Raw genomic sequence first — 72,089 nt, 5'->3', positions numbered from 1 at the left:
ACTCCCAAGAATGTTGGGTAGGATGAAATGAAAGCACTTACTGATGGTTAAAGAGTTTTCCCTTTATCAACATTACTATATATAAGGAAAGGAAATTAAATTAGTCTTTCTAGCACTACTTGGGTTTGCAAAGGCATGCTCATTACTCTATTTCTGTCCTTTTAAGGACACTTTGAAATGATATTCTACTTTCTTCTTGGGTATCAGCATTAAACTGTCCAACCTAATTTTGCTTTGACCAAATCACGAAAGTAGGTAGTCTCTGGTTTCATGATCTCTTCCTTTTCACCCTCAATGTAGCCTCTAAATTTATTCTAGAGTGTAGATAACTGATAATGATAATGTAAACAGATGGGAACACAATGTTAACTTCTACTATATGACATAGCTGCTGTAAGTGCTAGGGACACAATGATGAATAAAACATATATGGTATCTAATTGCCTCCTCCCTTTAGCCAGGGACATAGGTATGACTTTAATTGTGCAGATGAGAACCCACAGTGGGTTAGGTAACTGCAGCAATAGCAGCTGGTAAGTGGCAGGGCTGAAATATAAACCCAATTCTTTTTTTTTATTTTAAAGTCCTTGCTAAAGCTCCTGAACTCATTCTGAATGGGGAGTTGCCTACCCCTCACCACCACAAATAACTAGGGGTTTCGTATTCTTTTAGTGTCCCTCCCCCCCAAAAAAATCATTCTATATCTCTTTCTCACCTTTTAGAATACATTTGCTGACTCTATAGTGACAGCTGTCAACATATTTTATAAATAAGGATCCTATCTTCAAGATCAAGTAATCCAAAGATACATAAACGTTTTAAGACTGCTCCTGTTTTTCTCACTTTATTGTGACTTCCTATCTTTCTGTCTCTTGTCCTGGATGACAGACTAGAACAAGTATTTTTTTCAGAAAGGAAACACCTACCACACACAGAAAGCAATTTGAAGTAATGTCAAGATTTAAATGTGAAAGGTAAAATAATAAAGTTTACAAAGATAACCCAGGAGAATAACTTCAAGAACTTGGATTAGAGAAAGACTTCTTAAGCAGGATATAGAAAACACTAATCAAAAAGGAAAATATTGATATATTATATTAAAACTTCTGTTGATAAAATGTAATATTAAGAAAGGCAGGCCCACAAAGCAAAGGGTATTTGCAATACAAAACCAACAGAATTAGAATACCAAAAAAAAAAAAAAAAAGTTCCAACAGATCAGTAAGAAAAAAAGCAGAAAATATACTAGAAAAAGTTGCAAAAGATTTACATGGATGGGCACTTGACAAAAACTTGTATTCAAATTATCAGTAACATATGAAAATGTTCTCAACCTCATTTGTCATCAGGGAAATGCAAACTAAAATCACACTAAAATGTCATCCCATACCCTCCAGAATGTCTAAAATGAAAAAGACTGACAATATCAATCTCAAGCAATGGTTTGGAGCAACTGGAACTCTCACACTGTTAACAGGAATATAAATTGATACAGCAACTTCAGAAAAACTTTTGGCAATAAATATTAAAACTGAACAAGTGCACAGCCAAAGATTTAGCAATTCCACTTGTAAATACATATGCAACAGATATGTAAACTGCAGAAAGTAATATACATGAATATGTATATTCCTAAGCATTTATAATAGCCATAACTGGGAACAATTAAAATATCTACAAATACAGAATGGATAAATAAATTGCATTTAGTCTACAAATAACAAATGCTGGAGAGGGTGTGGAGAAAAGGGAACACTCCTACACTGTTGATGGGAATGTAAATTGGTACAACCACTATGGAAAACACTATGGAGATTCCTCAGAAAACTAAATACAAAACTAACATATGATCTAGCAATTCCACTCCTGGGCATATGTCCAGACAAAACTCTAATTCAAAAAAGATACATGCACCCCCATGTTCACAGCAACATGTAGCCAAGATATGGAAACAACCTAAATGTCCATCAGCAGATGAATGGATTAAGAAGATGTGGCACACATTTACAATGGAAAACTACTCAGCCATAAAAAAGAATGAAATAATGGCATTTGCAGCAACATGGATGCAACTAGAAATTCTCATACTAAGTGAAGCAAGTCAGAAAGAGAAGGAAAAATGGCATTACTTATATGTGGAATCTAAAATATAGCAAAAATGAACCTATCTACAAAATAGAAACAGACTCACAGACATAAGAACATACTTGCGGTTGCCAGTGGGGAGGGAGTGGGATGGACTGGGAGTTTGGAGTCAGTAGATGCAAACTATTACATTTAGAATGGATAAGCAATGAGATCTTACTGTATAGTACAGGGAACTATATCCAATCTCTTGGGACAGAACATGATGGAAGATAGTATGAGAAAAATACTGTGTGTGTGTATGTGTGTATATATATATATATGTATATATTTTTTAAACTGGGCACTTTGCCCTACAGCAGAAATTGGCACAACACTGTAAATCAACCATAATTTAAAAAGTAAAATAAAATAATAAATAAATTGCATTTTATTCTTTCAGTGACACATACAATTTAGCAATAAATATGAACACCTGCTCCATATAACAGTAAGAGTATTCAGCAAAAGAAGTTAGACACAGAAAAGTACATATTGTATGATTCTGTTATATATGAAGGTGGAAAGCAGGCAAAACTGGTCTATAGTGTTAGAAGTTAGGAGTGACTTATGCAGGAATGGGAACGGGCAGGGGCTTGAGAAGGATTTCTGAAGTCCTGGAAAAGCACTATTTCTTGATCTGGGTGGTAGATACCTAGATGTGTTCGTTTTATGAAAATTCACTGAGATGTATACTTTTGTATATGTAGGCTAAGATATACTTTCCAATACATGTATTTTAATAAAAATAAAACATATGAAGGAGTAAAACTGTTTAAAATCTGTATTTTTTAATGTCACATTATTAGTTTTTTCCCTCTATAGCAAAGAAGAATTTTTTATATTTCATTCCTCTGCCTTGCAAAACTGAAATCTGTCTTTTAAACACATTTTTATGATATTTGTAAAATACTTTTCTATTACTGCTTTTATGTCCCCAGTTTTTGCCTTTTCAACATTAAATCCATTCTGTGGGGTTTTTTTCTTTTCTTTTTTTTGAGTTCTGACCCAACTCTGTTTTTTGTCACTTTTTCATTTGCCTTTTATGTTTCAGTAGAGTTCTGGTAATAATCCCATTTGACCTTAAGACAAATGCATTATCAACCATTAAACAAAGACCAGTCGCCATGGGCCTGATGTGTGACCTCATTCCATCTAACATTTAAGGAAATAACAGTCCTCTAAGAATGATGGAACAATTGCTTCCTGAGGATGTGAGACTTATGACTGAATAGATGATCTTTGGGAAAAAAAGCATTGATGATGGGAACATAAAGGGAGTTTATCCTGTCACAAGTGAAAACACCACTCTGTCATCATAGCTTTTCACACTTTGCACTGCCACAACCCAAAGTAGCCCATGTCAACACATGGTGAAAATGATTTGGAAAAGACTTGCGTTCTGGGGTCAACAGGCAGGGATTCAAAAACTTTAGATTTTACTAACAGGGTGTTCTTGAGCACATGTTCAATCTCTCTGAACTTTGACTGACTTCACTATAAAAATGGGATAAAAATATCTACATCACAAAACTATTGCAAGGGTTACAGATTATAAAAATGTCTCTACCATGATATTTAGCACATCTAGATATTCAAAAGGTGAAACTCTCTTCCCTTTTCTATCCTTTTCCTTTTTAGGCAAAAATATGTCATTGTAATAGTTTGCAATCATGTCTGAGTTTTTGATTCACAGCAATTTGGCTTTAGAGATGACAGGCCCTGGGATAAATACGTATTGGATCGTATATCTTCTCATACAGTATATATATTTTTTACCTTTTGAACTTTCCAGATGTAATCTGTATCCTGAATGGGATTAGGAAGTAATAATAATTGTATAATTCCTTTGATGGGAAAGAAGATATTTTAATATTTGATCTACTATTTTAAAGAGAAATAGTGTAGATGAGAATTTATTTTGTATTTTTAATTCCAATTTTAAAGTCTCACAAATTTGGAAAACTGGACATAAGTGTAGTGTTTTTAGAGAAATGCACTTTTGGCTAATTTCACCCCCTGACAGTTTTATTGAGAAACTATTGACATACATCACTGTATAAGTTTAAGGAATACAGCATGATGGTTTGATTTACATACATTGTGAAATGACTACCAAATAGGTTCAGCTAACATTCACATTCCTGTATAGATAAAAGAAAAGAAAGAAAAAGAAAAAAGGGGGAAAAGAAAGAAAAAAAGAAAAAAGGGGGAATTTTTCTCTTTGTGATGAGACCTCTTAGCATTTACTCTTATAACAATGTTCCTATACAGGCATACCTGGGAGATTTTGCTGGTTTAGTTCCATCCCACTGCTTTAAAGTGAATATCACAATAAAGTGATTCACATGAATGTTTTGGTTTCCCAGTGCATATAAAAGTATATTTTTACGATACTGTAGTCTATTAACTGTGAAATAGCATCAGGGGTAAAAAAATGTACATATCTTAATTAAAAATTCTTCATTGCTTAAAAATGCTGTCATCTGACAACAAAGGGTTGCCAGAAACCTTAAATTTGTGGAAAATGCTCTATCTCTGAAGTGCAATAAAGCAAAGTACAATAACACAACATGCCTGTGTATCATTCATCAGTGTCAGCCATAGTCATCATGTTGTACATCACATCCCAGTACTTGTTTATCTTATCATTGGAGGTTTATATCCTTGGACCATCTTTTCCATTTTCCCCTCCCTCACCTTTTGCCTCTGATAACCCCAGGTCTCATCTCTCTTCCTATGAGTTTTGTTTTTCGTTTGTTTGTTTTTTAAGATTATAAGTGAGATCATCCAGTATTTGTCTTCCTCTGTCTGACTTATTTCACTCAGCATAATGTCTTCAAGATCCATCCATCACAAAATGGCAGGACTGTCTTGAGTTTTTTTAATGGCTGAATAATATTCCACTGCATATATACACCACATCTTCTTCATCCATTCATCCAATGATGGACACTTAGGATATTTCCGTGTCTTGACTATTATAAGTAATGCTGCTATGAACATGGAGGTACAGATTTCTTTCTGAGTTAAAAGTTTTTGTTTCCTTTGAATATAGTTCCAGAAGTGGAATTGCTGAATCAAAGGTAGTTCTATTTTTAATTTTTTGAAAGTCTTCCCTACTGTTTTCCATAGCGGCTGGACCAATTTACAATCTCACCAGTAGTGCACAGGGGTTCCCTTTTCCCCACATACATGCACATTTGGCTACTTTCGATTATAACCAACTGCATGTCACTTTAAAAAAATGTGTTACCTAGAAAAGTTTAAATGGCTGAAGGGGACTTAGTATTGAGCTATCCCCTCATTTTATTCCTAAAAAATGTAGGAAGGTGGCCATTGAATCTTTGGAGTCAAAAAAGAAAAAAAAAAAAAGAAAGAAGTTAGGAATCAAAGAATCACCTCCTCTCTTCTCTGAGTTCCAAGTGACGGAAAGTAGACATAAATGTTGAGAAAACAAAGAGTGGGTGTGCTAACGACTGCTTAAAGCTGAATTAGGAAATGTAGCTGAGACCCAAGGTTGAAATGGCAGTATTCTGTAACTTGACTCAAAATGGACACCTTGGAGACCTTCTGCAGGTGGAGCTGGCTTTGTAAAGCCGACTCTATGTACACTTGCCTGCTAATCTCATGGAGGAGTACAGGCAGGTCTGCCCGCAAACTCAGACACTGCTGAGTGCAGTTTAAAAAAGAAAGATGAGCCCTCCTGATCTCTGTGCAATGACTCTCCTCAGATAACACTCTCCTGCTAAAAAAATGCCCTGTTCATCAGCAGATGCTTTTAACATGCCAGAAAATATTTATTTAAAATACTATTTGTTCTGTAATCTTACCTAGAGTAAGATTTGTTTAGCCTGCCTCTTCAAACTACTTATATCAGGGAAAATGACAACCTAGAACCTGCCCAAATGATCACTAATGATAGATTATCATTATTATTATTATTATTTTGATTACTCTTCCTACTGTTTGGTAGATTTTCCTCTTAGCATCAAAGAACTTAGTATAATACCTCACAAATAAAAGTCCTTGGAGGATTATACCGAATGTTGTCCCTTAATCGAATTGATATGGAGTTAGTCCTCCATATCTCAAGGAGTTCTTTTACAGTTTCAAACTGTAAAACTGCTCTATAAAACTATAAAGCCTAAAAAGAAAGAAAGAAAAATCACCCACATAAAGGTTAAGGACTATTACCAATTTTAGTCAAGATAAAATTAGGTGAAAGAGTGAGTTTCTGGACACAAATAGCAGTTTATTTCCTAAAATTAAGAATCTCGTAGTGAAATATAAGTAGGGAACTATCACTACCATTTTATTGTCACTGCATTAGAAAATCTGTTTAACATTAGTGCCAGAATAAACACGGCAACCTTTGAGGGCATATAACATTAATTTACTTTTTTTTTTTTTTTTTTGTCTTTTGTCTTTTGTTGTTGTTGTTGTTGTTGTTGCTATTTCTTGGGCCGCTCCCGCAGCATATGGAGGTTCCCAGGCTAGGGGTTGAATTGGAGCTGTAGCCACCGGCCTACACCAGAGCCACAGCAACTTGGGATCCGAGCCGCATCTGCGACCTACACCACAGCTCACGGCAACCCACTGAGCAAGGGCAGGGACCGAACCCGCAACCTTATGGTTCCTAGTCAGATTCGTTAACCACTGCGCCACGACGGGAACTCCTAATTTACTTCTTTAAACCCCACAATGCCACAAAGGATTTGAAGCATCTAAGCCATTATTGAGAAAAGAACAACATTTTTTTTTTTTTTCAGGAATGTGGCACCTGCCACAATTGCATTTAGCAGTATGGATGTGAATGAAATACACACAAAAATCCCAGTGAATAATTAGCATATAGAGTCTCTGTAAGTTGTTAAATCCTTGGTGTCTGGAAAAATCCAGGAACTAAAATAATTGAAAGGGTTGGGAGGGTTGACATTAAAAGGCACTGCATATGTTTCCACAAGGAATCAATAACTCTCAAGGGAAATACACATGTTAGTTTTAATTTATTCCTTGTGTACTTAGCCTCTTTCACTTAATCTCTTTCTTGCTCCCTTACTCTTGCTCTATCTCCTCCAAATAAAGTCTTATTTCTGAGTACAGAACAAATGAATTCAATAAATTAAGCTTCAATCTCTGTGATCTTCTATGACAAATTAAAGTGGTTAAAGGTATTTCACATAGTTTTGGCAATAAAACATAGGTTTAAAAGGACATTCTTTATCATGTAGTAAAAATGGAGTATGCAGCTGTATTTTAGCTCATTGGGTGACTACCTTACAAGGCTACTCTTCTGCTGATGGGAAGTGTAACCTACACATGCTGTAAAACAGGTATTGCTTGGTCTGACTTCCTTCATGTCAGGACTTAAATTCCTGCATTCTCTTGAATATAGAATCTAACTCCCTACTGCTCAACTACGGTGTCTTTTGTTGACAGGAGAGTGACAGTGTGGAGCCGGTATGTATGATTTGGCTACCTCTTTGGGGGTGTCATGATTATTCTTGTAACTATTTTATCACTATGATACTGCATTAATTTTAATCATTTCTATATTCCAAAGATTTGGGAAAAGCCTGCTCAGAACATAGACTATTCCTTCAAAGTCCTTGCTGCTCTTTAGTTTATGAACTGAAATTGATGGTTCATCTATTTCAGTAGTTATTAACATAGGGTGAAATAATAGAGTCACCTATAAGGGTTTTAGAAGATATATGTGATGATTTCCAAGTGGGTCCCAGATATCAGAATATGTTTTAATTTTCCCTCATCCCTTCCCAAGACGGTGCTACAGAACTTTCAGGATTGAGAATCACAGAGCTATTTATACAACAGTCTTGTGCTATCTGGAGAGGTAATGCTGAGTAATGGTATAATAGACCTGCAGCCAGGCTTCAAATCCTGGCTGCCACTTTTTAACCAGTGTGACTTTAGGCAAGGTACTTAACAATTCTTTTTTTGTCTTTCTTTTTTTTTTTTTTTGCTATTTCTTTGGGCCGCTTCTGCGGCATATGGAGGTTCCCCGGCTAGGGGTCTAATCGGAGCTGTAGCCACCGGCCTACGCCAGAGCCACAGCAATGCGGGATCCGAGGCGCGTCTGCGACCTACACCACAGCTCACGGCAATGCTGGATCCTTAACCCACTGGGCAAGGGCAGGGACCGAACCCGCAACCTCATGGTTCCTAGTCGGATTCGTTAACCACTGCGCCACGACAGGAACTCCAACAATTCTTATCTTTAGTTTCCTCATCTGTAAAATGCAGATGACAGTAACAGAACATACATCATACATGTAAAACAACCAGTACATAACATATAGTATGAGAGTGTATTAATAATTTTTTTTCTTTTTTCTTTTTCTTTTTCTTTTTTGTCTTTCTAGGGCCGCACCCATGGCATATGGAGGTTCCCAGGCTAGGGGTCGAATTGGAGCTACAGCTGCCAGCCTATGCCACAGCCACAGCAATGCCAGATCTGAGCTACGTCTGTGACCTACACCACAACTCACAGCAACGCTGGATCCTTAACCCACTAAACGAGGCCAGTGATCGAACCTGTGTCTTCATGGATACTAGTCAGATTCGTTTCTGCTGAGCCATGATGTGAACTCCCCATATTAATGAATATTATAAATATTTAACTCTCGCTTCCAGCATTTTTTTCATTTTAAAATTTTGCTCAAATATCAAGGAGAGCCTTATGAATATGGCTTGTGCATTTTAGGGGTTAACTAGCTGGTGTTCCTAAATAAAACAGTAAAATTTTCTATTGTTTCCTTGTTTCATCATCCCCATCATCACCCAGGATGTGCTCAAGAAAACCCAACCTAATGATTATACTATTTCATTAAAAGTTGATTATTTATACCCTCATTTTATTCCAAAAGGGTTTTGGCAGGTATCTTACAAAATACATATAATAATGTAATGAGCTAGAAGAACTAAGCAATAAAACCAGAGCAAAAGATAAACAAGGGTAGGAAGACAAATGAGCCTTTTAAGTTTGGCTCCCAAGAAGGCACCCTATAAGGCCCTAGACTTTTAGTTCAGGCCCACATCATTCATTCAGGCCTAACTTCATGCCAGATGGATATTTTACATTATCTGTGCAATAGTTTTTTGGTGACACAAGAAATAGAAAGATGAGTTTTATTATTGCTATTTTCATAAGCAGAAAAATTTAGGCACTAAAGATGAAGCAAATTATTCTAGATGATTTTATAGGTTAGAAACATTGAAATACCAACATTCAGATGCTATATTTTTTTTTACCTAAAATGGCTTAATTTATACAATAATATTAGATAAAATATAAAGTCTTTTAAAATACCTGTTAGACATTACTACCCCATAAAAAACAATAGTTTACATTCAACTATCCAAAGAAATGAGCCTGAAATGTATGCTAGACATGGCATTTATTTCCATTTCTATGATCCACTTTTATCAAACCATGCAACTGCTTGTGGTTAGCCCTTAAGTCTATAAAAGGAGACTAATGAGAAGTGGAGAAGTTTGGCCTAGCAGTCACCCACAATCTCCGCTGGACATCCTTCCCCTGTGTTGTCAAAGAGCTGTCACACATACACCCTACAGCCTGATCTGCAGGGCATCCATCCTGGATGGCTGCCTGCAGGCAGATAGGTTAATGTGTATTTCCCTCAGCAGCCAGCAAATGTGCAGTGTTCTTGTAGACTAATCCACTAAAGCAAGAGAAAGACAAAATAACTGTCAGGTCTAAATTTGTTAGAAAGCCACTTAGTGCTTCAACACCATACTATCAGGCTTGATTGCGGCAGCATTTCATTCTCTGTGTCACAGGAGGCAGGTTTGAGATGGGGCACATTAGTCATTGATGACGTTAAACTCTTTAGGATTTGTTTGGTGGATCTATTCCAAGCCTAAAAATTTCCAGGAATCTTAAAAGTTACAGTGCCTCCCAGGACTTCCCAGAAGAATTTGTGTGTATATGTAATATTCCCTCTCCCAAACAGCTAACACTTACCTTAATCTCACTGAAAATGTTAGGTTGGCAGGAAAAGTGAGAATATGAGGTGAAATTCTCCTGATTGCTCTAATTTTAGTTTTGATCTTAAGTTTTAGTGCTTTATATTTCAATCTGATAGTGTTTACTTCTCATATTCTTACCAATCCATTCTGAAGGGTGAAGGTTGTTAGAGCGTAGAAACTCCATCGGTGTTTTGTATTCAGCACATATACAGTTATAGCAATTACAGCTTTTTAAATTCATTATTTGACTTCAGGGTAACTGGTAGGTTGTACTTCAAGTTATAATTATCTTTCTTTATATGATACTCCTTTGTAGGATCGCTGTCATCACCAGAAGCAATGTTTATTCATGCCTTGGTTACTTATTGAGTGATGACTAGGTAAATGGTCTTGGGGTATGTATATTAGAAAATATAGAGAACAACAACAAAAATTGTATGGTAGTGGGGAAAACATGGATTTTCATGTCTGAACTGGGTTTGAATCTCAGCTCCATCATTAATTTGATGTATGTTTTCTTTCAATCTGTCTTAGTTTCTATAGCTTTGTAATATTAAAATCTATCAGTGTGAGTTTTCTAGTATTATTATTATTATTATTTTTTTTTTTTGTCTTTTGTTGTTGTTGTTATTGCTATTTCTTGGGCCGCTCCCTCGGCATTATTGTTGTTGTTGTTGCTATTTCTTGGGCCGCTCCCGCGGCATATGGAGGTTCCCAGGCTAGGGGTTGAATCGGAGCTGTAGCCACCAGCCTATGCCAGAGCCACAGCAACGGGGGATCCGAGCCGCGTCTGCAACCTACACCACAGCTCACGGCAACGCCGGATCGTTAACCCACTGAGCAAGGGCAGGGACCAAACCCGCAACCTCATGGTTCCTAGTCAGATTCGTTAACCACTGCGCCACGACGGGAACTCCTCTAGTATTATTTTTAAATATTGTTTTGCTATTCTTGTTCCCTTGAATCTCTACATGAATTTTAGAATCAACTTGTCAATTTCTGAAAAAAGTGTCCTACTAGTATTTTTGGTAGGGATTAAGTTAGCTTTGGAGATCAATTTGAGGAATATGGCCATCCTAACATTGAGTCTTTCCATCCACGAACATGTCTTTCCATTTATTTAGGACTTCACCAGTTGTTTTTTTTTTTTTTAATGACATTTTGTAGTTCACACTTATTTTGCTAGATTTACCCAAAGTATTCTTTCTGATTTTACTATCAGTGGAATTGCTTTCTTAAATTCATTTCCAGTCTGTTCATTGCTAGTGTATAGTAACATAACCAATTTTTTTGTATATTAGTTTTCTACCCTGCGGCCATACTGAACTCATTTACTAGTTCTAATTTTGTGAGTGTGTGTGACATAAAAATCATGTCTACAAATAGAGGTGGTTTTACTCCTTCCTTTCCAATCTATATGTTTCTATTTCTTTTTCTTTTATTACTGCCCTGGCTAGTACCTCCAGTTTAATATCACGCAGAAGTGTTAAGAGTTAACATAGTTTTCTTATTACTAATCACTGGGAGAAAATATTCAGTTTTTCACCAATGGGTACAATGTAAGTTGTGGTTTTGTTTTTATTTTTTGTAGGTGTCCTTTACCAGGTTGAAGAATTTCCCTTCTATTTCTCATTTGTTAAGTGTTTTTCTCAGGAAAGAATTCCAGATTTTGTCAAATACTTTCTGTGCCTCTACTGAGATGATCATATGGCTTTTATCTTTTATCAGTTAGTATACTGTATTATAATGATTGATTTTCATATGTTGAGCTCATCTTTCATTTCTGGGTTAAATCCCATTTGGCTGTTATTTTAAAACTAGAGAATATATTTCCCCAGTGTAATCTCAGAGCAATAATTCTATTGGATGGTAATAATTGCTCCATGAAAAAAAATAGTTACATTAAGTAATTGGAGAAATGCTGGATTAGAATTAAATGTTTCTTTACATTAGACTATCTCAGAGACTATAGTATACTAATAGACTTTGCAAAACTCCAAGAGGGAGGTATAGTATGCCACATTTTATAAATTTATCTGATAGGACCATTTTGTGAAATTAATTTTCCATCAAACACATCTTGAGAAGTACTAGTCCTAAGAATTTTGATTAAACTTCTCTAGCATGTAATAGTGACCTGGAACAGCTTAATACTGATAGGATTATCAATTTTTAATTTACATGTTGCTGTATTGAAAAAAAGATATAAAATACTATGAAAAAAGACTTGGAAGATAAGTGCTTAGGTACAAACTACAAAATAAAATATTTTAAATGTATTAAAATATCTTGTATTTTGCAATAAAGTCTTTTAAATTTCACTATTCATTTCTCATTTTTCCTGTTTATGTCCTTTTTAATTTTCCTCTTTTATTTTTTGGTATTTTATCTTCTGTAGCAAAACTGTCTTATGGCTAAGTAGTAATGTGGCAAAGATATCTAAGACAAAGAGGCTTATGAAGAAACTATCAGAAATGGAAATAGCATGTATTGGCAAGGATATGGAGAAAAGAAAACACTTGTGCACTACTGTTGGGAATGTAAGCTAGTGCAGCAACTATAGAAAACAGTGGGGAGGGGTCCTCAAAAACTTAAAAATAGAGCTACAATATGAAGCAGCAATTCCACCTCTAGGTATTTATCTAAAGAAAACAAAAACATTGATTTGAAAAAATATATGCGCCCTCATGTTCATTGCAGCATTATTTGCAATAGCTAAGAAATGGAAACAACTTAAACATTAACTGACTGGTAAATGGATAAAGAAAGTATGGTGTATAGATGCAATGGACTATTTCTCAGTCATAAAAATGAAGTATTTCCATTTGCCACAATATGGATGGACCTTAAGGTCTTTACACTAAGTGAAATAAGTCAAAGAGAGAAAGAACAATACCATATGATTTTAATTATATGTGGACTCTTAAAAAAAAAAAGTTCATAGATATAGAGAACTGATTTGTATTTGCCAGAGGTGGAGGGTGGGAATGGGTAAAGAGGTCAACAGGCACAGGTACAAATTTTCAGTTTTAAAATAAATAAATCATAGCGATGTAATATATAGCATGGTGACTGTAGTTAAAATCACTGTATTGCATATCTGACAGTTGCTAAGAGTAGATCTTAAAAGTACTCATTGTAAGAAAAAAAAATCTGGGGCAGCTATGTGTAGTAGCAGATACTTCTTGTAGTGATTATTTTGCAATATATATAAAATATCAGGGGGGCCACAGACAAGAAGGTGGAGTAGAAGAACCTGAGCTCGCCTCCTCTCATGGGCAAACCAAAATCACAACTATCTGCTGAATAACCATCAATAAAAAAAGACTGGAATCTATCTAAAAAAAGATATTCTACATACATAGACATCATGAAGAAGCCACAACAAGATGGTAGGAGGAGCCCACTTGAGATATGACAAATCCTATACCACCTAGGCAAGCAACCCACAAACTGGAGAATGATTATATCATAGAACTTCTCCCAAAGCAGAGTTCTGATACCCACGTCAGGCTCCTCAGCCTAAAGGGTCTGGGCATCAGGAGGAGGAGCTCCCAGCGCATTTACCTTTGAAGGCCAGAAGAGCTTGATTGCAAGAGGTTTGATAGAGATAGACTGGGGATTTGGGATTGTCATATGCACACTGTGGTATATGGAATGCCTGGCCAACAGGGACCTGCTGTATAGCACAGAGAACTCTATCCCAATATTCTGTGATAATCTATGTGGGAAAAGAATCTGAAAGAGAATGGATATGTGCTTATGTATAACTGAATCACTTTGTTGTACAGCAGAAATTATCACAACATTATAAATCAACCACACTTCCAATAAAACTTTAAAATGAAAAAAAAATAAGAAAGAGAATGACAGAACATTTACTAAGCCTTAAAAAAACCCCTGCAAAACCCACAAAAATGTGGAGGTTAGACAATAAATAAATAACCAATGGATCAAAAGAGGAAATCAAAAATACCTAGAGACCAATAAAAATGAAAACATGATGATCCAAAACCTATGGGATGCAGCAATAGCAGTTATAAGTGGGAAGTTTACAGGAAGACAAGCTTACTTCAGGAAATAAGAAAAATCTCAAATAAACAACCTAGCTTTACATCTAAAGCAACTAGAAAAAGAACAGGAGTTCCCATCATGGTTCAGTGGTCAACGAACCCAACTAGGAACCAAGAGCTTTCAGGTTTGATCCCTGGCCTCGCTTAGTGGGTTAGGGATCCAGCGTTGCCCTGAGCTGTGGTGTAGGTCACAGATGCTGCTTGGATCCTGCATTGCTGTGGCTGTGGTGTAGGCCAGTAGCCACAGCTCCAATTAGACCCCTAGCCTGGGAACCTCCATATGCCGTGGGTATGGCCCTAAAAAGCAAAAGAAGAAAAAGAAGAACAAACAAAACCCAAAGTTAGTAGAAAAAAAATGAAATCATAAAAATCAGAACAGAAATAAATGTAACAGAGGTTAAGAAAACAATAGAAAAGATTAAACTAAAAGGTCCTGCTTTGAAAATAGAAACAGTTATAAACCTTTAACCAGACTCATTAGGAAAAAAAGGGAGAAGGCCCAAACCAATAAAATCAGAAATGAAAAAGAAGACATTACAAATGGCATCACAGAAACACCAAGGATCATGAGACTACTATGAACAACATGCCAATAAAACGGATAATCTAGAAGAAATTGACAAATTTTTAGAAAGACACAACCTCCTAAGACGGAACTAGAAGAAAACCAAATATGAACATACCTATTATGATGAATTTGAAATGAAATTGAATCTGTAATTTTAAAACTCCCTACAAACAAAAGCCTAGGATCAGAAGGCTTCACAGGTGAATTCTACCAAACATTTAGAGAAGAGTTAACACCTATCCTTCTAAAATTACTCCAAAAAACCGCAGAAAAAGGAACATTTCCAAACCCATTTTATGAGGCCACCATCAGCATGATACCAAAAGCAGACAAAGATACCAGGGAGAGAGGGAGGGAGGGAGAGAGAGAGAGAGAATGAGAATTACAGGCCAGTATTACTGATGAATATAGATTCAAAAATCCTCAACAAAATACTAACAAATGGAATCCAACAATACATTAAAAGGATCATACACAAGTGGAATTTATCCCAGGTATGGAAAGATTTTTCAGTATCCATTGATCAATCAATGTGATAAACTACATTAACAAGCTGAAGAAATAAAACCATGTGATTATCTCAATAGATGCAGAAAAGAGTTTTTGACAACATTCAACATCCATTTATGATTAAAAAAAAAAAAAACTCCAGAAAGTGGGGATAGAGGGAACCTATCTCAACATAATAAAGGCCATATATGATAAACTCACAGCTAACATCATACACAATGGTGAAAAGCTGAAAGCATTTCATCTAAGCTCCAGAACAAGACAAGGATGCTGACTTTCATTACTTTTACTCAAAATAGTTTCAGAAGTCCTAGCTATAGCAATCAAAGAATAAAAAGAAATAAAAATTCAAATTGGAAAAGAAGTTAAACTGTCACTGTTTGCAGATGATGTGATACTATATATAGACAATCTTAAAGATGCTACCAGAAAGCCATTAGAGCTCATCAATGAATTCAGTAAAGTTGCAGGCTGCAAAATTAATACACAGAAATCTTTTGCATTTCTATACACTAAGAATGAAAGGTCAGAAAGAGAAATTAAGGAAACAATCCCACTTACAATTGCATTAAAAAGAAAAATACCTAGGAATAAACCTACATAAGGAGGCTAAAAATCTGTACTCCAAAAACTATAAGAAGCAGATGAAAGAAACTGAAAATGACACAAACAGATGCATTGCTAAAATCAATATTGTTAAAATGGCCATACTACCCAAGACAATCTGCAGGTTCAATGCAATCTCTATCAAACTACCAATGGCATTTTCCACAGAACTAGAACAAAAAAATTTTGAAGTTGTATGAAAAAAAAAGATCCTGAATAGCCAAGGCAATCTTGAGAAAGAAAAAACAGACCTGGAGGAATCAGGCTCTCTGACATCAGACTATACTACAAAGCAAAAGTAATTGTAACAATATGGCACTGGCACAAAAACAGACATACAGATCAATGCCACAGAAGATAGAGCCCAGAAGTAAGTTCACATGCATATGATCAATTAATCTACACAAAAGGAGGCAAGAATATACAATGGAGAAAAGACAGTCTCTTCAATAAATGGTGCTGGGAAAACTGGACAGCTACAAGTAAATGAATGAAATGAAAACATTCTCTAACACCGTATACAAAAATAAAGTCAAAATGGATTAAAGACCTAAATATAAGCCTGGATATTATAAAATTCCTAGAGGAAAACACAGGCAGAACACACTTTGACATAAATCGTAGCAATATCTTTTGGATCCATCTTCTAGAGTAATGTTAATAAAAACAAAAATAACAAATGGGAACTATTTAAACTTAAAAGCTCTTGCACAGCAAAGGAAACCAGAAACAACATGGAAAGACAAGCTACAGTCTTAATATCTGCAACTGATTGGACTGACAAGGGATTAATTTCCAAAATATACAGACAACTCACACAGCTCAATATCAAAAACCAAACAACCCAATTAAAAAATGGGCAGAAGATCTAAATAGACATTTCTCCAAATAAGATGTACAGATGACCAAAAGTCACATGAAAATATGCTCAACACTGCTAATTATTAGAGAAATGCAAATCAAAACTACACAATGAGGTATCACATCACACCAGTCAGATTGGCCGTCATCAAAAAGTCTACAAATAATAAGTGCTGAAGAGGGTATGGAGAAAAAGGAACCCTCCTACACTGCTGGTGGGAATGTACATTGGTACAACCACTATGGAGAACTGTATGGAGGTTTCTTAGAAAACTAAAAATAAAACTGGAGTTCCCGTCGTGGCGCAGTGGTTGACGGATCCGACTAGGAACCATGAGGTTGCGGGTTCCATCCCTGGCCTTGCTCAGTGGGTTAATGATCCGGTGTTGCCATGAGCTGTGGTGTGGATTGCAGATGCGGCTTGGATCCCGCCTTGCTGTGGCTCTGGCGTAGGCTGGTGGCTACGGCTCCGATTCAACCCCTAGCCTGAGAACCTCCATATGCCGCAGGAGCGGCCCAAGAAATAGCAAAAAATAAATAAATAAACAAACAAACAAATAAATAAATAATTTAAAAAAATAAAAATAAAACTACTATATAATCCTACAATCCCACTCCTGGGCTTATATTCATAGAAAACTCTAATTCAAAAAGATACATGCACCACAATGTTTACAGCAACACTTTTTACAATAGCCAAAACATGGAAGCAACAAAAATGTTCATTGACAGATGAATGTGAGATTATACACACACACACACACACACACACACACACACAATGGAATATCAGCCATAAAAAAGAATGAAATTATGCCACTTGCAGCAACATAGATGGCCATGGAGATTTTCATTGTAAGTGAAGTAAACCAGAAAGAGAAAGACAAATGTCATATGATATCTGAAATCACAGTGATATAAGATTCCTCTTATGTCTGGAATCTTAAAAAAATGATAGACACAAACATATTTACAAAACAGAAATAGACCCCATAGACATAGAAACAAACTAATGGGTACCAGAGAGCAAAGTGGGTAGAGATAAATTAGGAGTTTGGGATTAACATGCATACACCACAATATATAAAATAGACAACCAAAAGGTCCTACTGTGTAGCACATGGAACTAAACTCATTATTTTTTAATAACCTATAATGGAAAAGAATCAATCAACTGTCAATTCTGGGTGTGTCTTCGGCTAGGTTTCACATCTTCCTTTGAAGTAAGGTATGGCCATATAAGTGAGTTCCAGTCATTGGAATATGACTGGAGGTGGCCTGGTCCACTTCTAGGCCTGGTCCATTTCTAAGCCTGGTCCACTAAGCTCTTCCACTTGATATTTATTCCTTTCCCTTTTGATTGACTGAGCACTAGCCTGCCAGTATTGGAAACAGTATTTTGAAAATAATAGATCCCAAACTGGAAGAAACCTGGGTCTCTGCATTCTGCTCAAAGGAGACCATCTGTTAATCAGCAACCCCCATTTTTCACTTAACAATGAGTGGGGAATACATGTTTACTGTATTTGAGAGATACATTTTAAGTTTATTTGTCATGGCATCTAATGGTCTCAAAACTAATGCAAAGAGGGAAACAAGGGTTCAAGAGCACACTTACTGCCGACATTACTCTGGTGAGCCCTCCAGCTCAGAGCCAAATATTTCCTTCAAATCTAGAAGCATATAGTTGAGGAGTGGAATTACAAGTGTATACCTTTAAATATAGGGTTTATACTTAACTGATGAAACATTCCATATACTCTAATGCTGGCTTAAGCATTCATTCAAAGATGTAAATTTTTGAGGCTTACGAAATTGGCAGCATTACTGAGATATTCAGTTTTCCCAATTTGATTTACATTGCCAGTTAAATCTGTTTACTGAGTGCATGGTGGCATTTAGAAATCTAATTCACTGCTCTACTTGAAAATGTCTGATCATGCTTTTGGATCATAGCTTTTCTTAAATACTGCATCCCTTCTAGGGCAGTATTTATTGCAAAAAAGTTTCCTTAGAAGTTTTTTCCATTTTTAGTTTATCCATTCCTTGGCTTCAGAGGCATACAGGATAAAATCTTTATTTTCAAATTTTATGTACACATGTCCTTCAGATAAAAACACATTTCAACATGGGCCTCTGTAATCACTCCATGTCAAATATATGTATTTTCTAAAATAAAGTACAAAATTACAAAAGAGTGTGGATTTTCCAACCTTATACTGAGAGAAAAAGATAAGTAAATTAACATTCTATAAGGAAATAAAAGTACTTAAAGATTTTGTCTACAAATTTAGAAACCAAGAGTAAAAATCTTCCCATATTTAAACTCTGGGTTTACTGTGAAGACAGATACCATTTGGTATATTATAATTATATGTGAACATTGCTCCCTCTTCTCAAACATCTACTCTAAGTAGGTGACATAGAGTATTTGGCTTACCTTATAATATGCCCAATAGTAGTAGGAGTAGTGTAGTAGTAAAGTTTTATTGAGTACTATCATGTGTCGGGGACTATGTAAAGCAGGTTTTATGACTCTTTTAATATAATTCTCACAATGGCTATAGGAAGAGACAAATATTTTCTACTTTTCCAGTGAAGAAGTTGAAGCACAGATAAGTTTAATGACTTGTTCAAGGTTATATTTAGTATGTGAGAGAACTAAGAATTGAACAAATCCAGCAGTCTGGCCATAGCCCATGTTCAATATATCTGGAGAGGCTAACATACTAAGTTCCTTCCATTAAGTGCAAATCAATTCATCATTTTTATTAATGAGAGTACATATTAAATGTTAACATAATAATGCAAGAAATTAAAAGAAAAATTATTAGCACTTATTCACTGTATTAATACATATACTTATGGTTATTTTTATGTTTATGTAAGTACAGTTAACTATAGCACTTATTATGAATAATATAGTACTTATACTAATATATTAGTGCTATATACTAAATATAAAGCTAAAATCATGGTTTAAGTACTGGGAAAATTTAAAACTTACTGTTACCTAAAAATGTAGCAAAAACCTTAAATATTTAATATCTGTCTATATATATAGATATTGATATATACTATCTGCTAATATACTAAAGAAATTATGTCATATAAATAATAATCAGTGTAAAGTACAATTAAATTAAATATTAAAAAACATTAATCTGTACTAATCTGGGGAAAGCTCAGAATTATTTATGTGGAAAGTATGAAATATATTGAAGTGGCGGTGACAGCTTTAAAAATGAGCTTTTTTAAGGGGGAAATTAAATGGTTTAATGTCTTCGCATATCTTTAAGATGAATAATGTATTAATATTTATATTAATATTAAACCCCAATAAGTCAAAGATATATATTTAATTTCTAGGACAAAAATGAGCTCTGTGTGTGTGTGTGTGTGTGTGTGTGTGTGTGTCTTTTTAGGGCCACACTTGTGGCATATGGAAGTTCCCAGGCTAGGAGTCAAATCTGAGTTACAGCTGCTGACCTACATCACAGCCACAGCAATGCCAGATCCAAGCCATGTCTGTGACCTACACCACAGCTCATGACAAGGCCAGATCCTTGACCCACCGACTGAGGCCAGAGGTTGTACCTGTGTCTTCGTGGATACTAGTTAGGTTTGTTACCACCGAGCCATGACAGGAATTCCAAAAATTAGCTTCTTGAGAGTCTCTGATAGAAGATAGTATGAGAGAAAGTTATATATACATAACTGGGTCACTATGCAGAAATTGACAAAACACTGTAAATCAACTATAATTTAAAAATATCTCAAGCACTAGTCCAGTGTCTGGCCTATAGTTTGAATATATAAATAACTATTAAAGAGTTGTATTAGACAGGGTTATGCAGAAAAACAATATATATACATATATATATGTAGATACACACACATATGGAGATTTAGAAATTGCTCACATGGTTATGGAGAGACAGGAATGCTGGTAGTGTAATTCTATCTGAGTCCAAAAACCTGAGAACTAGGGGAGTTGATAGTTTAAGTCCCAGCTTCGCAAGGTCCAAGAACAAAGAGGTCCGATGTCCGAGGGCAGGAGAAGGTAAATGTCCCAGCTTAGGGAGAGAGAGCTAAGCCTTCCCTTTACCTTTATGATCTATTCAGGCCTTCCAACTGATCAGATGTTTCCACTTGCATTGGTGAGGGAGGATATCTTTTCTCAGTCTGTTAATTCAAATGCTAATGTCTTCCAGAAACACCTTCACAGACACACCCGGAAATAAGTTTTACCAGCCATCTGGCCTTCTCGTAACTTGGTCAAGTTGACACATAAAATTAATCACACAAGAGTGTTTCCACGTAAAGGTCCATTTAGATCTGCTTCACATCAATGAATAAGAAAAGTGATTCATATAACAAGTTTATTATGTATATTTGTTTATAAATAATTTTAATAGTTCTAAACTAGATCTTGTAATGAGTTTCTATCTCTATGAAAGCTGAAATTTTGATCTATAATATTTTTTATATTATTAATCTGATCTCCAACCATTTTCTTCATCGTTCAAAAGTCAGTGATAGACTAGTTCAAGTCAAATAATCATGGTTCCTAAATTGGTATTTCATAGTTAATGAAATATTTGGCTGAGCATCATAACCAGAAAGGTGTATTTGAGAGCTGTGCTGCCTAGCACAGTAGCTGTATAGCTACATGTGGCTATCTAAATTTAAATTATTAAAATGAAATACAATTAAAAATTCAGTTGTTCGGGGGAGATGGGATTAAGATGGTGGAATAGAAGGACTGGAGCTCAACTTCTCTCCTAAAAACAACAAAATTCACAACTAAAGACTGAGCATTCTTCACCCAAATGGACTGGAAACCTTAAAAAAGATACCTTACTCCAGAAGAAAAAGAGGAGGCCACATCAAGAGGTAGGAGGGGTGATTTCGCGATATAAACAACCCTATACCTCCCGGGTGGGAAGCAACACAGACTGGAAACTAACTGGTTCACAGAGACTCACCTACAGGAGTGAGAGTTCTGAGCCCCACAACAAACTCTCATGTGTGGGGATCTGGCACTGGGAGAAAGAGCCGCTGGAGCATCTGGCATTGAAGGCCAGTGGGGCTTGTGCACAGGAGCTCCACGGGACTGGGGAAAATGGAGACCCCATTCTTAAAAGGCACACACAGACTTTCATGTGTACTGGGTTCCAGGGCAAAGCAAAGTCTCCATGGGAATCTAGGTCAAGCCTGACCGTAGTTCTTGGAGGACATCCTGGGAAAGCAGGGGTGAATGTGGCTTGTTGTGAGGGAAGGACACTGAAAGCAAAGTTCTCGGGAATATTCAGCAGCCATGTCTTTCTCTGGAGGTGGCCATTTTGGGAAAACCTGGCCCCACTCATCAGTCATCTGCTGAGAAGCCCCAGGGCAAACAACAACCCAAGTGGGATCACAGCCCCACCCCTCAGTAAACATGCTACCTAAAGGCCCCTCAGGCACACAGCTGCCTCTAATCCCATCCAGAGACCAAGCCCAACACATCAGAGGTATTAGAATTGGCTCCACCTACCAGAAGGCAGGCATCAGCCCCTCCCATTAGGAAACCTACAGCAAGCCCCCATACTTACCTCAGCCACATGGGGGACAGACACCAGAAGTAAGAAAGGCTACAACTCTATTATCTGGAAAAAGGTCCCCACACCAAAAACTTATAAAAATGAAAAGACAGAGAACTATAACTCAGATGAGGGAAAAAGAAAAAACCCCAGAAAATCAGCTAAGCCATGAGGAGATTCTCAGCCTCCAAGAAAAGGACTTTAAATTGTTGATTCTGAAGATGTTGCAAGACATTGGAAATAAACTGGAGGCAAAGATGGATACCTTACAAGAAACACTGACCAAAGAGATACAAGATATCAAACTTAAATAAGAAGAGATGCAAAATACAATCACTGAAATAAAAAATTCACTAGAAGCAGCAAATAGCAGAATACATGAGGCAGAAGAACAAATAAGTGAGGTGGAGGACAGATTAGTGGAAATTACGGATGCACAACAGAAAAGAGAAAAAAGATTGAAAACAAATGAAGAGAGTCTCAGAGAACTCTGGGACAACGTTAACCGCACCAACATCCGTATTACAGGAGTGCCAGAAGGAGAAGAGAGAGAGAAGGGGACAGAAAAAATATTCCAAGAGATAATAGCGGAAAACTTCCCTTACATGGGGAAGGAACCACTCAGTCAAATCCAGGAAGCACAACGAGTAACATATAAAATAAACCCGAGGAGGAACACCCTGAGACACATATTAATCAAACTGACCAACATTAAAGGCAAAGAGAAAATCTTCAAAGCAGCTAGGGAAAAGAAACAAGTAACATGCAAGGGAACCCCAATAAGGTTATCAGCAGATTTTTCATCAGAAACTCTGCAGGCCAGATGGGAGTGGCATGATATACTTAACATGATGAAAGGAAAAAACCTCCAACCAAGATTACCCAGCAAGGCTCTCATTCAGATTTGAAGGAGAAATCAAAACCTTCACAGATAAGCAAAAACTGAGAGGATTCAGCAACACTAAACCAGCCTTACAACAAATACTAAAGGAACTTCTCTAGGCAGAAAAGAACAAGAGAGGAAGGAAAGAAGAAAGAGCAGCAAAAACAAATCCAAAGCAGTTAATAAAATGGCAATAAGAACATACGTATCAATAATTACCTTAAATGTGAATGGACTAAACGCCCCAAAGGAAAGACACAGACTTGCTGAATGGATACAAAAACAAGACCCATACATATGCTGTCTCAAGAGACCCACTTCACTTCTAGGGACACATACACATTGAAAGTGAGAGGATGGAAGAAAATATTTCACGCAAACAGGAATCAAAAGAAAGCTGGAATAGCAATACTCATATCAGACAAAATAGACTTTTTATTTATTTATTTGTCTTTTTGCTTTCTTGGGCCACTGCCGTGGCATATGGAAGTTCCCAGGCTAGGGGGCGAATCGGAGCTGTAGCCGCCAGCCTACGCCAGAGCCATGGCAACACGGGATCCGAGCCGCATCTGTGACCTACACCACAGCTCATGGCAACGCCGGATTGTTAACCCACTGAGCAAGGGCAGGGATTGAACCCGCAACCTCATGGTTCCTAGTTGGATTTGTTAACCACTGCGCCACTATGGGAACTCCGCAAAATAGAATTTAAAATGAAGAATATTTTAAGGGACAAAGAAGGTCATTACATAATGATCAAAGGATCAATCCAAGAAGATGATATAACAATTTTAAAAATCTACGCACCCAACACAGGTTCACCACAATATATAAGGCAACTGCTAACAACCTTAAAAGGAGAAATCAACAATAGCAAAATAATAGTGGGGTACTTTAACACCCCACTAACAGCAATGGACAGATCAACCAGACAGAAAATCAATAAGGAAACACAGGAACTGAATGACGCATTAAACCAGATGGACTTAATAGATATTTATAGCACATTCCATCCAAAAGCAACAGAATATGCATTCTTCTCAAGTGCACATGGAACATTCTCTAAGATTGATCACATCCTGGGCTACAACTCCAATCTCGGTAACTTTAAGAAAATGGAAATCATATCAAGCATCTTTTCCGACCACAACGCTATATGACTGAAAGTCAACAAGAACAAAACTGAAAAAAACACAAACACGTGGAGACTAAACAACATGCTACTAAACAACCAGTGGATCACAGAAGAAATCAAAGAGGAAATTAAAAAATACCTGGCAGCAAATGACAATGAAGATACGGCACTCCAAAACCTATGGAATGCAGCAAAAGCCGTTCTAAGAGGAAAGTTTATAGCAATACAAGACTACCTCAGGAAACAAGACAAAGCTCAAATAAACAAGCTAACTTTACTTCTAAAGCAGCTAAAGAGAGAAGAACAGACAAGACCTAAAGTTAGTAGAAGGAAAGAAATCATAAAGATCAGAGCAGAAATCAATGAACTAGAAGCAAAGAAAACCACAGAAAAGATCAATGAAATGAAAAGCGGGTTCTTTGAAAAGATCAACAAAATTGATAAACCCCTAGCCAGACTTATCAAGCAAAAAAGAGAGAGGACTCAAATCAATAAAATGAGAAATGAAAAAGGAGAAGTAACAACAGACATCAGAGATATACAAAGGATCATAAGAGACTACTACATGCAACTATATGCCAATAAAATGGAAAACCTAGAAGCAATGGACAAATTCTTAGAAAAGTACAATCTTCCAAGACTAAACCAAGATGAAATAGAAAAGATGAATGGACCCAACACAAGTACTGAAATTGAAAAGGTGCTTAAAAAACTTCCAACAAACAGAAGTCCAGGACTAGATGGCTTCACAGGCAAATTCTATCAAACCTTTACAGAAGAGCTAACACCTCTCCTTCTGAAACTATTCCAAAATATTTCAGAGGAAGGGATACCCCCAAACTCATTCTATGAGGCCACCATCACCCTGATACCAAAACCAGACAACGATTCCACAAAAAAAGAAAACTACAGGCCAAGGTCAATGATGAACATCGATGCAAAAATCCTCAACAAAATACTAGCAAACCGCATCCAACAATACATTAAAAGGATTGTACATCATGATCAAGTGGGATTTATCCCAGGGATGCAAGGGTTCTTCCATATCCACAAATCCATCAGTGTGATACACCACATTAACAAACTGAAGAATAAAAACCATATGATCCTCTCAATAGATGCAAAAAACAAACAAACAAACAAAAAGCCTTTGACAAAATCCAACACCCATTTCTGATAAAAACCCTTCAGAAAGCCAGCATAGAGGGAACCTACCTCAACATGATAAAGGCCACATATGACAAACCCACAGCGAACATCATTCTCAATGGTGAAAAGCTGAAAGAATTCCCACTGAGATCAGGAACAAGACAAGGATGTCTGCTCTTGCCACTTCTCTTCAACATAGTTCTGGAAGTCCTAGCCACAGCAATCAGAGAAGTAAAAGAAATAAACGGAATCCAAATTGGAAAGGAAGAAGTAAAACTATCCCTGTTTGCAGATGACATGATACTATACCTAGAGAACCCTAAAGACTCTACCAGAAAACTGTTATAGTTCATCCTTGAATTTGGCAAATCAATGGATTTTGTATCCACAAGCAAAAAAGAGAGAGGATACAAAATCAATACACAGAAATTGATGGTATTTCTATACACTAAGAATGAAAGAGCAGAAAAGGAAATTAGGGAAGCAATCCCATTTGCCATCATATCCAAAAGAATAAAATACCTCGGAGTAAACCTACCTAAAGAGACAAAAGACCTGTACTCTGAAAACTAGAAGACCCTGATGAAAGAAATCAAAGATGACGTAAAGGGATGGAAAGATATACCGTGCTCGTGGACTGGAAGAGTTAATATTATCAAAATGACCATACTACCTAAGGCAATCTACAGATTCCATGCAATCCCTATCAAACCACCAAGGACATTTTTCACAGGACTCGAACAAAATATTTTAAAGTTTGTTTGGAAGCACAAAAGACCCAGAATAGCCAAAGCCATCCTGAAAAAGAAAAATGGAGCTGGAGGAATCAGGCTCCCGGGCTTCAGACTATACTACAAAGCAACAGTCATCAAAACCGCATGGTACTGGCACAAAGACGGAAATACGGATCAGTGGAACAGGATAGAAAGCCCAGAATTCAACCCATGCACTTATAGCCAACTCATCTATGACAAAGTAGGCAAGGATATACAACGGAGAAAGGACAGCTTGTTCAATAAGTGGTGCTGGGAAAACTGGACAGCCACAGGGAAAAGAATGAAATGAGAACACTCCCTAATACCATACGCAAAAATAAACTCCCAATGGATAAAGACCTAGATATAAGACCAGACACTATCAAACTCCTAGAGGAAAACATAGGCCAAGCACTCTCTGACATAAATGACAGCAACATCTTCTCAGTTCCACCTCTTAGAGTAATGACAGTAAAAACAAAAATAAACAAATGGGACCTAATCAAACTTCAAAGTTTCTGCACAGCAAAGGATACCCTAAACAAAACAAAAAGACAACCCACAGAATGGGAGAAAATCTTTCCAAGTGAATCCACTGACAAGGGATTAATCTCCAAAATTTATAAACACCTTCCTCAGCTCCATACCAAAAAAACAAACAAGCCTATCAAAAAATGGGCAGAAGATCTAAACAGACAGTTCTCCAAAGAAGACATACGGATGGCCAAGAAACACATGAAAAGATGTTCAGCATCACTCATCATTAGAGACATGCAAATCAAAACCACTCTGAGATACCACCTTACACCAGCCAGAATGGCCATCATCCAAAAGTCTACAAAAAATAAGTGCTGGAGAGGGTGTGGAGAAAAATGAACCCTAGTGCACTGTTGGTGGGATTGTAAATTGGTGCAACCATTGTGGAAAGCAGTATGGAGGTTCCTCAGAAAACTAAAAATAGAACTACCATTTGATCCAGCAATCCCACTCCTGGGCATCTATCCAGAGAAAACCATGACTCACAAAGACACATGTACTCCAGTGTTTATTGCAGCACTATTTACAATAGCCAAAACATGGAAACAACCTACATGTCCATCAACATTGGAATGGATCAAGAAGAGGTGGTATATATACACAATGGAATATGACTCAGCCATTAAAAGGAACGAAATACCAGCACTTTTAGCAACATGGATGGACCTAGAAACTATCATGCTAAGTGAAGTCATCCATGCAATGAGACACCAACATCAAATGCTTTCACTGACATGTGGAATCTGAAAAAAGGACAGACTGAACTTCTTTGCAGAACAGATGCTGACTCACAGACATTGAAAACCTTATGATCTCCAGAGAAGACAGTTTGAGGGGTGGGGTGATGTGCTTGGGCTGTGTGATGGAAATCCTGTGAAATCAGATTGTTATGATCATTATATAACTATAGATGTGATAAATTCATTTGAGTAATAAAAAATAAATGGAAAAAAAATTTAGTTATTCAGTTGCAGTAGTGGCTAATTTCATTGAACAGCACAGATACAGAACATTTCTATTGTCACAAAGGTCTACACGACAGTGCTAATCTAGAGAAAGAGAAAATTTATAACATGAATCAATTAAATTCATAGATAATTTACAAATCTCACTTTTGTTGGTAATTTCTTATTTTCCATATCTTTCTCAATGTGTTTCTCTAACAATATAACTGGCCTGAATTTGAGTCTTGCCTTCCCCTCACTCTAGTCCTGAAGAAAGCACTAACTATGGGGAAAGCATGCCTAAAGGAAGCAAGAACGCATGCACAAGCAAGAAGCAGGATAATGTACACATTGTCAAATCAGCTTTTATGAGATCAAGAAATTTGTCTATAGTATACCACAGATGAATCATTTATTCTTACAACTTTTATGAGCAAAACTTTCCTTAAAGGAGTTATAAAGAACTGTGGAGTACTACATGGCTCATCATTTGAGTGAGTAGCCTAAAATCAAATAGTACAAAGAAAAAGAAAGTAGAAACAGCAAATATAAAAGGATATAGGTAAATTCCGAACCATTCAGTAACAATATATACAATTCCTGCAGAGGATGGAGTTTTTCCTTGATGTTGCCATACTTAACAGGTTTGGGATTCCTGCAGTTTTCTTCCTTTTAGCAATCAGCCCTTTTCCGTGGTCTCCTGATGTCTAGGCTTCCAGGCACAACCACTAACTCTTCTTTAGATATTACCCTTCCACTTTGAACTTTTCAATGTGGGATTCCTTTCTCAAATCTAATCTAAAAAAATGACTGATTACATCCAAGGCAACGGCAATGTATCAGCTATTTAAATGTTCCAGAAAAGTTCCTATTTCCATTATAAACAGATTCATTCCTAGCCTCTTGCTGACCCAATTATGATAGGTTCACTGTAATTAGATCTCTTACGGTTACCATCTTCTCTTTTTCAAGCTGCATTTTAACCTGTCTCTTTTTCAAACACAGTGTAATAAATATTAGATTTCAAATATTCACAAAGACAAGCAGAAAGAAAAAGGTGTTTGCACATGAGCACAGACATAATTCACTGCAGTGTTTAATCTCTATCTTTTTAAAACAAACTCTAGGTTTGGGAGGAATATTGCAGGAAATAGAAAAAGGAAACAATGTCTCAGATGCTTCTAAATGTAGTTGAGATATTTTAAATAAAATATTTAGCCATTTAACCAAAACTTTCACTTTTCATCATCAAGCAATCTTGAATTTTATGACAATATGAATTGTTCATACATTGCATTGTGTAAGGTGTATCAATTTCATTTTGAGTAGAATTAATGGAGAATATTTTCAGGAATATTTTGGTGCCTTATTTTGAACCAAGCAAAGAAAATATTAAAAATTATAACTTCTACTTTTACCTTCCTAGACTGCTGTTTATAGTCACCTGCTGGTCATCCACTTGGCGTGAGACATGTGCAAGCCATATTGGGCATACTCCAAAGAACTTTGAGCCTCCCTCTGCAGTTCATTTCTGGTACACTTTTCCTTAATAGAACAAGAACTACAATATTTTCTAGAGGTAAGACTGTGGTGTTAAGCTTGGGAGGAAGATAATTTTTCCAGAAAGCTAAGAAGTTACAGACTTGACTCAGAGCTAGCACATACTGTAGTATTTTTACTAAAATGTAGGAATGGAAAGAGAGTAAAATGACTGGATAATGTGTAGCGGAGTCCAGATTTGAGGCTGAGCTATACCTAGTGCCAGAGTTCAGATATTTGCTGGAACATGTCTCTAGATTGTCTGAACTCTATCTGAATGAAGAATTAGAAATCTCCTTGGAAAGACATTATTTTAAAGGGAAGAGAAATTTAGGTATGACAAAATTATCCCTATAACAAAATATTCACCATTGGAATTTCAATTTTGAGTACCAGCATCCTCGTGTGGCTCATGGGGGTGATTGAGGGATTGATTGTTGGGGGATGAGGGATGTGTTCTCTGTACCTCCCATTTGCACTTTTAAAAAATAAAGTCTTTTCAAGGTACTATGGTGCTGGATTATCGTGCTTTGTTGCTCTCTCAACTGAGGTCTAAAGAGTCAATGTGGTACAGCATCAAAGGAGCAGAGAGACTGATATTTATGTGTAGATAATCTTCCAATTCCTTCTTTTTCATGCTAGGTGACATCCTTCAATCAAATAAGACAACATTCAAAACCCTTAATCTGTGCAAAGCATGACAGACAGTCTCTTCCTTGAGAACAGTTACAGTCTCATGGAGGAGGCAGGCCTCAAAAATAAGTACCGATATTAATTATACATTACAAGAATGTGAGAGTTTCTGCAGGGGATCTAATCTAACTAGGGGCAGGTAAGGAGATTCTCTTAGAGTGAAATTTAAGTTGACAGCTGCAGGAAGAGTCCAGTTAATCAGGTCAATGGAGTATGGCGAAAGCATGACAAGTACAAAGAAGAGCACATGCAAGGACCCTCGGGGCTAGAATGAATCTACTGTATTCGAAACAGAGAAAGAAGCTAGCATAGCTGTTGCAAATAGATTGAAGAGGATAACAGAGGGAGATGAGGCTGCAGAGAGAGGCAGGGATCAGATCACAGAGGGCTCTGTCAGCCATAATAAGGGTTTTCATTTAATCCTAAGAGTAATGGGAAGCCATAAGGGGGTTTTAAGTAGGAAGTTATATGATTACAAATGACTATGGCTGTTTGTTGGTGAATGGATTACAAGGTTGTCAGATTGGATGTGGGCAGCCTATTGCAATAACCAAACCAAGAGACATATGACTTTTGAGTCATAGTTCTCAAAGTGTGGTCCATGGACCCCGAGGAGGTCCATGGGGCCTGAAAGGTTAAAATTATTTTCATAGTAATACTAAGATATTACTGGCCCTTTAAATTGTTTTGACATTTGCACTGATGGTACAAAAGCAATAGTGGGTAAACTTCTGGAAATTTAGCTCTAATTAAGGCTTTAGCCATTTAATTCTTCATCTTAACATATTCTCAATGAAAACTACAAGTTTTATTTAAGAATTTCCTTGATGAAGCAGAAACATTTACTGAATTTATTAAATCCCATCCCCAACTCATCCCCAAGTACACATCTTTTTAATATTATGTGACAAAATGGTGAAACATATTGCAGAAATAGTTCAGAGTTATTGCCAGCTTCCCATAGCAGAAGCTGTTTTTCTTTTTGTGGTAGCAGAGGTCACTTGCTCAGTGTAGCAGAGGGTAAAGAAAGACAGCATGTGAAAGTGGATGGTGTAAAAGAAGAGAGATAAAGACAATGTAGGCATATATAAATATATCTATGGGCATTTATGAGTCACTCTCCAAAGCTATTTAGCCTCCCAGTTCTGTCTGTTACGTAGTCATAGACAGGCTCTCAGGGTGACCCTGGAAAGTCGTTTTCTGTTGAGTACTAAAAATGATGTGCTAGAGTGGGATCATAATGGATCAGGAAAATGGATTGTGTTCTTCTCTTCCCAACTCCATATTCAGTAATGTCAGATTAGTAGACTGAAATCAAACATGGTCGTGGTATTTAGACCACATTAATTAAAAAACACTGCAAATGGGGCCTCCTTTTTTTTTAAGCCTGGAGAGCCAGTTGTTAAACATTTACCAGCACACCTCTGGTCCTTAGCCAGGTCTCTAAATTCTTTCTCCCTCTCATGTTCCCAAGGCAAATAAATCATTGGCTCTCTCCATTAATCCCCATTTATTTAATAATCTTTGGTGTAAAGGAGAATTCAAGATAATAAGTGGCACTGTTAAAATGGAAATATCTGGCATATAATATATGCTCAACAAATATGCTGAATGCTGATAACCAAAAAAAAAAGGGTGAAAAAAAAAGACTAGGAATATATATCTTAATTGCTATTGATATAATTTATTGTCTGTCTCCCCATATCATGTAGTTTGAATATAGTGCTTACATCATATTAGAGTTATTTGTTAAATATAAATGCCAAAAATCCATCCATTGAAACAAGCAATAAAGCCCCTGAGCTCTTTTATTTCCATTTTACTTTCATGAAAATATATTTACAGAAGAAACTAAAATCTTAATTTATTTTCTCAATGATATATGACGTATATTTCTAGTGTTAATAACCATTTAGGGAAAAAATAGGGACTTGAGACTTTAAGAGAGCCTCTGTTCAATCATGCTTTATGCTGCTTTGCAAGGCCAGCCTTCTCTAGTCAATAATTGAAACAAAAAAAAATGAGCTCACAAATAATCAATTCCCAGTCATTCAAGGATTAATGGGATAGTTTGTGGAGTTGCTTATCTCCATCTTTACTTTTCTTTATTCTCTTTTTGGCCTCTCACCACTAAATTTTTGCATTATTCATTAGAATCCCACTAGTGCATGACTGGGGAATAAAAGTATCTGAAATGCAAATCTTTCTTTTACGTCGGTTATCAGTTCTTCAGAAAGTGTTGTTGCAGGACAAGGAGGTCAAAACAACTAAATAAAACTTGTTTGTATTTATGGTTTTCAAATATCCACTTAACATAAAGTTGGATCATCGTTAACATTATATATTAAAGAGGGGCTAGAAACACTACTTAGTTTAAAAATCTCTAAGAATCTTATGTTTTGTCGACTCCAAGGGATCAAAATCTTAAAAAATTAGATAATAATCCTTATTCTTCTCAAAAAAGTTTTCATGTCTCAGAATTCTAAATGTTTTTCCACAGCAGGTACTTTGTAATGATGAGTGCATTTGAGCATGTTCCTTGGAAGATAAACAGTGGAAGATAAACAAAACGTTGGGCTTCAGTTATAGTAGAGCCTTCCAAAAGAAATAAAGTCACTAGTTAATCCTCATTGTACTGGAATTTGCTGGACTGTTAGCCAAATGAATATTTAGGAGATTGCTCTGCATTTCTGAGTATATATGCTCATATCTTGACACTCTGGTTTGAGGCAAGAGCAGGAAGAGGAACGTGGGATCACTCACCTCAATACAAAAGGTATTAAGGACTGTAGAGAAACAGTTCCTATTCAAGAATACTTGTGGGTGTTATGTGTGGGTGCGGTGGCAGGTGAAGGTAAAGGTAAGGCAAAGAGAGGGATTGTTAACTGTTGGTTAACATCACTGTTGACAATTAGAGCTAAGCAGCCGAAGTTGAAGAGGCTTTTCTTAATTATCTCCAAGGCTCCCATGATGAAGACCTCTGGCCTAGCTAAGGTTTCCAACAGTCTGACTGTGAAGGTTTTATTTATTTATTTATTGGCCATGCCTGTGGCAAGTGGAAATTCCAGGGCCAGGGATCAAACACACACCACGGTAGAAACCCAAGCTGCTGCATTGACAACACCAGATCCTTAACCCACTGCACCACAAGAAAACTCCCTGTGAAAGTTTTTATAATTGATGGTGAGGCCATCTTTCTAGTTTAAAAATTAAACTAAGCTTTGCTACAGCTCATTTTATTTTGGTTTTGTTTGTTTGTTTGTTTTGGTCTCTCCACCACGTGTGTATGGGTATATGTGTATGTATTTTTCAGCAGTATCTCAGGACATTGGAAAACACTTAGCCACATACAAATATATACAGTTACCATTAAATTTACCTTGCAGCATCTAAGAGTACAAAGACATATTGTTCTGGGCATAGAAGAGAAATCTAGTTCCTCAAACCCCTTCACAAACCCAGTTTTGATCATCAGACTGTAACAGAATCAATATCACTATGTCCCCTTATCTCTTGCTTCCATAGCAGCCACACTGCTGGCTGTAGTGGGACTAGAAAAAAAGCCTTTCTGCTTGCACTGGTTTGAAGGGCATAGAAAAATAGGAGCTGAAAGAAGCAAACCAAGACACAATTGATGCAATTATCAAGAGACTTATAAATGCTCTGTGGTTCCCAGGAGAACTGTTTCCTGTTCTGGTCAGGTCAGCTTCTGGGGGTGATTTCTCTTCCTGAGCCAATAAATAGTGACGGTCAGCCGCCTACTGTGGAGTAGGCATCAGGAAAAGAGGAGGAGAAATGGATTTTCTATACTGATATTAGTTATGGGCATTTTAATTTCACCTTTTAATCTATGTACTTGTCTTTGAACAAAATGCTATTTCAAATATTTAGTTCAAGGCACACATTGGTGCCAGACTGTAAGAAGGTACACCTTTTGACTTTTTACTCAGGCCCTTAGAAGTTGTTATTCTTTATTTCTGAAATTTCCCTTGAGTCTTTGACATGTTTCTATCGCTTTGATTGCTTTTTAGGTTCTTTTCTTACCAATAGTTCCAGGGTTTGATTTTGTGAATCAAATTCACATAGAGTCAACGGAGGTAAGACTTTTGAAAACTTACCTTAGAGCTGCTATTTTACCATGTTATTTTACCTGCATCAACCAACATCCTGTAATAGAGAGTTATTTCCCTTACCCTCATGAGACACAAAAATGTCTCAGAACATTTTTCAGAAAAATATGTGTATTAGAGATCAAAACTAACACCAGGCAGAATTATCCTTTGTGAAAACAAAAGGAGAGATAATGAAGTACAGTTTTTAGTGAAAAAAAAAAATAAGACCCCATATATGTAGTTAATGTCAGAATTTTCTGAATTCTGCAAACGGCTTTGCTGGAACTATATAATCACAAAAAGGAAAAAAAAATTGAATCACAGTAATTTTTTTTTTTTTACTTCCTAAAAGGGCTAGAATAAGACTACTAAAGGAGTCACCCCCAAATTGCAACAAATCAGAAATAATTCATCCTCAATCAACAAATAATTTTTAGTGTCTATCATGATAGTCAAAGTGCTAGGTCTAAAGCCTTTATGAAATACTTTTATTCTTATTAATCGAGATGAAGGATTTAAGCTTCTCCTCTCCAATGTGACCTATGAATAATTTTATTTGGAATTTAGTAGATATTTAATAATCATTCTAATTTCTCTAGTTACTTATAAAAGTTAATTACAGAAAGTGATTCCTAAAAATTTAGTTTGAATATTTCAAATCAGGAAGAAGTTAGCAACTGCGTCACTATTCCTACTGTTACCATAACCACATAATGAAGACCAACAAGGCTCAATCTATTTTGTCTGGCATCCCTAACATGCACCTTAAAGTAGGTTCCACCACCTGTACTTAAGCACCAGCTGACCAGTGAAGGCATACAACACACACTCCAACCCCACACCCAGTAATTACGGGACTTTGGATCCCATTCCTTTCCGATTAGACCTGTTTGTTACCCCCTTGGATCATTCTCTCATGGTGAGTCCTGCTCTAGGCTGTGGTTCTATTATGCATACTTAGTTTCCTCAGCTGGGATTCCTGTTCTTCTTAAGAACAATGGTTTGAACCCTCTATCTCCTTTCTGGATTTTGGCTACTTCTTGTTGAATTCTTAACATAGCTTTAACACGTTGGGTTCTGGTCCCCAAGCTTGGGTGTCTGGTCAGTGCCCTTGCAGCATCCATTCAAGCTATAATGTAGTTATATATTCAAAAGCGTAAGTTAAATATGATTGATAGTAGTCATGGTATATGTGTTTTTATATTTAAATAAAAACCATTTTTCTGACATATTTGTTTGTAACCTATATTTCTTTTTGTTAAATGCTCTATTTCCTTATCAGTAAAATATTGATAAAATTTATTTGAGATATAAATTTAGTTTTTTTTCTGCATTTTGACCAATCCAGAAAACTTTATTGAAGTCTGTAACTATTTATGATTAAATGATAAATGCTAATGTAAATAAAAGCACTTTAAATATTGTAAAGTGTTCTACAGGTACTTATGGTTACATTATCATTACATACCTGGCAGTCTCAAGAGATGCCAGTGTCTCAGCTGATTGCTAAATCTATACTCAAGTCATATTTCTGTAGGGGGTAGCTTTTTCGCTACCTAAAGTTTTGTTTATGAGTATTTCATTTAGAAAATTTTATAAATGCTCTACAAAGAACAGTATCAAAATGAATAAGAAAGAATGTCACTTTCAAATATGCTTACCTTGCTTTTCAGTTTTTCTAATGTGCTAAAAAACCTGATTAAATATGAAAGATTTGGGTGAGGATTTTTGTCCTTCCAGAATCCTCTTCCCTATACTCATATAAAAACAATTTCTTTTCAAATAACATTATATCTTGATGAGAACACAAGGTTAGCCAACTAAAGCAGTCACTTGCTAATTATTTTTAAGAGGAACATGTAATTTACTTAACAAAAGGAATCTGAGTTTTTCTACTTTTTTTTTTTTTTCTTTTTTTGCTTTTTAGGGCCATACCCGAAGCATATGGAGATTCCCAGACTCAGGGTTGAATTGGAGCTGTAGCCGCTGGCCTACGCCACAGCAACATCAGATCCAAGCCGCATCTGCGACCCACACCACAGCTCATGGCAATGCGGCAATGCCGGATCCTTAACCACTGAGCGAGGCCAGGGATCGAACCCGCGTCCTCATGGATGCTAGTCAGGTTCGTTAACCGCTGAGCCATGACAGGAACTGCATTTTTTTTTACATTTGAAAAGACAGAAAAGGTAGGTAAATGTGGGTTTGTGTGTAATTCATATTATTTCATGGGGAGAAATCTGAATGCTATTCAGTATGGGTCAACTGATTTCACTAAACATTTTGAAAATTATATAACTTTCTGATTTATTTAGGATATGTGAATCATATGACTGTCTGTAGAATTTAATTTATAGCCCAAGAGGGAATGTGTTCAATAAATTTAGTTTTTGTTCTAAATAGTATACTATCAAAAGAAAATAGTTCTCATTGGAAAAAAAATGTTCATAACTATGTATTTTTTAAACATAAGTGGATAAACATGCTGAAATCAAAGTCACATCAGAGAAACTGACCCAAAATAATTTGCTAGAGGGAAGTTCATGTATGCTCAAAACTCATGGAACTTTAGCTCTGGCTCAAGACTTTGTAAATAAATCTTGTACAGGATAGGAGACTGGAGGTTAGAGGCTATTTAGTATAAATAAGCAAAAACAGGGCTTGTATTTGACATACACTATTACAGAAGACTTTCCCCAAAGGTTTTCTTGTATTGGAATTCATAATACAAAGCCAAATATGTCCTTGGATGTCGAATGGATGTCATCAATTACATGACATTTTAAAACATGTATATTGAGGCTAGGAGCTAGAACTATTTGAAAAATCCTTATGGTGCTAGTCCTGGGGAGTTGCGTGCAATTTTAATTTCCAAATTTGGGATATCATTGGGCTTTATTAAGGGAAAAGATAACAGCCTACTCTCTGCCAAGTGGAATATAAGGTTTTTCATTTATAACTCTCAGTCTCTTTCAACAGCCAACAAGGTAGGCATTCTACCCTCAATTTACAGATGAAGACGCTGAGATTCAAGCTGTAAGAACCAACTTTGTGGGGAGTTCTCAAACTTCATTCATTCATTCATTTATTTATTTATCTTAAGCAAATAAACTCATGCTTCATTCATTGAGAGAGATATGTTTATCTATAACAGATTGAAAAGGAAATGGTGCGATTCCCACGTCTGCGGAAATTCCAGGAATGGCTGAGTATGTGATGGACCGTTGACCTAAGATGTCCCTTTCAAGAACAGGATGATGAAGCAGGAGTTTAGAATCTGAAGAAGAGAATCAGGGAAAGAGGAGAACATAGACTTATGCGTTTGGAAGAAACTACTGTATATATACACATAGATGTGTGTTTCACATCTCCATTTTGAATCTCAAGGTGCTGAGAAATACCACTTTCCTTCTCTATTCTTTATTCTTTTTCCATCTCTCTTGCCCAGTAGTTACTCCACACTTAGGAGCCAACCCACTTACTAGCTACTGTATACATACAGGTTCAGAAGACATGGAATAGTTGTAGGAACCAGAGAAAATACTATAAAAGCTCTCACTCCCCAGTGTCTTGACCCTTAGATTCCTATGGAGGAGAACCTGGGGTGGGGGTGGGGGTTAAATTCAATTCAGTTCAATTCAACTAAAAAGTAATCTTTCTCAAAAGATTACCTGTTATGCCTCTCTCTGTTCCTTTCTCCCTTCTTCAGGGTTAGCTTTAAAAACATGACATCAATTCCACTTTTGGAAATCTGTCCCCCTTCTAACTCCTGTGCATTTGAGAAAAAGATGAGATAGATGAGTGGCACATATTAAATCTCTTATTTCATTTGGTTTTTTTTTTGTTTGTTTGTTTGTTTTTTTTTGTCTTTTTGCTATTTCTTGGGGCGCTTCCGCGGCATATGGAGATTCCCAGGCTAGGGGTCGAATCGGAGCTGTAGCCACCGGCCTACGCCAGAGCCACAGCAACGCGGGATCCGAGCCGCGTCTGCAACCTACACCACAGCTCACGGCAACGCTGGATCGTTAACCCACTGAGCAAGGGCAGGGACCGAACCCGCAACCTCATGGTTCCTAGTCGGATTCGTTAACCACTGCGCCACGACGGGAAATCCTCATTTGGTTTTAAGGCTTAACTTATTTGAAGCTCTGACTCTGTTCTTTTGACTCCTTAGCCTGAGCAATCCATACCAACCTATAAACCAGTAGGAAAAAAAAAAAAAAAAAAAAAGAAGACAGAGCTGAGCCTGGCAAAGTATAATATGTAGAAAGAGTGATTTTTTTTTTTTTTAAATCTTTGACATAGCCTAATAGGAGTCATGTCTGTGTCCAGCTGGTTCAGTATTTTATTACCAACAGAAAATCTTAAGAGTATGACATCAAGTTTAAAATTTAGGTATATCCCAGCTAATTTTTAGTAACATATAATCATAGTAGTAGCATACACTTATAGAGCTAGAAAGGACTTTTGTTTTTCCATTTAGTCCAATGTCTTCAATTACTTTAGGGGGCAAAAACTCCTAATACATACCAAGTAAAGTATTAGGCTTTTTATGTACATGTTCTCTATACATATATTTTATATTCTCTCAAATTATTACAATAACCACCAGTGTAAAAATCATTACCTTAAATTTACAGTTGAAGACTCTGATATTCACAGGATTTAGGAAGATTTTAAGATTTTTAATAGGGAAGGGAGTAGATAGTTAAAGAATTTACTCCAATTGTACCACAAAAAAAATTTCAGGGCACAAAAGTGGACATGAGGAAATTGGCTGTGGCTTATGCATTATTCTCATGATGCCAGTTCTGGACTGGAGATGGTAGGGATGGAAAGGAGACAATAGGATCAATAGAAAGTCAGAGTATAGAACCATTGGGACTTGGTGATAGATCTATTGTGGGAGGTGAGAGGAAGGAAAGGAAGAGCTAAATTTTACGACTTCTGTTTAACTTGAATAACTGGCTGGATGGTGGAGACATCTGCAAAGATGAAAAGCCCTGTCAAGAAGATTTCTGAAGTAAGGATGAAGCAGGGAACAGAGAAGAGGTGCAAGGGTCAAGGAGATCAGGAACTGATGACATGATACAGGCAACGTTTTTCTGTCTTTTAAAGAAATATATTTTTCTGTTTCCATAATTTATTTATTAATTTATTTATTTCCTTTTGTCTTTTTTCTTTTTTTTGGTCTATTTAAGGCCTCACCTGCGGCATATGAAGGTTCCTAGGCTAGGGGTCTGATTGGAGCCACAGCTGCCGGCCTACACCAGAGCCACAGCAACGCCAGATCCAAGCTGTGTCTGCAATCTACACCACAGCTCCCCGCAACACCGGATCCTTAACCCATTGAGCGAAGCCAGGGATCAAACCCACAACCTCATTGTTCCTAGTCGGATTCATTTCCGCTGCGCCACGATGGAAACTCCTGTTTCCATAATTTATTATTTGTTAATTGAAGTATAGTTGATTTACAGTATTTCACAGGTATATCAAAATGGTTTGTGTGTGTGTGTGTGTATTCTTTTTCAAATTCTTTTCCATTATAGGTTATTACAAAATATTGAATATAGTTCTCTGTTACACAGTAGGCCCTTGTTGGTTATCTATTTTATATAGAGAGTAGTGTGTATTTGTTAATCCCTAATTTACCCCTCTCCCCCTATATCCTCTTTGGTGACTATAAGTTTGTTTTCTATTTCTGTTTTCTAAATAAGTTCATTTATATCATTTTTAAAGACTTTATCAAACAGTTTTTAAGATTGGAGGTCTGAGAATACATTTTCTTCCAATGCCCTCTGAACTTTTCCCTTCCCCTTATCCCTGGGGCAATCCAAAAGGCACTTGGGCCTTGGGTTTGAGAATGTAGATGTTAACTACATTTTCTAGTTAACTATAGGAGGTTGATATTTATCACCTCACTTGAGCTAAGACCTTACGATCCTCTTGAACTTAGCTAGATTTTAGGTAACTAGAATTACCTAATCTAGGTAGAAGAATTACCAGTGTAATAGGGATCTCATCTCGGCCTAAACTGGAATTTGAAATTTTGGTATGTGTTTGATGAAAAGGTACAGATAAAAGTTCAAAGAGGATATTTGGGTGAAGTAGTTTACACAGAAGGAAAGTATCTTCAAAGGGGAGGGTGTCTGGAGATAGAAATGGCAAGGGATATGAGTGGACGGGGGGTGTCTCTTTAATTAATGGGTCTCATAGACTCAGTCTGAACTCTAATGGAGACATGGGCTGCAAAATGAATCTGCAAATTGATAGGCACTGAGACCTATCATGTGGCTTGGGGCCAAGGTAATGAAGCAAAATATAGGTTAGGGAAGAATATCATTTTTCTCAGTAATTTAAATATTTTGCTTCACTGTCTTCTTGCTTGTATCACTTCTGAGAAGTTGGGTGTGATTCATTTCTTTGTTGCTTTACAAATAAGGTGTTTTTTCCCCCTCTGGCTTTTTTTAGGGATTTTTTTCTTTCATCTAGGGTTTTCCGTAATTTGAAAACGATATGCCAAGGTGTAGGGTTTTTGTTTCCTTTTGTTTGGAGGGGTTTTTGTTTGGGGTTTATCTTGCTTAGTATTCTCTGAGATTTTTGGATCTGTGGCTTGGCATATGACATTAATTTAGGGAAATTCCCAGTCATTATTATTTCAAATATTTTTTTTCCTTCCTTTCTTCTCCTTCTGGTATTCCCATTATGAATGTTACACTTTTTGTAGTTGTACTAAGTCCCTGGATATTCTGTTCTATTTTGTCCAGTCTTTGTTCTTTTTGTTTTGGTTTTTGAGGATTGCTCATCTGTTCTTTTAGGATGTCTACTTTATCCATTAGCGCCTTTAGAACATTACTCATAGGTGTCTTAAATTCCTGGTCTGATAATTACAACATTCAGCCATATCTGGTTCTGAGGCTAGTTCTAGCTCTTAGAATTGTGGTTTGTTTTGTTTTTTCCTGCCGTTTGGTATGCCCTGTAATTTTTCCTTTATGGCTGAACAAGATACACCGGTAAAAAGGAACTGCTATAAATAGACCTTTATTAATATGGTAGTGCGGTATGTGGGTAGGGGAAGAGTTCTCTAATCCCATGATTGAGTCTCAGTCTTTTAGTGAGCCAGCACCTGTGGACTGTGAAGGAACATCCTTTCACAATATCTAGGTATGACATAGACTTGTTCTGAGTTGAAAAAGGCTGTTTAGGTTTGAGGGTTTTGTTTTGGGAGCACCAAGATAGGATTCAGCACCCGGAGTAGGGAGCCAGTATCAAGTACAACTCTCAAGTGGCTCTGCTAGCCAAGACCTCACCAAGTGATGCTAAGCAGAAAAATCTGGGAGGAGTGCTCTCCAACCCTGTGCTATATACATTTGGGGACTATGGAAATGGGTGAATAAGACCCTTTAATACAAGTGGAGGGCCATGAGATCTGAGCTACTGCTATTATTGTGGTTTTGTTTGTAAGCACAGAGTGGTGAGGCCTGGGAGAAATGTAGACTACAGGAGAAAAGCAGTTCCTATGCTGATGTAACTGGTGGAACTTTTTAAAAAAGATCTATGCCCATACCCCACTTGGAGCATTTTTGTTTTAGAAAGCCTAGGGTAGCATCTTGGCAACTGTGTTATGAAAAAAGCTCTGTGAGTAATTCTGATGGTTATGCCTAGTTAGAAACTACCGTCTTAAATTTATTAGAGTTGAGTCATTTGATGCTAGTTAAATAGCTAGCAAGAGAAAGAATTTAGGTTTTTGGAATTATTTCCCTTTTAGACTGCATTGTTTTATATTCTTATCCCTTTCTCCCCAGATTTCCACCTCTCATTGAAACAACTTCTTTTCCCAAATATTGGTTTTCTTAATTCCTCACTGAAGACTTCTTTAAAACAGAATTATTGGGAGGTCCAGCCGGTCCAGGACTCTTAGAGTCTCCATACTTGGACTCTGATCAAAAGAAAAATTAAGAATGTAAACATCCTTTTTCTTCCTTAGAAGAAAATGGCTCACAATTTTATTATCAGTTCAATGTTAAACAATTGTGTGAATATTTTTCTTGAAACATCCTCTCTCTTCCACTGCTATTTCCACAGCTCACTCTAATGTTATTTTTGCTTAAAAGTTATCAATGGAATTTAGACATCAAAGTATCTTCATTTCTCCATTCTGTCTCCACAGGCTCTAGAGTTGTAAGCCACAAAAATGATCCCTCACCATACATAATTTCATTCATTTCTGTGCAAGCTGGAGGAGAATGCTTTTCTTTTGTAGAATCCATAGTATGTAAAATAAACTAAGTTAGTGACTTAATTCCTGGTTAATGAATTCTTAATTTCATCCATAATTTTCAATCCAACAGAACTGTTGTCTTTTTGAAATAAAGCTAAAATATAATAACTCTGTAGCATTTTTCAGTGCAAAATTTCAAATGCCCATCCTATTAACTGAGACAATGGAATTAAAGAAGGAAAAATAGATGAAGCTCCAATTTGAAAGAGCCATAATTCAGCAGACTTTCTGTATTACTTCTCAGAGGAAGAAGCCTGAGTTTGTAAAGAGAGAAAGGATGCATTAAATTCTGGGGGAAAAAAAAGGAGGGTCTTTAGTCTTGGGAATGTAATAACCTGTGGTCAGCTGAGTGCCCTGAGGCAAACTGACCCAGTCAGCTGCCAGGAAAGTGACACCACTGCTCTGCTGTAGGGGAAAGATATTCTAATAAAATAGGTTTCACCATCAGGGAGCTTTTGATATCATGAGAAAAGGAAGTGCTGTTCCTTTCAATTGAGAAACTGTAGAATGTATCACCCATCTTTTTTTTGAAATGCTCTTTTTATTAGCCTTGTGATAATTTTTTTTGCGATAAATTGAGTATACAAATTAGATGTGCTTAATAATCATCTACTATCTAATGTTGGTAGATGACATTTATCTCTCCATTTAAAATGTTTTAAATATATATATATTAGAATTTAATGTTTCTTATATATAAGATGAAACAGAAACAAACTCTTGCATTTTTTTCATCAACGTATTCAGTTGATTTGGATTTGCTATTTCTAAGGTGAAAAGAAACTTTTTTCCCTCAAAAGTTGTGTCCCTTATTGGATGACTTTAGACAACTGATTTGCCTTATCCAAATCTCAATATTTTACATGAACATTAGGAAAAATGTGAGTAACTACCTATTATTATTATAGAATGCATTTTTCAGTTTAAAAAATTACTCAAACATATTCTTTGGAACTATTGCATTATAAAAGCTAAAAGACATAAGATTAAATGAATATTGCTGTTTGAGGGAGTTCCTGTTGTGGCTCAGCTGTAACAAACCTGACTAGTATCCATGAGGACAGGGGTTAGATCCCTGGTCTCATTCAGTGGGTTAAGCATCTAGCGCTGCCATGAGCTGTGGTGTAGGTTGCAGATGCAGCTCAGATCCTGCAGCTCGGATCGGCTGTGGCGTGGGCCCGTGGGTAAGCTCTGATCTGACCCCTGGCCTGGGAACTTCCATACGCCGAAGGTGTGGCCCTAAAAAAAAAAAAAAAAAAAAGATAAAAAAAATTAATTTTGCTGTTTGAATGAACTCATTTAACAACAGTTGCAAGATGCAACCTGTGGAATTTTATGGGCCAAATTAGGGTTAGGCATACACATTCTATTCTGAAGTCTCTTGTATTTTCATATTATTCAGAATATGTAGCAGGATCAATGAATATGTCCTTGAAAAAACTAGAGAAAAGGAATGCTTTCCTATTTCTCAATGTTTATTAATTTAAAATTCAAATTTTATTTACATTTTTCAGTAGAGGGATCATGTGGTTTAATACATAAGGTAGCATATGAATAGAGGCAATGCCAAAAAAGAGGCTTGAGGGACCACCTTTTATTTTATTTTTTTTTTTAATTTTTTGTCTTTGTCCTTTTTTTTGCCGTTTCTAGGGCATATGGAGGTTCCCAGGCTAGAGGTCTAATCGGACCTATAGCTGCTGGCCTACACCAGAGCCACAGCAATGAGGGATCTGAGCCACATCTGCAACCTACACCACAGCTCACGGCAATGCCGGATCCTTAACCCACTGAGCAAGGCCAGGGATTGACCCGCAACCTCATGGTTCCCACTTGGAATCGTTAACCACTGAGCCACAACAGGAACTCCGAGGGACCATCTTTTAGTGCCCTATTTCTCCAGTTACCTCCACAAATTTATTAATGTTTTTATCAGCTAGACAACTGCTATTTTTTTAAAAATTTATTTTATTGAAACCAGTTGATTTACAATGTTGTTAATTTCTCCTGTACAGCAAAATGATTCAGATATATAAGTATATACATATATACACAAATTTTTATGTAGATATACATACACATATTTTTTTGTATTCTTTTAATAACAGGATATTGAATATAGTTCCTGTGCTATATAGTAGGACCTTGTTTTCTCCATTCTATATATAATTGTTTGTATCTGCTAATCTCAAACTTCCAATCCATCCCTCCCCAACTCCCTCTCCACCTTGGCAACCACAAGTTTGGGCTCTGTCTAGGTCTGTTTCTATTTCACAGATAGGTGTATCTGTGGCATAATTTAGATTCCATATATAAGCGATATCATATGGCATTTGTCTTTCTCTTTCTGACTTACTTCACTTAGTATCATAACATCTAGGTCCATGCATGTTGCTGCAAATGGCATTATTATTCCACTGTATATATGTACCACATTTTCTTTATCCATTTGTCTGTCAATGAACATTTAGGTGGTTTCCATATTTTGGCTATTGTGAACAGTGATACTATGAACACAGTGGAGAAGGAGAATGTATCTTTATTATAGTTTTGTTCAGATATAAGCCCAGGAACGGCATTGCTGTATAACATGGCAACTCTATTTTTAGTGTTTTGAGGAACCTCTGGATTGTTTTCCATAGTGGCTTCATCAATTTACATTCCCTCCAACAGCTTAGGAGGGTTCCTTTTTCTCCACACCCTCTACAGCGTTTGTTTGTAGATTTTCTATTTATTTAATTTTTTAAATTTTTCTTTTTTGGGGCCTCACCTGTAGCATATGGAAGTTTCCAGTCTAGGGGTTGAATTGGAGTTACAACTGAGGCCTATTCCACAGCAACAGCAATACCACATTCAAGTCTCATCTGCGACCTACACCACTGCTTGCAACAATGCTGGATCCTTAACCCACTGAGCAAGGCCAGGGATCAAACCACCTTCCTCATGGATATCAGTCAGGTTCTGAATCCACTGAGCCCCAATAAGAAATTCTATTTGTAGACTTTAATGATGGCAATTGTGAGGTGATACCTCATTGTAGTTTTTATTTGCATTTCACTAATAATTAGCAATATTGAGCATCTTTTAATGTTCCTGTTAGCCAGCTGTATGTCTTTGGAGAAATGTCTATTTAGGTCTTCTGCCCGTTTTTCAATTAGATGGTTTTTTGGATACTGAGTTGTTTGAGCTGTTTGTGTATTTTGGAAATTAAGCCCTAGTCAGTCACATCATCTTCTAGTCCATAGGTTGTCTTTTTCTTTATGGTTTTCCTTTGCTGTACAAAAGCTTGAAGTCTGATTAGGTCTCATTTATTTATTTTTGTTTTTTATTTCTATTGCCTTGGAAGATTGACCTAAGAAGGCACTGGTATAATTTATGTTTGAGAATGTTTTGCCTATGTTATCTTCCAGGAGTTTTGTGGTGTCATGTCATATATATAAGTTTAAAGCCATTTTGAGTTTATTTTTGTTCATGGTGTGGGTGTGGGTTCTAACTTCATTGATTTATATGTGGCTGTACAACTTTTCCAGTACAACTTGCTGAAGAGACTGTCTTTTCTCCATTGAATCTTCTTGCCTCCTTTGTCAAAGATTAACTGACCATAGGTGTGTGAATTTATTTCTGGGCTCTCTATTTTGTTCTATTTATCCATATGTGTGTTTTTGTGCCAATACCATGCCATTTGATTACTGTAGCTTTGTAGTATTGTCTGAAGTCTGGGAGGGTTATGACTCTTGCTTTGTTCTCTTTCCTCAGGAGTTCTGGCAGTTATGGGTCTTTTATGGTTCTGTATAAATTTTAGGACTATTTGTCCTAGTTCTGTGAAAAATATCATGGGTAATTTGATAGAGATTGCATTGAATCTGTAGATTGCTTTGGGCAGTATGGCCATTTTAACAGTATTAATTCTTCCAATCCAAGAGCATGGTCTATCTTTCCACTTCCTTTATTAATTTTTTATAGTTCCTAGCATGTTGAGTCTTTCATCTCCTTAGTCAGGTTTACTTATAAGTATTTTATTTTATTTTTTTATGTGATTTTAAGGGTTTTTTTTCAATTCCCTTCCTGATATTTCATTGGTAGCATAAAGAAATTCAAACGATTTCTGTATGTTAATCTTGTATCCTGCTACCTTGTTGAATTTATCAGTTCTAGGAACTTTTGTGTGGAGTCTTAAGGGTTTTCTATATATATATATATATATATTATCATATCTATATACAGTGACAATTTTACCTCTTGCCTTCTAATTTGGATAAGTTTTATTTCTTCTTGTCTGATTGTTGTGGCTAGGACTTCTAATACTATTCTGAATAGAAGTAGTGAGAATGGGCATACTTGGACAACTGCCATTCTCTTAATCATATGAAAATCATCTTTTGAAAAGGTTTTTATCTTCATTGATCTATTATTTGTAATTTAGGTAAAAACAAATGAGACAAATTTTCCCCACCCCATTTCCTGCTGCCCTTCAATCCCTTCATGTGAACATTCTGACTCCAGCAGATGTATAAGTTAATACAGAAACATAAATTTGAGTGTTCACTGTCCTAGAACAGTGCCAGTATCCCATAAAGACCCAAACTGTCATGCAAATAAAGTCCTTACTAAAGGAAAAGAGACAAAGATGATGTTCTGGAGAACAGAAAGACTCTAAATGGTTATATAGCATATACTTCACGGATGATTGGGATGACATTTAAACAGCTTTTATTATATCATTTTTATACAGGTGTGTTTCATAAGAAAGGCATACTGAAAAATAAGGAAATGATAGGGACTGTCTGTAGATTTCTTTTTAATTTTTAAATTGACTTGGGCTTAATTTTTGAGGATTTCTATCTATAGCCTATTTCTACACATCTATATCCCCCATACATAGGAATTACAGGAAAGGAGGAGCACATTTTATGATTTCATAGATAGGAATAATTAAGTAGATATCTGCCTGGAGAAATACTTACTATAATGTTTAAAATGTTCTTTTATAGTTATTTCACAAGAACCCCAAGATACCTCTGTTTCTGTGAACTAAAAGGGGAGGTAAGGGCTGTAGCTGATTTTGAGCCTGATGTATGTATAAAATAAAGGGAAAATTGAGGTTGAAATGCCAGTCTAAGTTTTCCCTTGAGGTAATGCTTTAGTTTCTGTTTCATCAAAAGCATATCAAGAAGTCATGACGTGTAAAACATTGTAGTTTGGGAATGGATAGGAAGAGGAATTAGACATGGCCTCTGCTTTCAAAGATTTTAATTTGCTGAGGGTGACAGGTTGGAAGGAGTCCACAACAAATTTAGGGTGTGAGCGAGATGGAGGCTGTGGGGGAAATGCTGAGGGTGAGCTGAGAAGAAAAGGTTGCAGTCCTTTTCTGTGTGTTGTTGGGGATTTTTTTAGTTGCCACCTCACAAAGTGACTAATGTTACATAACCTAGGTTGGAAGGGGGTCTTGTAAATATATATCGCTTGCATCTAGAATCTGGATTGCATTTATTAACCCACCCATAGTCTCTAGTATTTTAATAACATCTATAATCTCAGTGATTCTTAAACTTTGGAACAGTGTGTATCCCTTAGAAAACATGAATAAACTTTTATTCTTTCCCAAGGGGAAGAAGGGAAGGAGGAAGCACACGAACGATTTCTGGGATTTCTTTCTAAAGTACACCTCATCACTTAAACTCTCTGTGTCTGTTTCAGGCTATAAAAAGGAAATGACACGATTACTTCACAAAGTAGTTGAGAGAATTAAATAAGGTAATCATATAAAGTACTTCGCACCAATCCCAGGGCAGATAGTCAATAAATGGCACGCATGATTTTATTCTTTTTTTCTTCCTTTTTCTGGGAGGCTGTGTTTATTCCTTCACTGTGACTGATTAGACAGTAACAAGGCTGGAGTATCAAATAAGGACTATTCACCAAGGAAGGTGGAAGAGATAAAGGGGACAGATGAGTTTCATGTCCAGATATAAAATATGATAGAGTAAGGAAATCTAGGAACTTCACAGGAAGTTATCTGTGGGACTGTCTAGGAGAATACTGTAAAGGAACCATGAAGATGATGCTCCAGATGTAAATATTTTGTGAACCTACTCTAATAGTAATACTAATAGTATTAATTTCAATAACAACAACAAATGTACACTTATGGAGCACTTACTATGTCTCAGGCATGGTGCTTAACTTAGGTTACACAGATACTTCATTTAATCCTCACAACAGTATGAAATAATACAGCCCATAATTCCTCATCTGAAATTCTAAAGGTTAAAAAAAACTCTAAAAACTAAAATTTTGAAATAATTGATTCGATTATCAAATAATTCATTGATAATATCAATGATTGATTCAATAATCAAATCAATTGACATGAGGCTATTCTTTAGTTTTATTTATCCCATTAAAAGTGAATATTTGTACAATTTGCCATAGAAGTTTTAATATTTGGTTATAGAGTGTTTATCAGACCCTACTAGGGTAATGGTCCATACTTCCCTTCTTAAGAAATATCTCCAGATTCCAAACTTTACTTGGCCTCCAGGATTTCAGATAAGGTAGGTTGGACCTTTGAAAAGAGCTAACATTTATTGAGAACTTGCTATGTGCTAAGTTTGGGTTCAAGTCTCTACTTATGTTAATGGATTTGCCCTTACAATAATCCTCAGAGGCAGATACATTTACCATCTTTCCTGCTTTATAGGTGAGGCAACTCAAGGACAGAGAGGTCAAGCAATCCAAGAGTAACAGCTAGTAACTCAGAGATACAGAATTTGAACTAAGGCAGTATGGATATGGGAAACTTCTGCTTAATTGCTACATATACCGCTTAATTTATATTATTACAATTGTTCTCATTCTACAGATAAAAATTCTGAAAATTAAAGCTTAAGTAATTTTATCCAGGACAAAGTGTCTATGTGATCCTAGGCAAGTTACTTAACTTGTCTGTGCCTCAGCTTTCCTTTCTGCAAAATAGAGGTAAAGATAATACATACCACATGGGTTTGTAACGGGGATTAAGTGAGGTTAAATCACTTAAACAAGTTCCTGAGATACCTTATGCAATCAGTACATTTTAGCTCTTACTATTATTACAACTAGGCCATGTGGAGGCTAAAAAGGAGGAAGAGGATATGATAAAGTCCTCATGCAAAGATTTACTACAGAAGATGTAAAAGGGGTAATACTTTCTCAGGTATTAAATCAGTGTTTTATTTTTTGTTCCTTAGTCCCTAGGCTGCTCTATCTGTTGAATCAATGGCATCTACTGCTTCAGAGAGTAGGTACAGAACAGAGAAGTCTTTTATTCAGCTTTCAGTCTACTAGCTGACATTTTTTTAATCCATTGCAAGACTTTAATCATGAAACCACGCTTTGCTAAAGAACAAGAGTGTTTTATAAATACCAAAAGCTTCTCTTTAAAAGAGAAGCCTGGGCTTGGTTAACTCAATTCCTATTGTATTTTATTTATAAGAAGCCATTGCATAAAAAGAATAGGGACTGTATTGCAAGGAAAGTGTCCCTATAACAGGATAGGGAGTTCCTTTTGACCAAGAACAGGATTTGATAACTAGGGAAAGAGAAGTCAAAGAGTATATCACAGTTATAAGTGACATACTCACCTACTTGGGTGCTACTGCCCTGGAGAGAGGCAAGACAGAATGCTGTGACCTCCTTAACAAACCCTGCATTTGGCCTTGTGTTGGTGCTATGTAGTCTCTGGGAATAAAAGCAATGCCTGAGGCAATGTTTCAAGGCTGCCTCAAAGAATTTTGCATATTGTGGAATGATGAGGAAAATTCAGTGATGGCTCTTGGGTCTTCTACAAAGTTAATGGATTGGAGACAATCAGTAAAACAAAAAAGAATCACTTTAGGGACCTTAGGATGAGGGAATATGATAAAACCCAGAAGCCTCAATGACAAATGACACCACGGAAAAAGACCAGACGAATCATACATCAGCAGGCATTGGTGTGGGCTATTCAGTGATAAGAGGGGAAAGGAAAATTCCAGAAGACAGCATGCAGACCAGAGGTTTCTCCTTATACCACCTGGACCCACAAACCAGTTGTAGAGGAAAGAGATTTACAGAAGTCTCCATAAGAGGTTCCCCCACCCCAAATTTAAAATATAAGAAGCTCAGTTTTATTTGTCCAATTTTATTTTATCTTTTCCTGCTTATAGAAGGAATTAGACTTCAGAGGATGTGTGAGATTAAATAATAAAAGTAGCTACCTTTTTCTTTCTTTTTTTTTTTTTTTTGGTCTTTTTATTTATTTATTGCTTTTTTTTAGGGCTATACCCACGGCGTATGGAGGTTCCCAGGCTAGGAGTCCAATTGGAGCTGTAGCCGCCAGCCTACACCACAGCCACAGCAACTTGAGTTCGAAGCGTTGTCTGTGACCTACACCACAGCTTACGGCAATGCCGGATCCTTAACCCACTGAGTGATGCCAGGGATCAAACCTGAGTTCTCATGGATACTAGTCAGGTTCCTTAACCACTGAGCCACAACGGGAACTCCAAGTAGCTACCTTTTTCTTAAAACAGCCCAACGTATGTTTTAATTCTATTATATTTCAAAGGTACTAAATCTCAGAATTTTCTAAAACAAACTGCATTTGAAGTTAGGTCAGAATTTGGCCATGAGAGATAACGAGGATATGTAACTACCCTCCATTCAAAAGCAACCAGAAAACTGGACAAATTTTAGTAAATATTTTAAGAAACTTGATGGTAGGTATCAGAGGACAGTAGTCCCGAATGAAAGTGAAACAAATAAGCTAGGCTTATCTGTTTGCCCCAGGCTTTCTGCCTGGAAGTAATTTCCACTGAAGTACAGAAAAGGAGGGGGAATAACAAACAAAACTTGGATATGTCAATGAGTTGAAGAGACAGAAATTACTATTTGGAGAAGCCAAGGCAACTAGAATTTGTGGAAGAGACTACCTAAGAGGAAGGAGCTATACAGAAGTGCTCCAGATAGCTTCACAGGAGTCCCACTGAATCTTTGGTTAAATATCAAGCTACAAACATATCATTGGAGATGATCAGTATCAGAGGAAATAACAATTACCAGGAAGCTGTAGCTGTAAACATTTCTGGATCTCATAAAGGTTTGAGAATCATTCAAGTTCCCATAATCCAAAGTAAAGAGACCTTCATGAATATATGATGCATTTCGTAGAAACCTCAGAAGAGCCTCATCTTAGAAGTGAGGCTAAACCAGCACTACAGGTAAGCCGGATTCATCCCAACAAATACAGCAAAATGCAGCACTCAAAACCATGATTCCAGCATCTAAATAAAAGCACTGCATTTTTGAAGAAGCAGAAAAACGACGTGGTAAAAGAAGGAAGTATCCCAGGGTGTTTCTTTTCCAGCTCTCAAAATAATTTTCTTTCCTGAATGTGCAGAAAAAGTACTTTCTGTGTTGCCGCCCAGCCTTCTCCCTACACCTCTGGCACCAAACAGCAAGGCTGGCTGTGCTGGAGCCTCCATCATCTTCCCCTCCCTCAGCGGCCGGCCTGCTCTGCTCCCTGACCACTGTTCTCTCCGGTCATGGAAGGTCGGGGGAATCACATTCTCTAGCCTTTTCCCCCTCCCAAGGAAAGAAAGTGTCCCACTTCTCCTTGGCCCTTAAGCCTAGCTGCGTTTCCATGAGCCACAGATAGGTGGACTGAGGGTTAAAGGGAAGAAGCTTGGCAGGGAGGCACGCATGTACTTTGAAAATCGTTCCTTCTGTGGACGCCCCCCCCCCCCCCCACACACCCACATACAGGAAGGCTCTAATCTCTACATCCCGGAAAGGTCAAGAAGGGGTTTGACTCAAGCTCTCCAACAAGCTGTCCTGGTCAATGGGTAGAAAGGGCTTGGGGGTGGGGGTGGGCTTCTGGCTCGGGGATGACACTCACCTGTGCGGAACCAGGCTCCGGTCCATCAGGTCGTGACGGGATCAGACTAGCGCAAACCAGTTCTGGGGAGCAGACCGCGCGTGCGCAAGGGAGAGGCTCTCAGTGGCCGGGGAACGCCTGCGCCCACTGTAGCAAAGAGCAGAGCCCACCCTCACCTGTGTCAGTTTGCTGGACAACAAGGACTCAGCAACAGGCAAGTCACCGTTCCTTCTCAGTATCTGAAGCTTAGGCACTGTTGGGCAGGAGGCCACAGGAGTGGAACTCGCCTGAAAGTAGCTGGCACTGTGTGCTTTTATAGCCTCTGGCTCCTGACCTGGGCCATTGCTGTTGGTCTTTTCCCGCCGCTTAACTGAGAATGGCTGCCTGCAAATACCACCTGCTCCTGTGCACTTAGAAACCGCTGCCCCAGCTACCTTCACCTGCCCAGTACCTCCCTTGCCCAAGGTAAGTCTTGTCCCTGCCTGCCCACCGGAGGGACAAGTCTTGAGAGCAACAACACAATGGGAGAATTACAGTACAATTGGTGATGGAATGTTCCAGGGAAGGTAGGTAAGAATACAAAGGTGGGGATATGTTTTTTTGCAAAAGGCTTTTAAAAGTTAAGGTTATAAGAGTGAATTGAGATAAAACATCTCAACATTTTTAGAAGGAGCAAATTTCTTTCTCAAGCTTCATCACATGTTTAGGAGAATAGAAGGGAAAACTGAATTTCTGGCGGAACACCAGTTGGCCATTGCTCAGCTCTGCCAAACAACTGTGCATTCTACTTCATCCTCACTTTCAGTGCCTTCACAGTTATAGGGAAGGTGGTGCTGTAACACTATCCGTAATGCTCCATTACTCATTGCTCTATCAGAGTTTGATTGTTTTCAGGAGTTTCCCTTCCATCATTGATTGTTTTCAGAACTCAAGAAATGGGAAGAGGGGGTGGGGTGGGGAGGTCAGATTTATGTGGTCAAATACAAAGAAAATTCACAAAGACCAGGATGATTAAAAAAAACAACAGAAAAGAAAATAAGACCCAGAGTTTATTCAAAAGAGCAGCAATCAGAGAAGTTTCAGGGCTTGAAAGATATCTTGGTTAGGGGGTGGTTGAAGGGATGGGCTCACTCTCAGGAACTAGGAGGGTCTCAGAAGGAGCAGAGGCTGCTTGGCCAAGTCAATGAGAAAAACACCTGGGTCTTTAGACGCTTGCAATCCTGGTTCAGCTCATTACTTACACACCATGTCGTGATAGAGAAGGAAGAAAGGGAAATGTCACTAAGGCAGAGTGAAATTTAGAAGTAACTTTAAGCTAGGTAAGATAATGGGTTGTGTTAAATCACATGAGTTTGACCAAATTAGGACTTTCATTGCTTGGTTCATAAACAAATAAACTGTTTATAAATAAACTTATTTCTTATGCTTTCCTTTTTTTTTTTTTTTTTTTTTTTTTTTTTTTTGCTACACACTGCAGCATGTTCCTGGGCCAGGGATTGGACTTGCACCACAGCAGTGACCTGAGCTGCTGCAGGGGCAATGCCAGGCTCTTAACACACTGTGCCACAAAGTAATTCCTCCATTCTTAGCTTCATACTAAGTGAAGTTAGGCAGTAAAAGACAAACATCATATGTTATCACTTATATGTGGAATCTAAAAAAAAAAAAGATGCAAATGAACTTATTTGCAGAACAGAAACAGACTCACAGATTTTGAAAACCTTACTGTTAGCAAAGGAGACAGGGTCGGGGTGGGGGGGATTGGCTGTGGGGGTTGGGATTGACATTATACACACTGAGAAATATGGAAAGGTTGGCCAACAGTGACCTGCTGTATAGCACAGAGATCTCTATCCAATATTCTGTGATAATCTATGTGAAAAAAGAATCTGAAAGAGAATAGGTGTGTATATATGACTGAATTGCTTTGCCGTACAGCAGAAATTATCCCAACCTTGTAAATCAACTATGTGTCAATAAAACTTGAAAACAAAATATAACCAAAAAAAGAAATCTTGCCAACAAATAAGTAGGGGTATGTTCTTCCTATTGCTTTAGTGATGGCTTCTTGCTTTTATTTTTCTTTTTTCCCCATCCATTGGGCTTAAAGTGCCAGAACTAATAGAATGGAAATAATTTCAGAAATACACATGAAGTAAGAGAGTATGTGTTGATTTGTGTTTCACAGTATAGGTGTTTGTTCTTATTCTTTTTTTCTATTACATGTTGATATTTAGAGTCATGAAAGTAATACAGATTTTGTTTTCTCTATTCTGTAACTTCACATACATGGCTTTCAGTGTTGGTGAAATGCTCTCTATAAATCACAAAATGTTTTCTTAGTTTAAGCCAATGAACTAAATGTTGATCAGTGAATTTGCTTTTTCAGTAACCTCTGTGGACAGAAGAGTCTGAAGCAGAAGAACGTGGAGTGCTTAAGAATGCTGGGATCTGTAAATTGCTTTGTGAACACTGGAGGCTGCTCACCTAAAGCTCCATGACAGCGGTTGATGTTGGTGATGGGCAGGTTTTGACTCTTCCTCAATCTAAGAAGAAAGCTCTGAATAAAGGTATGTGAATTTTTGGTTAATAGTAGACAATATTAGAATGAGGTCTTGGAAATTTTCCTATCCTTTATTCTGTTTTCAAGTAAAAAGCAGACTGCAAGACTTAGTATTTGTCTGAAGGGTACCTTATTATGGGACAATTTGAATTTGCTTGGTCAGGATCTCTGCAAGTATTCACGAAATCATAGACTTGACAAGATTTCAGGGGCCTTCAAAATGTGAGCTAGGTAAGATAGGGTCTGGTCTCCAATAGAATCTCACCTTTCATTCCAAAAATCAAAGTAGCAAAAGTAACAGATTAACACACGCATGTGGAAAATGCCTTTTGCCCCACTTTCCCTTCATTTTTTTGAAAGACCAACATCTTTCAGATTATGAGGCCTCAGTACTTTATGAAAATGAAAATATGCATAAACCAGTATCTTGGCTGTCTGAAACAGGGAGTGCTATTAAATGCCTTTCAGAGAGAAAGGATAAAGGTCAGTACCTTGTATGTGTCTTTAGCTAGTTTTCTCAATACCTAATCTATCTTATCCAGGAAGAATCCAGAGCAAGGAACTAAATCAAGATTAGTGATGGTTTTAAGCTAGATGGTAGTTTGGAAGTTTAGAGAGTTTGACTCATATGGTTGCTATGAAGTATTTTATGAACTTCAGTGATAGGTTATAAAATCTTATAAACATCTATAGAAGCACTCTGGTCACCTTAAATTAGATAGTGAACTTTAATTAAAATTTTCCTACATTTTCTCTTAGACTTCCTGGTTGATTTCTTGGAATCCTGGCAGCTACTGAGGAACAGTTTTCCCAAGGCCATTTAAGAATCCAATCAGTAATTTTATCCTTATTCTGGTTACATTTCTGTTATAAACAGTTTATGCATTTATACACACAAAAGTCTATACATAAAAGACTCCATTCCTCATAAACTATTTTTGCCTTGTTCATAAGCCAAGACTGTGTACTGTTAAAGATCAGATAGTTCTCCAAAAAGCTTTGAATTTAAAGGGAAATAATTTTTCCATTAAACCTTTAAAAAATTCTCAAGCTACAATTCAACCTTAAGTTGAAAGAATGGCAAAATTTTATTTCACTCATTTTATCTTACTTTTCCTCTATGTAAAAAAAAGTCAAATAGAATTTATCTGGTGCAATTTTGCTTATTCTGGTAAGCTTACTTTAGAAGCATCACTTATGTTCCTATTCTCTATGCTACATTTCTGAGTTGTTCATTTACAATGCATCTGTGTTCTGACTTCTCACAATTTCTTTATGGAGCATGTTATTTTATTTCTAGATATATGATGATATTTAAATGCTTTAATCTTTCTATTTAAGCAGTAACTTTTTTTCTTCCGTGTTCTGTAGAGGAAATAAGCAGATTCTCATAGGTTGGAATGTTTGTATGTTATCTTCAAAGCATTCATGGTAAAAAGAAAGTGTTACCATCACAATTTTAGCAGCAGAATGTTTAAAATAACTAGGTCAACGAGACTACTTGTTATGAAGCCCACTAAGAGATAATCCCATCCTAAATTACTCAACATATAACTATATTCCTATTAAAAAAAAAGCGAAACTTAACAGAAGGTAAGATAAATACCTCTGAAACACGTCAGGTCCTAACAAATGCCAGTTAGTTTTTAACTTAGACTTTTAAATTACAAAAGGAAATTTTCTGAGAGCTTTCCATGTTTTATTTGAAAAACTTAAGTAGTTTTAGATTTTGTTTGATTTTTTTTTGGCTGTGCCCATGGCGTGTGGAAGTTCCTGGGCCACGAAGTTAAGAACCTGTGCCACAGCAGCAACCCAAGCCACTGCAATATCAGTATTGGATCCTTAACCCACTCCATTGCAGGGACACTCCCAGAATAGGTTGTTTGCAGTAGGTTTTTGTTTCCTAGATTCAGGAAATAGTTGGGAAAAAATAATAATTGCATAGCTGCCTTTTCACCAGCTGGGTCTCAGAAACAGTGCTTGGTCCTTACCAACCTTTATGTGCTGCTGCTGGGTAGATATTGAGGATGGATTGCGGCATAGAGAAGGAAGGGGATGCAACAACTTCTTTTCTTATTTCAGTCTTCTTAATTACCCATTAGGTACTCAATGACCAAGCCTTGTTTCCTCCCACGTGCAACACTCTGAAATAAAGCTGTAGAAGACAGCTCCTCCAGTAGTAACAAACTGATAGCCTATAGATCATATTGGAGTGTTTTTATTTTTATATTTTTTAACTTAACTTTGCTTTATTTCGAGCTTTTGTTTCTGTTTATTTTAAAGTAAACTTTGTGTCAAGTACATGTTATACTTTAATACAGAATAATATACAAATTGAAGTGTATAGCTCAAGGAATTTTGACAAAATCAATACTTTGGTATAACCAGTACCCAGTAATTATTGCCAACTGCCGAGACCAGTTCAGCAGGTGAGGGCTGAAGAATGGATGCTGTGGAACTTAAGGAAAAAGTTAACATAAAACAAGACAGAGAGACTTCTATCTTAATTAAAGGTGGGAACCAGGGGACTCAAGGTCTCAGGGACCAAGAGCCCCACCTCAAGAAACCACACTGCTTTCATTGTGCTCTTTAGGATTATGTCAAGTGAGGAGGGGACTATTGGTACAGGATGTGGTTTTTTATTATTATTATTATTTTAAAAGTCACATAGCCGGTAGCTGGTTAAGCTTTTATTTTGACCTTTAGGCATTTAACAATCATTAGCATTGAGGAAGCTTGGCATCGGCTATCTATGCATAGTATCTAGAGAATCACCAATGTGCTTCTGCAGACTGCGTGCCTAGGTTTGCACCTTGGTTCTGCTTGCTAATGCATATCCTGCTAAAGACCCCATAAACCCCTTGGGGCCATAAGGCTCATCTTTCTCTTATTCTTACGAGGACATATCATACCGTGCAAACAGTGGTATGCCTATCTGCACAGGTCTGGCATGCCTAGACCAACGCCTTATGTCCTCATTCAGCTGACCATATGAATAACTTATGCCTTTAGGTCTTTGTTCTTAAGCTTAAGTCATTTACCAGCACTGTGACTGTATTCCAAGCAGGAAATTGGGGTAATACAGTAAAGTAGGACAAGATGGAGTTTTCAGCATAGAAAATAGAAGCAAAGAGGCTAAGAAAATATTGTAGAAACATGTCTCCTGACAGCCAAGACTGACAAATTAGGAGATATACATAAACATCTAGATTCCTGATATCTTTTGAAAAAATTGGAAAATCTCACTATTTTGAGCCAGAAAACCACCAGCATCAGCTAAATTAGCTAAGCCGAGAAGAAGCTGTTTGTCTAAGTGGAGTTGTCCATTTTTTTTCCACAGTCCCTACCACTCCTTACTATCCCACTTTTAAAAACAAGTGTTGGTTGCTATTAATAAGTGCAAATTTAGAATGACTATAAAGTTATGATGAAGAGCCAACAAGAATATGAGGGGAATGCAGGAGCCAAAGGAATGTTATTAAAATGACAAGCATTTGAGCTGGATAAAAAGGGTTCTAAAAAGAATGCAGATGCTAATTTGTCAGCAGTTACATTAATTGGAACTGATTATGTCATTGAGAAAGTTGTCTGGAGCCAGAGTGGGGCTTACAAATACCAGCTTCCTGAATCACATGATGAACACTGGTCTACTGAAAAGTGTTAGGTTTTGCCAAACTATAGCTATTCTCAGACTGTGGTGTGTGCCTTTAATTCTGTAATTACATTTCAACTGCTTCAGATCTATGTTATGCCAATACTCAGGGCGCATATAGTTGCAGTCACAGTCTCCTAATGGTATCTATTTCCTGGAAATGAATTAGCTACCTATCTTTAGTTTAACTCTGACTGATGACCAGAGTACCATTATTAGTTGGCTGCTTGCTAAATACTAATTCTAGATGTAGTATTGAGTATTGTTTGACTACTCAATAATACCTCCTGCACCCCTCCTCCTTCCTTCTAATAGGGATTTTTGTTCAAATAGTTTAACCTCTTTCACATAGCCATTTGCTTTCATAATCCAATTATGATAATCCCACTCTCTCTGGATCTTTATATATATGTTTATATTTTAGCAATAGGTATGATGCATTTCTGGTCAATCCAAGAAGCAAAATATTCTGGGGAATTTAGGGAAAATTTTTGTCATTATTAAAAATAGATGCAAAAATATATTATTAGATATTATTTTTACTGGCTATTTCCTTGTCTAGTTATGACATAAGGTAGTTAGCCTGTGGACAAGCCCACATTCTGAAGAATGCTGTATGGAAATATGGAAAGATCCTTAGTCCTTGATATTGTTGAGGCATTGAATTAAGCAACCCTGAAGCTGCCTGACCTTCTAATTTCTTATATAAAATAATGAATTTCATAAGGTTTTAACTAATTAGGCCAGGATTTTCTGTTTCTTGTAGCTGAAATCTTCCTAATTAATACACTGGGGGAAATACTTCATTAGTGAATGATTTATAGTTAAAGGATTTGTCAGATTAAGTAGAAAGGTCTTTATCTTAGCTGTCTCACAAAACAAATTATCCTTATTTAATGATGGTTAAAAGATAAAAATAGGGTCAATAAGGTATAAATAAAATATGTATAAAGATGTGGCAGTAGCCTAGACTGGGAGTCAGAGCCTATTCTAAAAAATTCATTCAGATTGAGAATTGTAGATATAAATGTTCCCTCTAAGATTGTTCAGATAGTTTGTATAGATTGTGCTTCTGATGAATTTTGAGTGCTTTCATGTTTCTTAAATTGCTGAACCTGAATTATTAATGATATGTTAGTTCAACCAACTCCTCTTATCTACTCATCATTAGTGACAAGTCTCTGTTGAACTCAGCTTCAATAAAATTTGAACATTAATTAAAGGTTTCTATGAACTAAGCTTCTTTTATTAGATTTGTTTAAAATCTCAGTATATCATAAGGTTTGAATATCAAATAAAGAGACTTGATCCCTGACTGCATATTTAGAAATACTTAATGTGGTTAGTTCAAATTTATGGCCAAAGAGACCTTCATCATGATCAGTTTGTCATTCCTTCAGAGGCAAGAGCCTGTATCCCTGGTAGTCTAGTGGCTAGGATTGTGTGTGTGTTTATAAAATCTATTGATGGGTAGGTAGATAGATCTACATATATCTCTTCTTAGCTGACCTTCTCTTTTCTCTCCTCGTTCTGCTCATGAAAAAGGATTTAGGATACCATTACATCACTTGACGTAAACTTTGTTTGTTTATTTATTTATTTATTTTATGACTGCACTGTGGCATATGGAATTAAGTTCCCAGGCTAGGGGTCCAATTGGAGCTACAGCTGCCAGCATATGCCACAGCAACAGCAATGCCAGATCCAAGCTGCCTCTGTGACCAACACCGCAGCTCCTGGCAATGCTGGATTCTTAACCCACTGAGCGAGGCCAGGAATAGAACCTGCATTCTCATGGGTACTAGTCAGATTTGTTTCCACTGAGCAACAATGGGAACTCCTTACATAAACTTTTTATTGTAAGTTAGAAATTATTAAGGAGAAACAGAAATGTATTGTAGGCCAAGTTAGATAAGTAACAGTAACTTCTCCAAAGTCACAGGTGCTGGAACATATAAATAGATCTATACAGCTTTGGGGAGAGTTAGTGGGGAGGGGAAAGTATTGCCTAAGCAATAATGTGCCACTAGCCTGGACCAAAGCTGTAGATTGTGGCTGGTGGGCCAGATCCAGCCTGCTGCCTGTTTTTGTGTGGCCCATAAGCTGAGAAATGTTTTAACATTTTTAAATGTTTAAAAAAAACCTTAAAGGATGTTTTGTAAGTAAATTATATGAAATTAAAATTTAAGTTCTCTTAAATAGTTTAATTGGTTTAGAATCATGCCCATTTATTTACATATTGTTTATGGCTGTCCTTGAATTACGAAGGCAAAGAGTTGAACGGGTGAAATAGAGACACACATCCAAAGGTTAAAATATTTACTATTTGGCCCTTTACAGAAAATTTCTTGACTCCTGGCCTTGACCAGTGCATCTCAACCTTAATGAGCATGCAAATCACTTGGGAATCTTGTGAAAAATGTGCAGATTCTGGTTCAGTAGGTCTGGGGAGCCTGAGTGTCTATATTTCTGAGAAGCCGAGGACCACACTTGGAGTATCAAGGGCCTGGTGCAAGATCAGAAGATTTATTCTTTAAAGGTCCAAGTGATAACTATTTTAGAATCTGCAATCTATATAGTCTTTTTTTTTTTTTTCTTCAAAGAGCAGGAGTGACTGTTCCAATAAACGATTATTTACAGACGCAGACCTTGAATTGTACTTGGCCCACAGGCTTTGTTTGCCAGTCACTGGCTTAGACTTAAGCAATAGGTGTAGTCCTACCCTTAATGTGCTTCCTAGTTCTATCACCCACCCCAGTAATAATGATGATGAAGATAACAGTTAACTTTTATTGGGTGGTTATTATATGCCAGGCTCTATCTTAAGCACTCTGAGCCTTCTCTTATTTAATCCTCACAACAAATCCTGGGAAGCACATACTGTCATTATCCTGGCTTACAAATAAATGAAGAGACTGAACTTTAGAAAAAAATAACTTACCCAAAGCTACCACTGCAAACTAGTGGTAGACCCGGAATAAAACATAACCCATGATTATTTCAGGTCTGTTGGATTACCGGATTACTGAGTAGAACATGGACTCTCATAAGAGTTCCACAAGTTGGAGAAGTAGACTGTGATTATACTGGCTTCCTTCTTTGTAGGGTCTTGTGCTCATAGACCTGAACAATAAAATATGAGACATCTATTTAAAGCCAACAGTAAATGCAGTGGTCAGTAAACTGGATGTTTGGTTCAGGGAGGGCAGAACTTTAATTTACGGCACATGTAGCAGCTGCACTGCACATTCTTGAAGTTAGGCTCAGAGAGATCTCAGAAAACATACTGTGTTTTGGATTTTCTATGCTCCAAGAGTGAAATTGTTTTACTTTGTAATGTGTTATTTTAAGCAACAAATGGTAGGTCTTTCTGCCTTTTTTGTGTACTTGGGAATTTTCTTATATAATGGATGTCCCTTGTAATAACCACAGTGACTGAAATTACATTTCTCTTTCCAAATTCTTCTAGTTCCTGCCCCCTCTTCTTAGACTTCTTAGCTTGCTAGGGAGTAGACCTCAATCCTGGCATAGAATATAATATTAGTTTTATTTGTCTTTACACTTATTTTTGTGTAAATTAATATTTCTAGGTGGAAGGCACATATCAGCATAATTATGTCATAATAAATTAATAGACCACTAAGAGCAAATATGTTATAAATAAAAATGCTTTGAGAAAAATCTTCTAGAGTCTTAGACACAATATCTTTAGATTACAGATAACATAAAAGTGAGTAATTGTGTCATTTTTATGAATCATCTATTAAAAAACCTTTATATCACTGCCTTGATGGTTAAAAATAATTTAGTTTTATGAGCAATCAATGTAGGGCAAGGAGGAACATAGCAAAGTTTTCTAAGTACTAAGAATCTATCATTTTAAGTTTTTATATGGGGAAGGAGGTTGAAGCATGACACTAAAATATGAAATCACATAAAATCATAGATTCTTATAGCCAGAACTTGATGATGTGCTTTAGCCATCTATATATATAGATATATATATCTATATTTATAGATATATATCTCTCTCCCTATTTTTCTATGTAAGTCCAAGTTGATTAAATGAAATTCTTAAGTTATTTGTTTCTTCAACACAAATATATTGGAGGTTTTTCTCCCTGAGTCTGGGAATGTATGGTTAATTTACTAGGCCTTAGCTTAAAACAACAGTGATTTATTTTCTCACAGTTCTGGAGGCTAGAACTCTGCAAGGCGTTAGACATGTGCAGGCCCTTGGGAAGTATCCTTCTGCGCCTCTTCTTAGCTTCTGATGGAGGCCAGCAGTCCTTGGCATTCCTCGGCTTGTAGATGTCACTCCAGTCTCTACCTCCATCTTCACATGGTGTTTTCTCCATTCCTGTGTCTTCACATTGTGGCCTTCTTCTAAGGACAACAGTCGTATTGGTTTGGAGCCAACCCTACTCCAGTATTATCTCAACTAATTATATCTGCTGTAACCCTATTTCCAAATAAGACCACATTTAGAGGTTCTGGATATTAGGACTTAAATATATATATATATATATATATATATATATATATATATATTTTTTTTTTTTTTTTTGTCTTTTTGTCTTTTTTGTTGTTGTTTGTTGTTGTTGCTATTTCTTGGGCCACTTCCGCGGCATATGGAGGTTCCCAGGCTAGGGGTTGAATCGGAGCTGTAGCCACCGGCCCACGCCAGAGCCACAGCAACGCGGGATCCGAGCCGCGTCTGCAACCTACACTACAGCTCACGGCAACGCCGGATCGTTAACCCACTGAGCAAGGGCAGGGACCGAACCCGCAACCTCATGGTTCCTAGTCGGATTCGTTAACCACTGCGCCACGACGGGAACTCCTAAATATATATGTTTTGAGGGGGCACAATTCAGTCCATAATATGAGGATGCAAGGACATTATTGTTCCCCATACAAATCTTGCAGTGTAGGGGAGAAGGTATATATAGATCTTGGAAGACACATGTAGTGCAAATGCTCAAAATACTGTAAAATTACTTTGGTGGGAGCAACTGCCTTTTTCTAAGTGGAATGGTAGAGGTAAGCTTTTTAAGCAAGTTGCCATTTGAACCAGGCTTTGAGGGACAGATAGGAATTCATTGAAAAAGGAATGCCAGGGGGAAGAGACACATCAAGCAAATAGTTTTGGGTAAAGGGATGGAAATAAGAGTGAATAACATGTTTATTTGCTGTGATTAATACTAGTTACTCTTTATTGAGTAAATGTGTCCTTTAGTGTTAACAGCAACCCCTTGATACCCATTTTGCAGATGGTAAAACTGAAATTTAAGGAAATTAAGCACTTTGTCTCTAGCTCACACATCTAGAAGGTAGTACCTCTGGGATGAGAACTGAGACAGTCTGAACACAGAGTTTGTGTTTTAGCCATTGTATTAAAAATTACAATTTAGGGTATTTAGGAGTATATGAGGGATGGTAAAAGACAAGGCTGAAAAAATAGGTTAAAGATTAATTATGAAGAAATTTATCACTTGATTTACATAATGGAAAATTGATTTACTTAATAGAGTTTGAACTTTAAGTACTATAGGCAATTGAACAATTGGCTAAAGCTTGAAGGAAACCCATCTAATGACCAGATTCCTGAAGAGTGGAGGGCAGGTTGGGAGAGAGGGAAATTGAAGGCCCAGAGGCTTGAGAGGAGGCTATGGCTGCTGGCCATGTTATAAATAATGAAGGTTGGAACTAGACAGAAATAATGGAGTGAGTGCAGTAATAATTGACAAGAAAGACTTGTCGGTTAAAATTAGTCACATGTTAAAGCTAAAGTCAGTCAACTCTGTTGCATAGCTATTCCTTCCCCTTTACCTCAAGTGATAAAAGTAGAGATGTCTCAGCTCAAGTGATTAAAGCATTAATTTCAATCCATAACCCTAACATTGGAAAGAGTCTGGTTAGTACGGGAATTCCTGTCGTGGCACAGCGGAAACAAATCTGACTAGGAACTATGAGGTTACAGCTTTGATCCCTGGCCTCGCTCAGAGGGTTAAGGATCCAGCCTTGCCGTGAGCTGTGGTGTAGGTCACAGACGTGGCTTGGATCTGGTGTTGCTGTGGCTGTGGCATAGGCTGGCACCTGTAGCTCCGATTAGACCCCTAGCCTGGAAACCTCCATATGCCATGGGCGCGGCCCTCAAAAAGACAAAAGACAAAAAAAAAAAAAAAAGTCTAGTAAGTATAAATGCTGCTTAGCTAATTACTAATGATAGTGCTCTTTAAACAGTTATGTTATAAAAGACATTAAAATATTTTTTAAAATTCCAAAGACTGAGTTAACATATTTTAAAACAAACTACATAAAAATGGCAGAAAATATTCTGCCAAAATGCTTTGATGCTATCTCATATGTCTTTAAGTTGTAGCTAATGCCTTTGGGTTAAATTCACCCAAGTGTTACTATAGGTATAGCCAATCTTTTATAGCTCAGGTTATTCAACTAAAGTCCGGTTATGTCAAAAAAAAAAAACTGTTATGTCTTAATGATAGTTTTAATTTATTTCCAAGTTAATGTGTCAGCATTTACCATTAATTTGAAAGCAAAGCATTAATCAAGGGTCCCAGGTTGCCTTTGTGTGGGACAGAGGAGACCAAGTCTATCTCTCCTTGTGATTTATGCCCCTCATATGAGAAGCTGACCAAGCAATAATGAATATCCAACAGGATATTTTTGGAATTTCAAAAGAAGACATCCATTACCGGAGGAAAATTTATTAAAATAAACTGCATTTCCCTTAAGTGAATTTCCTTTATTTTGAGGAATTATTTTATGCAGGTGTCAGGTGCCACCTCAAACCACACATTGTAACCTGCTCATTGTTAGTGAAGTTTGACTTGTCTGTGTGTACTTGGAAGCCTTCCAAAAGCATTGGCCGGGGCCATATGATACAGCTGCCACTAGTCAGACAAAAGCAAACAAATAATGTTTGTGAATCCTTTTTTCTACCTTTAGCTGGTAACTTGAAAGTATACTATCATGTATTTGGGGAAAATAAGACATAAGCTGACCTATTCATATTCCCACTAAATAAAAGTCTAATAAATAATGAAAAGAATGCTAAAAATCCTATTTGAATTGGTTATATATTGCACAGTGGAAACTGAATTTGCCTGAAAATGGCAAACATTATTGTTCTAGTGTTCTTCCAGATGCCTCAGTGCAAAAAAACCAAACCTAAATTGTGTAGAAATTGTATATCTTTTTGTGATTGACCCTCAGCTTGATATTTTGCATAAATGCTAGATAAAAGAATTCTTAGAATATTAATTTAAAACGTTGAGACTAAATTAGAATTCAGTATTGTAATATTTGAAACAAACAGCCATTAAGGGGCTTAAAGTTCTTGTATTTCATCACTTCTGAGAGACCATTCTTTTATAAATTAGTGTTCTATAAAACAGAAGCCCAAAGAACAGGGAGGTGAAGAAGAAAAATGGAAAAATAGGAGGAATCATTCTTCTTTATTCAAAGGCATACACAAAGAAAAATATTAAGGATGAAGAGTGATACAAAATGCTGACAGTGCACACTTACTGGCATTACCTGAGCAGCATATTAATGATGTGATTTTTAGATTACTAATAAAATATGTAATACAAAAGAAGGAAAAAAATCACCAACCTTTTTCTCAGTATCCAGACTACCACTGCTAATGTGAAGAAAGACTCTGCATTATGTAATGTTCTGATGGACTTTCTGTAGCTTAGGTCTGTGGGTATATCTTGAACTATCGGAAGGTAAAAATGACTGGGGGGACCTCTTTCTTTGCTTAACAAAATTCCTGGTACCTGACAAAATTTCAGGGAATCAGCCTGGTATCAGACGGTTGATTGGAGTCTGCGATAGTTTTTTCATAATGAAGAATGCAAACACATGCTGAGAATGATCATATAGGTGTGTGCTCCTCAGGGATATGCCATCTGCCCAGAGTTTCCTAGCAGTTTAAAAATGGGTCTAGATGAGGGAGCTGGACCTAGGGCCCAGAACGAAAGGGAGAGCTAGGGCTAAAGCACTTTCTGAGACCATCAGCTCTCAGATCCTGGGGAAGGGGATGGACAGGGTTAGTTCTATTTGGCCTACTCAGAGGTTCACTTCAGTCTGAGCTAGACCCCCTCATACCTGGACACTCTGGGGTTTTAGTTTTATAAAGCCCATGGCCTTAAATTATTTAGAATCAAGGGCATATGAGCAGGAAACCTCTGCATTTCAGTCCTTCTCTGTTCAACTGCCATTTGCTCAGAGAGAATGTACACTGCATGTACCACAGCAGTGTACATGACACTTGGCTACTGCCTTCACAGGTGATAAACAGTGGTCAACACAACCAGGTTCACATTAACCAGTTTATATTCTATCCTAATGGATTCTTAAATAATTGTATATTGGTCAAGTTCATGAACATCACTGGTGCACAGAAAGCAGGGAGTTCCTGTCGTGGCTCAGTGATTAATGAACCCGACTAGGACCCATGAGGTTGTGGGTTCGATCCCCAGCCTCGCTCAGAGGTTAAGGATCTGGCGTTACCTTGAGCTGTGGTGTAGGTCGCAGAAGTGACTCAGATCCTGCATTGCTGTGGCTCTGGCGTAGGCTGGCGGCTACAGCTCTGATTCAACCCCTAGCCTGGGAATCTCCGTATGCCATAGTGTGGCCCTGAAAAGCAAAAAAACAAACAAAAAACAAACCAAAAAACAGAAAGCAGCAGTTTTTCCAGTATCTTGTATGTGTTAAGAAAAGCCTGTTTGCCATTTATAACCTTTTAGAGTTAAAGTCATTGAAGAAATTAACAAATTAAAGAAAATTAATAATGTTAAAAACTATAATTTTATAAAAAGACTTTATTTTAAAAGAAACCAGTATAGATACCAGTGCTTTAGAGGGGTTGAGTCTGATTCTGCTGCCATAAATTTGGTTTTGAGCTTAGATCATTTGTTTCAAGCAGTTATTTAAAATGAGACAACACTTAGAAAAAGATACTAAGACTGATGGGTAAAGTTTCTGAAAACCATAGAGTAAGACAATTTATTGAGCAGAATAAATAGCGGGAATTTGGAATGATCTTTTTGACTCTATAATAAGTGACAGAGAAAAAGGAACCCACCAATTTTCCAGATGTTTGGAATGAAAAAACACTTTCTGGGATTCACACTTCATATCAGAGTAGTTTAACCAGCAAAGGCTGAAGTGATTAAATATGAAACCACGAAGCTGAAGCACAGAAAACTGGTCAAATGTTTCTGGAATGAGCCTTTGGCTGTAGTAGTTATTTCTGTACTGTTGGTCAGTGATGAAATGTGCTATAATCAGCCTGCTAAATTATCCAGAGGAAGGTTTACTTTGGTGGTTTTAAGGTATCTTCTTTCAGAATTTTGATGTGGCAGCATATCCCTTAACAGCTCATTTCCTGAGGGATACTAAGCAAGGGCCAAACCCAGGAAAAAAACGTTTAAGATCTTTCACCTCACTGTGAACTCTTTCCATGTTTAAACAAAGAAGACACTCTCATAATCTGGTTTATATTGAGCCCTGCTGCAAAGGTGCTAAGTATTTATTATACAGAGATCCAGGGCTCATTTTGCACCAGAGAAATAGGAGATGTCTTTACCAGCATTGTGCTTTCCCAAAATGTGAAACTAAAGCCAAAATGTATAAGACAATTTTGTGTTCTATAAAAATTTAGTTGGAAAAAATTTTAGTAGCTTGTGTGCAAACATATTAGTATCTTTTTATTGTCCATTAGGAATTTACAAGAGCTCATGTCTCAATCGTTATAGTGTGGTGTCTCTTCAGATCTCAGTCTGGTCATTACTCCATCCAGGAAGTCCTCCCTGACCACAGCAGTTGCCAAATAACGTTGGGCCTTGGGAAGCTGTCTTCTCTTCTCCTCCTCCTCAGGGAGTTTTACATTTACATTTACTCTAATTTCTATTGATTTGACTACAGTTGACCTTTGAACAACATGGGTTTGAACTTACAAGGGTCCAGTTACATGCATACTTTTTTTCACTTAGTATGTACTACAGTACTGCAAGATCCACAGTTGTGTTGAATCTGGAGGTGGAACCATGGATACAGAGGGCTTACTATAAAGTCATAGATGAATTTTTGACAGCTCAGGGGTTGACTCCTCTAACCCCTGCATTGTTCAAGGGTCAACTGTATTGTCTTCTGACTTTTTTGGTCTTTCTTCAACAGAATAGTGCTAAATGGCTAATAATGTAAATACTTTTTTTCACATACAAAATTACTCAGACAAATATATTCTGAGGATGTCACATTGCAGAATCAGTAGAGCTAAATGCTCAAAACAGAAGAGGGACAGCAGGAGAGGATTGGAGTTCATAGACTCACTACCTGAATGTGTCTGAATAAAGTGAAGGTATACTTTTGAAAGTCATCATTCCATACTTTAAAATAAAATTTAATACTTTAAAATATTTACACATAAGCCTAACCTAATATGATTTGGTTGGCCTGTATTCCTTGAATTTAATAGTACTGATTCCTGAAATTCTGAAATTACTGGTTTAAAAAATATAATGTTTCAGAGAGCTTTTTTTGTCAAAGCTTTATTATATAATAGGTTTTATTTTCCTTGGCATTTTATGAAAAAGTCAAAGAATAGTTCTGACCAGTGGTGTACTAGTAAATGTTCATTAACTAGCTCTCAGTCTTGGGGTGTGGTGGGCGAGTCATGATCCGTAGCATTTGACAATTAACATGGTGTAAATACTCCCACATGGCCAATTTCAAACTACCAATGGGGCCGTCGATGGACTTTAAAACCTCCTGAAAGTTTAATATTTGGCTCTTAAAGACGGGATGAACCAGCTGTGGCATGCTGGCTAAGACTAAATTTGTACTGACCATAAAATAATCCTCATAACTTAAGAGATTGTTAAATGAATTACCAAGTGTGGACATGGAATCTTAAACACTCTGCTTTGTGATCCTTCAAATACCTATAGAGGAAGTGAAAACATAATAGGGATAAGAATGGGATAATTTTACTTGTGGATGAAAACCGGCACCTGCCATGTCAGTAAACAAAGGATGTTGGAGCTGTCAAGCCATCAGCCATTGCAGCCAGCCCTGACTTTGAACCCTGGGGATTCATGGTGGAAAAAAATAGGTTACTGGCCCTAGACAAAGTGCGCTCAAAGGAACGATTTCAGTGAACCCAGACTCTTGCATCTTCCCATACACAGAAAAGTGCTGAATTCATTAATTTGAAGTGTTTTGTATTAACAGTAGTCATTTGATGGTCTGACAACCTAGTTTTTGTTGCAAAAATCCTATGTAGTCTGGCTTCTTCTTTATCTCTTTAGAGCAGTTCCTCAGAGCTATCTGAGAGGCTGACTCCTGGGCTTAAGTTCTCAGAAAATCTGCTGAATAAAACATAATTCTCAACTTTTAGGTTGTGCATTTTTCTTCAGGTGACATACCGTGTTTGCTGTATCTAGAATTTTACATCACATATTCAAAAAACTATATTAAAATTGAATGAACAGTTCTTTAGGACTTTGAGATAAATATTAAATGTTTCTAAAATACAAAGATTTTAGTGCTACTTATGCATGTTGTTGGAAGTATAATATCAGTAAATGGCCATGAATAAACAATTTACTGCTAGTCACTAAACCTCTTCCTTGTATAACTTTTAAATTTATATCCCTCCATTATTTCCTTTTTGGTGTACTTTTTCCTCAAATCATTTTCTCTGCATCAATGCCAGTTTATTTCACCAAAACAAATATCCTTTTGAAAGCTCTTTGTCAGCTAAAACAGTTTACAGTATATAACTAAAATGATTGTTTTTCTCCTTCAACACCACTCTTAAAAAGAAACATTGCCAATCCTGTGCCAGAGTTTGGGGAATTTTTTGAAAAATAACCTCTGAATAATCCCACCCTACCTAAACATGAAAATAATTTAGGGAAAAGAGGTTTAATCTGTCAGAATTAAAAGTTATAAGTAAAAGTGTCTTAACTTGATTCCATCCTTTCAGCAGCTCAGGCCTGGGACTCAGAAGGTCTGTGTTGACTAAATTCACGACTCATGAGATTTTTTTTTTTTTTTTTTCCAATTGGCAGCTGATAAGAAATGCTTTCACAATAAATGTATTCTAACATAGTCCTTGGGTGTGATTTTTTTTTTAATAGAAATAGATTTACCAAAGACCAATCTTTTTTTTTAAGTTCTTACTATTTTTAGCTTGCCAAATCTTTTCTCATCTACTCTTGTTTGCTCTAAGAGAGGCAAAACGGTGATAGGAGAAAAATAACGAGGTAGTTATAAAATACTTGTGACAGAGGAAACTTAGAAAAATGACACTTTTCTTTAGCTCTTCCAAAGGTGCTCAGTTAGGTAAAGCAAGTTGAGTGAATTAATTTTTAAATTTATTTTGTAAAATCCTGAGAACTCTCCCTTCCCCCAGGAACTTAATACTGGCAGAAAGACTGTCTTTAAACACACTATGAGTGGTCATTTTTCTTTCTACCTACAAGGAAATTATTGTCCATGCTCTTAATCCTTCTGCACTGGCTGTTTGTCAGTTGGAAACATTGATAGCTCTCATTAGTGAGTAGGTGTTAAAATAGCACATTTGTTAAAAAGAAATACAAGTAGATAAACATTTCAAAGAGGTCAGCCAGTCACACAATGCACTGTTGGGAAATTTCCATTCACTTTTATTTTTGTTTCTATATATATAGAGATTACTCTGATTCTTCAGGGAACTATTTTTTAAATTACTCTATAAAACGAAATAAAGCACTTCTGTAGTTACTTTTGTAGAAAAGAGAAAAAACCTATTTCTCGGTGGATCTTGGAGGGAGACCATGGCACAACATAAAATTGTTTAAAAGGAAAAAAGGTGGGATGAGCTGGTACACTAAACTACCAAAAAAGTCTTCATCCTGTGTTTTCTAGCAGAAAAAAAATCTTTTGGAGGATTTTCTTATCCTTGGAGGCACAAGCACAAGTGTTCAGTGTTCAGTGAGCTTTTCTTTTTTCCACGGGTTGAGAATCTAGGGTTTTAACTTAAGCTGTGCCCTTCCTACAGTCTGCCTTCTCCCCACTCCCCCAAAACAGTAAACAAACAACCTACCCATCTAGGAAGATGACTAATCAGGTGGTTAGCAGGCTATATGATTATGTATGTAATTTTGTCCCCCTTTAATTTTCTTCCCAGATTTCCTTGAGTAGCATCTCTCATTATTCTGTGAAGCCTTTTGATTTTCTGCTTCTCACTGGAGTGTCATTAATTAGAGAAATATAATGTCAGTTGATACAGGTTTGATCCTACTTACCCATATCTGCATTATGCAACAGAATTTCCGAAGATGAGCAGACTTCCTTCTTCCTCCCAGTAAAGTATGTAAAACCAAAACTACTTGTGTCTTCTACTTCCTAGCCTCTTGCTCACCATGAATGAGAGGATAAAGATATAAAAAGGACACTCAACTCCTAAGAGATTATTAGTCCTTGATCCAGCTTTTGCATGCTTTGAAAGGAAAAAAATACTAGAACTGAGAATATTCTGTTATGGAAGAGGAATATCTTGTTTTCTAGGTTTATCAGTAATGGACATTAAGTAAT

The 72,089-nt window shown here is 36.9% G+C and overlaps 2 long non-coding RNA genes across 2 annotated transcripts; one reads left to right on the top strand and one right to left on the bottom strand.

The window, feature by feature from the left end:
* LOC110262165 lies at positions 37,208-52,347 on the bottom strand. Its single transcript, XR_002346820.1, has 3 exons — positions 52,279-52,347; positions 37,756-37,853; positions 37,208-37,361 (listed from the first exon to the last, which is right to left on the bottom strand). It is a non-coding gene; the product is annotated as an uncharacterized LOC110262165 (long non-coding RNA).
* Positions 52,441-56,496, top strand: LOC106504732. Its single transcript, XR_002346819.1, has 3 exons — positions 52,441-52,722; positions 54,647-54,827; positions 55,580-56,496. It is a non-coding gene; the product is annotated as an uncharacterized LOC106504732 (long non-coding RNA).

Source organism: Sus scrofa, chromosome 8 (assembly GCF_000003025.6).
Source record: "Sus scrofa isolate TJ Tabasco breed Duroc chromosome 8, Sscrofa11.1, whole genome shotgun sequence".
NCBI lineage: Eukaryota > Metazoa > Chordata > Mammalia > Artiodactyla > Suidae > Sus > Sus scrofa.
This window is presented reverse-complemented; position numbering and strand designations above follow the sequence as displayed.